The 60948-nt window shown below is 38.4% G+C and overlaps 1 protein-coding gene across 1 annotated transcript; it reads right to left on the bottom strand.

Annotated features, from left to right (window-relative positions):
- Positions 1 to 2087: 2087 nt before the first annotated feature.
- Positions 2088 to 25623, bottom strand: LOC141402055 (uncharacterized). Its single transcript, XM_073982683.1, has 3 exons — positions 25059 to 25623; positions 24339 to 25010; positions 2088 to 5008 (listed from the first exon to the last, which is right to left on the bottom strand). Exon 3 carries the CDS (start codon positions 4840 to 4842, stop codon positions 2917 to 2919), a length of 1926 nt encoding a protein of 641 aa, XP_073838784.1. The 5' UTR covers positions 4843 to 5008; positions 24339 to 25010; positions 25059 to 25623; the 3' UTR covers positions 2088 to 2916.
- Between the last annotated feature and the right edge of the window lie 35325 nt (positions 25624 to 60948).

The raw sequence follows: 60948 nt of genomic DNA, 5'->3' as shown, positions 1-60948 counted from the left end.
TAAGGCAAAACCTAAATTAGTGCGTGTGCGTTATTCAAAACAAAAACAAGTCCCAATTTACATTGGGCGAGTTTACTTGCGGCAATTGTCAGTTTGTAGGTGAGAGAGGGTGCTGAGAGGCAAAGGGTTACCATATGCCTCACCTCTCTCTCCTACAAAATGACAATTGCCGCAAGTAAACTCGCCCAATGTAAATTGGGACCAACATACGTGTACATGGTAGAATAAGAAAAGGTAGCAGCAATACACAAGCTGTGTTCCTTTACTTACCTGAGGTTACCATTTTAACCATTTGTTACCATTTTTAACCTGCAAAGCGTTCCTTAACCCCGAAAAATGGCAAAACTGGAAGCAATTTTTAAGAGAGTGAGAGGGGAGAGAGAGCGAAAATGGCTTTCTCTTCTACCACAGGCTACCAGCAAAATTTCTGCAGGTAGAAAATGGCAGAACTGATTTTTCGACTTTTGTTTGACGATTATTTCACAAAATGGACGAAAAACCGAAGAAAAAGTCGAACACTGACTACACTAAATTAAAAACTGTGAAATAAAAGACGAAAATTGATTTTTTGTTTTTTTTCTGACATTGCTGCCGGATCTACCATTTTTCCGTTCCTTTACTTTTCTGGTAAAAATGTTCATGAGAGAGCAATTTTGAAAAATTTTGACACTTTTCTCTTTTACCACTCTTACCATTAAAAAAGTAAAGGAACAAAGCTACAGCTGACTGAACTGGGTTGTAACGTTAGTGTCAAATTTCATATGACATTTTATACATTTATTTCTATTTCGATGTACATTGGGGACATATATTTTTTGAGAAAAAAAATATAACATTCGGAAAAAAACATTTCCCAGAAAGACTTCTTCATATCAATGATATGTAACCTCCTCCAAGTTCGAACGATAAGCCGCGCAGTAAATCCCCGCTTGTAGAGGCGATACAACGTTTGTAAATATGTGAGGTATTTTGTTAAAATTTAAAAAACTAAAGCCCTAATAAACTTGTGCTTCTTTGATTTCTAAAACAAAACATTGAAACAGCTTCTCCTTTTCTATGAATTTTCAGCGACCCCAAACTTTTCTGCAAGAATTCTACTTTCTGCGAGAATTTATGCATTTAGTGGAATGATGTGGAAACATGAAAATTGAAAATGTAACGAATTTTTATTCAAGTTTTCCAAAATATTCAACCAAATGTGAAAAATTGTTAGTTTTTTAAATTCTAATAATTTATAGACATTTCCTTGTTTTGTTTACAAATACAACTGGCAGTAACGTTACAAACAAAAACAAATTCCTTTGTGGTTGTTGTTCGAGTTGTATTTGTTGTAGTATTTACTTTACCTTATATTTGTTCTACCATGATACGTGTATTCATGGTACAAATACACAGGTAGCCGCATCGGCAATTGTTGGTAACATAAGGTGTCAACATTTGACATCAATTCAATGCAGTTGACACATTATGTTACCATCAGCTGGCATGATAATGCTACCTGTATTATTGTACCATGCGTGTATTTCAAATTTGAAATACATATACTATGTTTACATTTACGAAATCCACTCGATTTCAACTGTCAATTCCATTGCTCAAACGTCAAATGAAATAGAATCGATCTCAGATGAGTTTTCCTTTGACGTATACGCAAAGGAATTGACAGTTGAAATCGAGGGGATTTCGTAAATGTAAACCAAGCATTAGTTATAAAATTAAGAAATAACAACTTAATGCTTTGTTTACATTTACGAAATTTAGTTTATTTCAACTGTTAATTCCTTTGTGTATACATACGCCAAATGAAAACTCATCTGAAATCCATTGGATTTCATTTGACGTTTAAGCAATGGAATTGACAGTTGAAATCGAGTGGATTTCGTAAATGTAAACATAGTATAAGGCCATGTTAATATTATAGCCTTTTGCAGGGTTAACCTTCTTAATATGGATTTATTTATTTGACGTATACGCAAAGTAGCTGACATTTGAAACCTAGTGGGTTTGTTAAATCTGGTTATATATAAATGTACTATAACAGATTATTGTATAGCCCCATTCTCCAACCATAAAACACACAAGCTTCGTACATTTTACTTTTTTTCATATATTTTCTATAAATTACATTTATTTCATTTTGAGGAGTATACTGTGTTCTTCTATTTACAACAGAACAAAACTTAAAAAAAATTCTTATATATAACAGCTTATGTAAAAAAATGAGATTTTTTGTAATTTCACAAAATTAATATCAATAATATAGGTACATATACATACACAAGTAATCAGTCATACGTTACAAATGGTCTGTTCCAGTACTGCAAGAAAATACTAATTTTTACTATTTTGTTCGATAACGTAAAGGAAAAATTGTTATCGTAGTAAAAAATAGTAGCTTCTTGCAGGTTCTGGAACAGAGCAAATATAAAAAAAAATAATACAATTGAAAAATTCTTGGAGTTGAACTTAAAGTACTCCACCGTTTCATCTCAGAAGATCTTTAAAATCTTGACATTTTGTTCTTGTGGCAAAAGTTTAACTATAACACCATGTTCACAATAGACATGTTACATTTTTTATATTAAACCGGTCTGAAGTAAACATTGTCTAAGCATTTTTTTTCTATTTACAAATTGTCATTTTGTTGCCTTTAATTATGTTTCGACTAGCGTTTATCTTCGTGATAATGGCTCTGTGTTAAATTAAACGAAAAAATTCACTTTATCTTTACATAATGACTTAAATAAATCAAGACAATGCTATTATCACGATAATAAGTGCAAGTATAAATGTGTTCTTGTGGTAAGTTCACTTTAGCGCTCATTATAATGAAAATTTCTCTATCTGCATCCACTTTACGGACAATGGAGAAATATAGGTAACAATGAGTGCTAATGTAAACATAACCCTATCTTTTTAATTACATCCATTGCTTATAACTTTATTGACTGGCGGACGATTGTATTTCTTTAAAATAGTCTCTAATTGCGAAATAAGACCAATTGCTCGGAAGTTTTCTTTGAACAAAGCAAAATCTTCAAGCGGCTTAAGATATTCCAATGCCTGGGCATATGTTTCCAATTCTTTAGGTGTGGTATCTACTGCATCCACACTACTACTGGGGGCAGGAGAACCATTGCTGGTGGCATGACCATTTTCGTTTGTGCTATTTTTGTCAATTTGTGATTTTGGCGAAGATGAACGGGAACTGTGATTGGTATTTCCATTTGTTGGTGTTGAGGTTGCTTGGGGAGTAGGTGTGGGTGTGCCATTGTTCGATCTATTCACACTTGCCAGGGAGGGTAATTTAATTTTAAAGTTATCACTACTGTTCGTTTCCATAGCCTCATTTTGCTGCGGTGGTGTTTTGGCTGCGGGTGATTGTGATGGTGGTCGTGGTGAAGGAGATTGCGAATGTGCCGTGGACGACTCATTTTGGACCGGTGAAGCCCGTTTGCTAGGTGGTAAACTATTGCTATGATCTTGATCATCGTTGTAGGGTCTTTTAACAGCTGGCGATGATGTTCTTTCGAATTGCAAAGGATCTGCAGGTGATGATCTAATTTGAGCTGGCGAATGGGATGATGGCCTTTGAGGTTGAGCTTGAAATTGAGCCGCCGGTGAATGGGATGATGGCCTTTGAGGTTGAGCTTGAAATTGTGCCAATGGTGGTGGTGTGGGCCGATGTTGAACCGGAGAGTGTGATTGTGGTCCTTGAGGTAAGGGTTGGTGGGGCATTTGCTGATGATGTTGTGGATAACCTCCATTGTAATTATGATGTGGTGGCATGGGTGGCGGCACTGCGGCAGCTGGATGTGGCTGATAAGGATGTCTGTCATTGGTATAGTAATCGTGATAGGCATTATAACTGGAAGCTGGATGATGTAAACCAACTCCAGCAGGATGTCCATAAGGATTATAGGGATTTGCATGTGGAGGTGGTGGTGGCACCACAGGAGGCTGCTGATGATGCTGCTGCTGGTGCATTGCATGTTGTTGATAATAACCTTGTTGTCCTTCATAGGGTTGTGGTGGCGGCTGCTGATAATAATTATGGCTGGACACTTTTTGTTCAGGATATCCACCATTATTGCTGTTGTGCTCATTTCCATAACCATTTGGTGGCGGCTGTTGTTCCTGCTCCGCAACATCATCTTCCTCCTCATATTCACCATATTGCTTCATATAGTTAACATATTGCTCTGGTACATTTTCAAAATTATCCATATGTTCGGAATTTGTGGGCGGAAACATGTGCTGAAGTTCCTGTACAATATCTGGTATCCACAGTGATGGACCCATTGGTTTCAATTGATTCGATGCCAATTTTTGGGCAAAACCAGCCAAATGACTTTCACGAAAACGATTCAACCAACGGTTATCGGCCATAAAAGAGTCACAGCCAATAATTCGTTTGGCTGTATCGGCCTTTTCCTTGATCATGCCGTGAGTAATAGAACCACGTAATTGAGGATTCAAGTTGGCCCTTACCAACCATTCATAGACAACGGCATTTATGTATGCACATTTTCGACTACGTTCAATTTCCTCCACCATTGAACGTTGTTCGACCGATTTGATGTCAGATGGAACGTCCAGCTTCAGACTGGGTACTGCACTGCTTGTCAAGCGACGTCCACCAATACAATGGGGAGCAAAATGTTCGGCACATAAAACAGGTTTCTTAAAGGGTAAAATACGGCTCAATGAAGCATGACATGCCTGGGTCCATAGTTTATAGAAAGGATTTTCTGGTCGAGGAAATTGAAAAAATTGCAGATTTGGATTTAGTCGGGAGTTTGAATTGCATCCCACAATACAACAACGTCTTATGGTTGGCATTCTCTGGATTTTCTTCCAACTTCCACTGAACTTGTTTGACTTTTTAGTGTTTTGTTTTGATTCTTGATATTCTGTTTACTTTTAATGTTTTGGTGGTGTCGTACTCTTCTCACACGTGGCCGTTGTTGTTGTTGTTCATTGTTAATAGAGAGAAACCGCGAAACCACTGTAAAGAGACAGAAGCAAAAATGAAAGAGAATTACATTTTGAATACTCAGCAGGGTTGGTTGGTTACTCGTTCACAAAATACAAGAGTAACCATTTGGCACGAGTAACTTTGTATTTAAAAACAATGTGGCAACATTGTGTACAAAAGGAAAACAAAACAAAGGAAAGAAACTAGGCCCTTTTGTCAGTTAAATATTAAATTTTATTTGGAAAAAAGGAAGTATATTCGGGAAAATAATGAATTTTGCAACGTTGTGGTTAATTGTGGCAATGCTCTCTTATTTTACCGCATAAAAAGAAAATTATTAATGTTTATTATCGAGAAATTGTTTATGGACGAGAGTTGCCAAATTGCATTTAAAGGTTTTTCAACCCTGATACGCATTTCTAATGGGATTCTCTAGCGTTGACTTCTGACTCTTTTTTTGCACTAAAAATTACATTATTTTTTTATCAATTGGTACAAAATAATATGGTATTGTAAAATTGGTAATATTTTATGCAATATTTGTTTCTTTTTGATGTTCTAATGCACATTTAACAGATTCCAGGTTTTCTTCACACCGTGGCATGCAAGACGTAAGGTAAGAGTACGTTTGATAAAGCCACTGGGGGTTTCAATGTCAATTCCATAGCGCAAACGTCAAATAATTCCTCATAAAGGAGATAAACCCGACAAAAATCTCTAATGCATACCCCGTTTAAGTCAAATAAATTCTCCTAAAGAATGTTAAAATGGCGTTTGCATTAGAGCTTTTAGCCGTGATAACCTTCTTTTGAGGATTTATTTTGCGCAATGGAATTGACATTTGAAACCCAGTGGGTTTATTTAATCCGGTTAACCCTGCAAACATATAAACAGGCTATAAGGTTATGTAGTTATGTCGCATTTATCACACGACGTTTAAGTAAAAAATCTGTCAGATGCTCTGAAAATCTGAATAAAAATCACAAATATTGTTTGGAATGCAAACAAGTACCTAGTTCCATATTTACATATTTATACACTCACTTTAAGGGACACCTAAACACAAAGTTCACCTAAACATCTATGTATTTGGATTTGAAGTGAGCATAATGGTAACAATATTAACATGATTGGGTATAGCTCGAGGTAAGTTGATATGTACTACACATTAGCTAAACTCAAACGAAACATTATTTATTAGTATACATTTTAAATACCTATTAACAATAATTTTAAATACCACATTTAAAAATTCTTTATATATTATGAATTTATTTTCAAAAAAAATCCTAAAAGTACGTTGACTCTCATTCAATTAAATTGGAAGTGTTTTCTCGTTTGTAAAAGCAGTCCCGCCAGCCCCCGTAACAGCTCTCAGCAGATAAAAATATGTTTATACGTAAGCAAATGGCAAATCCAACCCTAAATCTTACTATACTCTTTCACATCGAAAATATTTTACGTCCAACTTTGATTTCCTTTGGATAACGAAATCTCAAATAGCATATGGGTGGGTCGTTCAAAAAATAATGACTGCAACAACAATGAATACTAAACCTTGGAATTGTATAGGTAGAAAGGCAAACAGACAGACAGGCAGTCAGCCAACTAACGAACCATACAAACAAGCAAGCAAGCGAACGAGCTGGCTGTACGAACTGCGGGTTATCCGGTGTTGTTCATGTTTGCCATCTTCCGTTCACACAGTTCCCATACACAATCAGCTTAATATTTCTCAATTCCCTTGTGTATACAAAAACAGGCAGGGGATTTTATTCTCAACGTTGCTGTGTACTTTTTTCTCCACTTCCAGAACACGCAAACCATGAATGTCAAGAAAATCGACATCGTAAGGCGATGAACCAAAGACTGTTGTAGAGTTTTTTTCCCTGTTCGGTATACTATAACGTTGTCGAAAGTGCTTAGGGTATATCAGGTTTTAGGTATAGCTAGCTGGCATAAGAAGAACTATCTATGCTTGTGTGCATGTAGTATAATGTATTCAGTTTACATACATATGTATGTATATACCGTACAAACTTCTTCCCTCTGATCCATACCTTCGAGCAAACGAGCATGAGTACACAATGCCACAGGGAGGGATAAAATAGAAATCTTTACGTCTATGTAAAGGAAACTTAAATTGATGCTATCGCATCTACAACCAATGCTGCAGATGTTTTTGAAAATGGGGTGACTTATATATTTAGTTATATAATTTTTATTTTCCCAGATAGTATACTACACAGCAATTCAAAATGATAGATGAGCGTTAAATCGTATCTTATATGTACACCCCCGCCTACAAGCGATATAGTTTTAATTTTCCGTTACTGATTGCGAAGATACATACGTGATTAAAGTTGGAAAACAACAAAACGTTGAGTATCGAAAATATATCTTTAAAAAATTTCAGATATATTTAAACCAATCCCCCCCCCCCCTCACCTTTCTCTCGCTGAAGAATATAAAATTCCATTCGGTCTTATGTCAGACGAAATGAGTATCTCCAAGCAATACGTTTTGCTTGTAATTGTTTGCTTTGCACATTTCGAGAAGAACTCTGAGTCATGCAATGCCATAAGTTTATATTTTTTCGAGTCAGTGTCAATTAGGCGGTCTCTAAATTGTGGTTGCGTTCGTACAGTGGGACATACGAAAACTTTGAAATTATTTTTATTTTTGCATAGGATGAAAGTTGGGTGCGGTTTTTTTTTAGATTGGGAAGGTATCAATAGGTCGGAAACTACACGATAATGTTAAACGAAACGCTTTTTTATGCAGCAGATGCGGATAATAAACGAGACTTATTTTTAAGGTTTTCATATGTGGGACATTTTGAATCTTGACGAACTGAATCTAGGACTAAGTAAGGGGCTTAAAGTGGGGTACACACGATCAGTTTTGACTGTCCGTTCATTTTTGACAGTCACCAGTCAATCACAAAATATTTTGTGGTTGTTGGACAGTTATCGATAATTGCGAAAAATCGACAGTCAAAACTGATCGTGTGTACCTCGCTTAAGAGTGATCTGATTAATGAGGATCCTAATATGATGTCGGAGAAGGATTTTAGGGAGATTATGTTGAAACTTGGGTTTATATCCAAGATAACTCTTCCAATAAGGCGTATCCCAGTCTCCTAACTGACAACCAATTCGTCCGAAAGCAACATTGGCAGTCCGGCGAGGAAAACAAATACAGTAAATCCGATATTCAGATGAGCCCGGCTCCCTTTCCGTTGAGGATATTGAATCTGGTCTGCAAATCCAATACAGCAACAAGAATCTGTTAGGATGGTGGCACTTGCAAAAACAAAGAGATGAATATGCTACTGAAGGTGAAACCACCCGTCGGAGTCCTCATACTCTAAAGGCCTGCGTACATAAGCTGCCACGCCTGGTTGCCTTGCTTTCCTACTTCATTTCTGACATAATAAAAATAAAAGAATAAAGAAGGTCGAGCAAATTTCGGACTAGGTTGCCCATTTCTTTTTTATTCTTTTATCAGAAGCAAGCAAGGTAAGCAGGCGAGGCAGCTTATGTACGTAGGCCTTAAAGCTGTCGGGGAAGAAAAGCCGTCGTCTTGTCCCGTGGTAACGATACCACCGAAGCTTGCAAAAAGGGAATCTCTGATATCGAGGCTAGGGACCAAGCGGACTTTATCGCGTCTAGTACCATCTTTACAAGCCAAAATTCTTAAACCAAAAAACGTACACCGTCCCATTTTTCACTTGCGAGGAAATCGGAACTTCGGAAAGCCCCAGGCCCAAGTCCTCTGAGGCAAAAAGACATCGCGAGAAATATCTGGTGGTGCTGGCCATTCGAGAACTAGAACTGCTATGATGACAGCCACAAGCAACCTCATTTTGTTGTTGTTGTAACCGAATGAAACCTAAGTAGGAGCATAGGTTTAATGCTGGGTTGGCAACCGCTGGCCGAAACACAATGGTTTCGGGTCAATCCGGTACGAAAGAACCCGCTGCCGTGGGATAGATCAATCTCATTTTAGGTGTCAAGGCCTCGTGTATTCGTACATGAATAAAAGGAAACTGTTAACCTAGTTCGAAAATGTCGGAACTATGTTTCCCCATGTTCCTACTATGTTACCCTTAAACCAGAGAGCATGGCTTCTTTTGTAACGAGGTCTTAGCTATTACTCCCAAAAGATCCAGTTTCAGGATGAGTGCTAGAAGTAGTCAATAATTCCTCAGATATGATCCCCGAAATGTCCGAATTTTTAGAGTCACTCCCTCATACACCTCTCGCACTAATGTTTTCGGTAGTCTTTGTGCATTTCTGCGTTACAAGGCTATAGTTTCATTCTCCACCCTTTACTTGATAATGACCCGAGTGTTCCAAAGACCCAGCCCAAGTCAATTTCTTGCAAAATATGAAGAGTAATGGTTTTGTTTTCTGTGTAGACTGCATTGCTTCTTACGCTAACCATATTAAGGCTATGTTAAGTATATAGAAAAATGATCAGTGGCCGGAGTATTGTCACACTGACTGTCCATTTACTTTTTTTATATTTTAAAATCTTCACAAAAAATTTGTCTCTATCTTACGCCGGCCAATGCCATTTGTCCTCTTTTTAATGTATCGTGATATTTAGTGTTCCACTGTAACCTCATTTTCCGTAACCTCAACTTAATCTGATAATGATTTAAAGTATCTATCTCAAAATTCATTCGCAACAACCAGTCATCCGCATTATTCCATTGATTGACATTTGTTTCTCATATATGTATTCTGTATCTATACAAAATATCTAGATTTATAATCTATGTGCTCAACTACCTAGTATAGCAGAGCTATACAGTTCTCTACGTGCTTCGTTTTTACTTATTTTTCTTCTTTTATACCTCCGGTGGCGGAAACATTTGGCATTTCCAAACGTCGTGGGGCAGCAGAGTTGCTTTGTATATCATCATCATCAGATATGGAGGCTTTCATATAAACTGCTTAGGTTTCTTGTGAATCGAGTGTGTCTACCTATAGCTATTTCTTTTGGGAAATAACAGATGGGTATTACTCAAATGAAACCGTCAGTGGGCCGTATTAAAACGAAAACCATAAAACTGGTTTCAAGTTTTTTTGCTTTGCTTCTTTTTTCTTCGAGAATTCCATATAAGAGTTTTAAAGAAGAAACCCAGTTCACTGCTTGGTTGTCGGTGGTTGGCTATAAGCCATTGTGTGGTAGTGGTTGCTGTTGTTGTTGCTGCTGCTATTATTTTTGGTGAAGGTAGTAGTGGTACCATTACCTCGTCGCCGTTTTGAAGAGGTAGTTCATTTGATTTAGTGGAATATGAGATTTGTTACGGCCATGCTTAGCATTGTCATACCATTTTCTCCACTACCACCACCACCACATGGTTTCTCAGGCAGGTAGTAGAGCAGTAAAAACCAACATGCCAACTTTTGCAGCTATACTCCCGTCCGTTTATCGTTCGTAATCCATGAATGTGACGACCGACTCTTAATACTAGGTGGGTATACAGAGAAAATTAATGGCCAAATGTAGGCAGTTGTTATAATTTTATATGACTAAGAATGGCTTTAGGCAAATCAATATTCGTCATTTGTTTCCTGAAATGTTATATTTCCATCCATCATAAACCACAAAGTTTTCATCGAAACGTGTCCCATTTATATTTAGTTGGCTTCTCTCTGATCCCTTATTTCGAAACAGACGCTTTCAACCCTCCTCTTCTTTAGAGGCTATTTTGTGTATAACAGTTTTTGTTTCTTTTTTGCTTGCTTTTGTAGCTCGAGGTTCTGCAACACCACTAACGTTGCCGCCTGCTGTCTGCCACGCCACAAACTTCTCATACAGATAGATATTTATTTTTTTTTTCTGGGGTATTGTTTATAGAGGCTGGCTGTTCCCTAAGTATACATACATAAATGTTTAATGGTTTTTTCATCGTTCGCCTTGATGAGGGTTCATTTGGGATTTCAGTTATCTGGGTATTTTGAAGAGGGGTATTGAATTTCATTTAATGGCTATATACGTTTATGCAGATGTTTATACGACGCATTTATGCATGAAAGGTACGATACATACTTCTTTGCGTGTGTTTTTGGGGCATTGAACAATGATAAGGTGTGTGTAAGGATGAAATGGATGAATATGAAAGGAAGAAGAGTGATAATTGAGTTTTTATAAGATTTTGTTGTTTAGCATTTCTTAGAGAGAAGGGCTTTTCACCCGATATTTTCTAAGGTTTTTGTTACATTGCAAAAGAAAATTTGATTGAAGGTGGCACCTGTAGTGAGTAGGGTAGTGAACTATTCTATTCCATCTTGAAACTAATGACATATTAACATTAGTGTTATTTGCCGGGATAACCTCCTTTATGAGAATTTATTTGACGTATACGCAATGAATTGGACAATTGAATCCCACTGGATTAACTAAATCCAGTTGCATGTAAACGTGCTCTAAGTTTAACTAAACCAATGGTGAACAATGTTACATTAAATACAGACTTTTTGTTGACTAAGAGATCTCATCTGTCTCACACCTATCAGACATGGACTCAACATTCATTGTGGACTCTCTTTGACCTCTTTGAAGCCCTATTTTCTATGCTTTTTGTCTAAATCTATTACTATTCTTACACTCTGTATCTTCTCTTCTACTTAAAGGAAGACTACAATTGACTGTTGGGTCTCCCAGTGAAGCGTCTACAATAATATAGTCTTAGCTCCTTAAATCCTTACGTAATCTAATACATTGTGCATTAGTACATCTGTAAAGCTGGGGGCCACGAAAATTGTCTTGGTGCGACCTTAAACCATCGAAAGAATTGAAAATTTCTTATTGATAGGCGGACAAAGAAGTACTCTATAACTCCGCACATCGATTTTTTTCCAGACATAGATTATTTTTGTATATATATCAGTCCGCTATTTCAGATACCTTCTACACAAAATGTCAAAATCTTCGGAAAAGATTTTGAGGTCGTTATCCCCAGTAGAGATGACTGGATCCCTAGTAACCCTCCTCTGGACGGTCTGGCTTTCCAATATGGAAGAAGGTACCGGAGCTGGGGTCTACTGCGAAAAGCTTTGCCTCGAATACTCATATAGGTTGAACAGCGACTGTAGTGTTTTCCAAGCAGAAATCTTCGCGATCAAAATGGCCGCAGAGTTGATAAAAAGTCTGGATGCTGAAATCTTTGAACCGGTGACTATCTTCGTTGATAGTCAGGCGGCTCTTAAAGCTATCAAATCAACCAATATCAAGTCTGAGGGCGTTCTTTAGTGTAGAACTGCTTTGGCGAACCTCACTAACGCTGTCCGACTCTGCTGGGTACCGGGACACTGTGACATTGTGGGAAACGAGAAGGCAGATGAACTGGCAAGACATGGATCTCAATCAACAAGTCAAGCTATCACTGATTCTATCAAACCACCCATATGTCACGTTTTTCGGAAGGTGGAGACGTTCTTTGAAGAACAAGCCAAGGAACTATGGCATAATGAACCAAGGTGCAACGTGTCAAGGGCCATTTGGCCGACTCCATCAGCAAAGAGAACAACTTCACTTTTAAGTTTGAATAAGTCAGAAATCAGGGTATTGACGGGAGTCATTACCGGTCATTGCAACATCCGAGCTTTTATCGGCAAATGGCAAGATGATGGCGTGGACTATTGCAGGCTCAGTGAAGATGAGGAGGAAACGGAGACGATTGAGCATATTTTATGTTATGTTGCCCGATGTTAACTCGAAAGCCATATCGATTAACAGGAATATGCTTTCCTCCAAGCTTAACCTTCTACTCAAACATGGAACCAACAATCATAAACAACATCATCAAAAATTTGAATTGGCTGGGACGGCGCGACCCATAAGCGTAACTACTTCTCTGACAGTTTTTCTACCATCACCAAATAAACCACCCTCTCTTTATTATATCTTCATCTTTTAATAACCCGTTTATTATTACTTTCCCCACCACATCCTCTTTTCTCTTCTCTTGTCTTTTCAGGTAATTCTGAACCTCTTTTTATGAATGATCACAATGGATCGGAAGGTCTCCGAGTGGCGTAGTCAATATATATTGACTACACATCCCCAAACCTAACCTACAGCGGGTTGCCTCGCCTACCCTTTATTCCCAAACAATTGCCACCAGACGAGTCCAAAAAATGGGCAGAACCACGGTTATATACAGCCAGTGTATGACTTGTGTTCTAAGTCCCTAACTTTTTACAATAGAGTTCTTGTAGGAGTAGACTACCATAAGACCTTTTTTCGTCTGCATCTCGGTATTCCTTTTGCATGTCGAGTAATGGATCAGGACTATACCAAGTTATTTAGCTTCCGGAGAAAGTACCAATTCAACTACGTCCAAAAATGGAGGCAAGAATTAGGAATTTTCCATTTTCTGGTGAACGAGTTCCGTCTTCTTCGGCTTGACTCCAAGACCATTGTCATAGGCTCAGCTTGCCAGTTGTAGCAGAGCACCTGGCATAAGGTCGGACAGGCTTGGTGAAAATTCGTCAAATATCAAGCACTACTACATAATCGGCATACGGCACCACCCACCGTCAGCAAGGCAGAGTAGTTTTGGCTCAACTACGAACTAGGACCGTTGTCCTGCCCATGACATTAAAATCATTCTAGGCGATTTTAATGCCAAAATTGGAAAGGAGAATATCTTTGGCCCAACAGTCGGGAAATTCAGTCTCCACAGTGAAACATCTGACAATGGTATGAGACTGATAGACTTTGCAGCTGCAAAAAACATGGTAGTTAGCAGTACCAGATTTAATCATCTCGATATTCATAAGGGCACCTGGCTGTCTCCAGATCAGAAAACAAGAAACCAAATTGATCATGTTGTGATAGATGGAAGACATTCATCGAGCGTGTTGGATGTACGATCGTTCCGAGGCGCAAACATTGATTCGGACCACTACCTTGTTGCAGCAAAGGTACGCACCCGCTTAAACGTAGCAAACAAAGTACGAACAGACACAACACGAAAGTTAGACATCGGTAAGCTGCAATCACAACAGATAGCCACAGCATATTCCACTCAACTAGCCCAATTGCTTAATCAAAGCCCTCCTCATCCCGATAACATATCAGCGCAATGGCAAAGCATTGCCCACTCCATGCAAACAGCCGCAAAATCCATACTTGGATACCAGAGACCTCCACCAAGGATTCCATGGTATGATGAGGAGTGTCGTGCTGCCACCGAAGAGAAAAATGCGGCATATAAGGCTACTTTACAATCTGTAGCAACGCGTAGCGCACGAGAGAGATACAGGGAGAAAAGGAGAGAGGAGAAACGTCTTTTCCGCAGGAAAAAGAGAGAGATGGAAAAGCGGGAGTGTGAAAAAATCGAGATGTACAGGAGCCAGAATGAAGTCCGAAAATTCTACCAAAGAGTCAAGCATCAAACTGATGGCTTTGGTACAGGCACATCCTCCTGTAGAGACCAGCAAGGTAATTTGGTAACTGATACAGATAGTGTACTCAGGATATGGAAAGAACATTTTTCAAATCTGTTGGTATCCAATAGCAGCGAAGACGACGAAGATACCACAGTCCCAATCCCAGAAGATGGTATTGAATGTATACCGCCCAGCCAAGATGAGGTAAAGACAGCAATAAATCGGCTGAAGAATAATAAGGCAGCAGGGGCCGATGGCTTACCAGCCGAGCTGTTCAAAACCGGAGGCGACACGCTGATAAGGTGTATTCATCAGCTAGCTAGCACCATCTGGCAGGAAGAACGAGTACCCGACGACTGGAACCTGAGTATCCTGTGCCCCGTCCACAAGAAGGGAGATAAGACTGTATGCTCTAACTATAGGGGCATAAGTCTACTCCCTATTGCCTACAAGATCGTGTCAGGGATATTGTGCGAACGACTAAAGCCAATGGTCAACGAGATTATTGGACCATACCAATGCGGCTTTAGACCTGGCAAGTCCACCATTGACCAGATATTTACCCTGCGGCAAATCCTGGAGAAGACCCAAGAGATGCAGATCGACACCTACCACCTTTTTGTCGATTATAAAGCAGCCTTCGACAGTCCGCTGCGCTCAAAGGTATTCCAAGCCATGTCTGAATTTGGTATTCCCGCAAAGCTCATCCGGCTTTGTAAAATGACTTTAACTGACACGAGGTCCTCAGTTAAAATAGGAAAGAACCTCTCCGAAGAGTTTGGTACCAAAAGAGGTTTCAGACAAGGAGACAGCCTTTCGTGTGACCTCTTCAACATCCTGCTAGAAAAGGTTATACGAGAGGCAAACGTCAAAAGAAGTGGCACAATCTACACCAACAGTCACATGTTACTTGCTTATGCTGATGATATAGACATCATGGGTCGATCAGTAAAAGAAGTAACTGATACCTTTATAAAGGTCGAAGGAGAATCTGCTAAAGTGGGTCTGGCGGTAAACGGTGAGAAGACCAAGTTGATGGTGTCGACGCGCAATGCGTCCATTGAGCTCGGACCGACTGTGGAAGTTGGTTCCTATAATATTGAGGTAGTAAAAGACTTCGTCTACCTCGGCACCTCCGTCAACACAACAAACGACATCAGTTGTGAAATAAAAAGAAGAATTGTATTGGCCAACAGATGCTACTTTGGATTAAGTAAGCAGTTTAAAAACAAAGCCACATCTCGTCAAACAAAAATAACGCTCTACAAAACACTGATACTACCCGTGCTGATGTATGGCTCCGAAGCCTGGGTACTTGCGCAAGCAGACATGGCAGTGCTTGGTGTGTTTGAGAGAAAAATTCTTCGAAAGATCTATGGACCAATCTGCGTTGACGGTGAATATCGACGTCGCATGAACCACGAGCTGTATCTGCTATACAACGACATGAATATTGTTAAACGTATCGAGATGCAGCGATTGCGTTGGCTAGGCCATATCATAAGAATGAGCGATGATGAACCCGCTAAAAAGGCGTATGAATACATGCCACATGGCGGTGCACGCAGAATTGGCAGGCCAAGGAATAGATGGCGCAAACAAGTGGATGATGAGATGACAAGGCGCGGTATTCCAGTGTGCAAAGCAACAAATAGAGAGGAATGGAGATCTCTTCTTAGTTCGGCCTATAGAACAAATGTTCTGTAATGGGCCAGCTAAGTAAGTAAGTAAGTACGAACTAGGTTAATGATTTATTACACCTTGCTGTGAGCCTCTGTTAGCAGTTTTCCTCAGGTGAATTGATAACCCTGCTTTTCAACATCTCTTCGATCGATTCCAATAGAATGGAGGAAATTTCAGTGTTGAAAAGCTTGGGTCTGGAAATTTGATCTCAGCACGCCTACCAATCAAGGGCAAATAAGTAGTAACCGACTTACATGAGTGGGTTGGTCACGATAATATGAGGTGGCCTTCAATAATGTAAAGCTTGGATGTATTCAAGCTGGGATCTAATTTCTAAGGATCTAATTTCCAGACCTAGCAACCTTTCCGTGGTCTTTAATACAAAGGAAGAAAGACAAATTGGTCTATATTGTAAATGTAGGTCAGCTTTAAGTACGAGAAGCGCATACATGTCTTAAAAGTCTCTGCGAGGAGATGTATGTAATGTACCATGCAGTCGTGTTGATTTGTAAGGCTAAATAATGTTAATCGCCCATTGAAGTCTTGGGAGATTAGTTAATCTGTCTATCTGCTATTAGTCCTCTTCAGTTCGGGTGTGACAATGGCTTCACCTTCATCAAAGTCCCCCTGGCCGGGGAAGTGAAAACCTGATAGCAGATAGTCTCTAGTCCAAAGTTAGTCCATGAAGCGTCTCTACTTAATACTAGCTATGGATTTGGGATCCTTAGATCTTCCTCTCCCTCAATAGACTCTCTAAAACAGAATCAAGACTTTCTTATTGAATCTTATTAAAATTAAGCATGTAGGCATCCAAATGCTAGCTTCAGATAGAATCAGTATTCTCATGATATTTTACTACATTTGTCAAACCGACAAAATAACTTGTAGTTATGAACAAAGCTACTTCGACATGCTCAAAGACGTAAAGTTTGTGACCCAAAAGTTCAAACTTTGTCCACTGGGAACTCCCACCCCAGAAATTATGTTGAAATGTATTTCTAGCTATGTCAGTTGTATGTACATATACATGTATCAGATATTATAAACCATTTAGAATATGGCCATGATCAAAGAATAAAATTCTCTGAAATGTTTAGTCACGAAATTAAATACGACTGATTCATTTTTAGCATTCAAAATTTCCATAGCTTACAAACTTTCAATTACTGTTGAGAGAATGACTAATTAATTGGCCTCAATATGAGTAGGAGAAGGAAAACCAGTCTTAGCTGTTGAGTTTAAAATCTGTTTATATGGGGATTTTTCTTTAAGTTGATTTAGAAAGTTTAATTTCAAGATTCTGGTGATTTGATTTGAGATTTAGTTGTGATATTTGACAAAGTAAATAATGTTCGTTTTGTCCAGCAGCTAAATGGCAATTAAAAACGTTTAGCTGGTTCATATTTGAAATCCTCCTCCTTGGATATTTCTAAATAGTTTAGATTGATCTGAGGGGTTTAAATATGTAATCAAATTCCAATTACATATTACCGTTTACTAAAAACGTTTTGACTGACCCCAAGGTGTTTTATTATTGCTCGGGTGACGTCAAAATCTGCATACTTATAAATACCCACCATGTTTTAATAATTCTTTTGCCATATACAAATTAGAAATTTATATCAAAGGCGGACTTGTTTACTCAATATAAATTTGGTCATATATCTTGACCTAATAATCACACATACAAACACGCAGATATATGTATGTACAGTTTATATAACTATACAGTTTTATCAGTAAATTGTGGTGGTATACTCCCCTCTAGCAAAAACAGATCGTGCAATGGGTCGTTTAGATTTCCCAAACACCCAATAAGACCACACCAAATAATAGGGGCCAGAGTTGCTGAACCATAAATTGTTATCATCCGTCAGTCACTGGCACGTCGAATATATAGAGAGAAAGACGTAAAGCGTGATAAGACCCCGTAAACTGTCAGCTTTTTCAAAATGTATTATAGAAATATTCTTTTGGCTCCCCATTCTTATGTATGTACATACATACACATATATGTATATGTATGTATGAAGTGGTATGACACCACAACCAGCTGCGTAATATAATAACGACCATTGGTGATAAGTTTATAAACGACAATTCCAGCATTTTTTAATATCCGCTGATATGCAGCTTTAAATTATCGGTAATGGGTTTTGAAATGGTGGTATACAGTACTTCGGTGACAGCGGCGCTCTATTTAAGATATTAAAAAAAAATTCTAATGAAAAGCAGATTTGGTTTAATTTCAGAAGAAAAACCAAAACCATACAAAACCAGAAGCAAAGAGTGCTTACGCTGAGAGGGTATTTTCTTTTCTTTCTTTCTTACAATCGGGAAGAGGAAAACTGAAGACCTCTTGTGGACTTCTATAGACAGACGACTTCTTGAGGTATTCTTTAGACAAAAAACCTTTAGGTTTTCTATGGACAGAATAAAACCTCAAGGTATTCTGTAGACCGAAGAAAATCTCTTAAGTTTTTTTATGGGCAGAAGACGTCTTAAGGTATTCTATAGAGGGGAGACCTCTTGAGGCATTCTATAGAATGAATATCTCTTGATGTCGTCTATAGACAGATGACCTCTTGAGGTCTTTTATAGACAGAATACTTCTTGAGGTATATAATAGACAGAAGACCTCTTGAGGTCTTTAATAGACAGAAGACCTTTAGGTTTTCTATGGACAGAAGAAGACCTTGAGGTTTTCTATGAACAGAAAAAAGACCTTTAGGTTTTCTATGGACAGAAGAAGTCTTGAGGTATTCTGTAGAGGAAAGACATCTTGATGTATTCTATAGACAAAAGAAGACCACTTGAGGTCATCTATAGACAGACGACCTCTTAAGGTCTTCTATAGAGAAAATGCCTCTTCTCTTCTGTAGACAAAAGACCCCCTGAGGTCTTTATAAAGAGAAGACCTCTTGAGGTCTTCTATAGACAGAAGACCTCTTGAGGTCTTCTATAGACAGAAGACCTCTTGAGGTCTTCTATAGACACAAGTCCTCTTGAGGTCTTCTATAGACAGAAGTCCTCTTCAGGTCTTCTATAGACAGAAGTCCTCTTGAGGTCTTCTATAGACAGAAGACCACTTGAGGTCTTCTATAGACAGAAGACCTTGAGGTATTTTATAGACAAAAGACCACTTGAGGTCTTTTATAGACAGAAGACCTCCTGAGGTCTTCTATAGACAGAAGACCACTTGAGGTCTTCTATAAGCAGAAGAACTCTTGAGGTTTTCTATAGATAGAAGTCCTCTATAGACAGAAGGCCTCTTGGGGTTTTCTATAGACAGAAGACCTCTCGAGGTATTCTATAGACAGAAGACCTCTTGAGGTATTCTATAGACAGAAGACCTCTTGATGTTTTCTATAGATAGAAGTCCTCTATAGACAGAAGGCCTCTTGGGGTTTTCTATAGACAGAAGACCTCTCGAGGTATTCTATAGACAGAAGACCTCTTGAGGTATTCTATAGACAGAAGACCTCTTGAGGTCTTCTATAGACAGATAACCTTTGAGGTCTTCTATACACCGAAGACCTCTTAAGGACTTCTATAGACAGAAGTCTTCTGTAGACAGAAGTCCTCTTGAGGTCTTCTATAGACTGAAGTACTCTTGAGGCCTTCTATAGACAGAAGTCCTCTTGAGGTCTTTTATAGACAGAAGACCACTTGAGGTCTTTTATAGACAGAAGACCTCCTGAGGTCTTCTATAGACAGAAGACCACTTGAGGTCTTCTATAAGCAGAAGAACTCTTGAGGTTTTCTATAGATAGAAGTCCTCTATAGACAGAAGGCCTCTTGGGGTTTTCTATAGACAGAAGACCTCTCGAGGCCTTCTATAGACAGAAGACCACTTGAGGTCTTCTATAAACAGAAGAACTCTTGAGGTCTTCTATAGACAGAAGACCTCTTGCGGTCTTCCATAGACAGAAACCCCTTGAGGTCTTCTATAGACAGAAGACCTCTTGAGGTCTTCTATAGACAGATAACCTCTTGAGGTCTTCTCTAGACAGAAGACCACTTGAGGTCTTCTATAAGCAAAAGAACTCTTGAGGTCTTCTATAGACAGAAGACCTCTTGCGGTCTTCCATAGACAGAAACCCCTTGAGGTCTTCTATAGACAGAAGACCTCTTAAGGTCTTCTATAGACAGAAGTCCTCTTGAGGTCTTCTATAGACAGAAGACCTCGTGAGGTCTTTTATAGACAAAAGACCTCTTTAGGTCTTCTATAGATAAAATACCTCCTGAGGTCTTCTATAGACAAAAAAACCTCTTAAGGTATTCTCTAGACAAAAGACCTCATGAGGTCTTCTATAGACCGAAGACCTCTTGAGGTTTTCTATAGACAGAAGACCTCTTGAGGTCTTCTATAGACGGAAGAACTCTTGAGGTTTTCTATAGACAGAAGACCTCTTGAGGTCTTCTATAGACAGAAGACCACTTGAGGTCTTCTATAGACAGAATACCTCTTGAGGTCTTCTATAGACAGAAGACCTCTTGTGGTCTTCTATAGACAGAGGTCTTGAGGTCTTCTATAGACAGAAGTCCTCTTGAGGTCTTCTATAGACAGAAGTCCTCTTGAGGTCTTCTGTAGACAGAAGGCCTATTGAGGTTTTCTATAGACAGAAGACCTCCTGAGGTCTTCTATAGACAGAAGACCTCTTGAGGTCTTCTATAGACAGAAGACCACTCGAGGTCTTCTATTGACAGAAGTCCTCTTGAGGTCTTCTATAGACAGAAGACCTCTTGAGGTCTTCTATAGACAGAGGACCTCTTGAGGTCTTCTATAGACATAAGACCTTTTGAGGTCTTCTATAGACAGAAGACCTCTTGAGGTCTTCTATAGACAGAAGACCTCTTGAGGTCTTCTATAGACAGAAGACCTCTTAAGGTCTTCTATAGACAGAGGTCCTCTATAGACAGAAGACCTCTTGAGGTTTTCTATAGACAGATGACCTCTTGAGGTCTTCTATAGACAGATGACCTCTTGAAGTCTTCTACAGACAGATGACCCCTTGAGGTCTTCTATAGACAGAAGACCTCTTGAGGTCTTCTATAAACAAAAGACCTTTTGAGGTGGTCTATAGACCCGACCACTTGAGGTCATCTATAGACAGCAATACCCCGGATTAACCCAGTGGGTGTGGATTTAAAATGTCAATTCTATAGCGCAAACGTCAAATAAATCCTCTCGAAGTGGGTTAACCCGGCAAAAAACTCTAGTGTAACCGTACTATAAGGTTCGGTAAGGTGCCAACAATGATAAGGTAAACTATCTATCCTCCCATAACCCAGCCCTAGTTGTACGGATCACAACTACGGAGATTTCACACTTTTGGGAATATACAGTGGTGTGAAAAATAATAAGGACAGTGACATTCACAACTTTTGGTCGCTCCTAAAATGTGTAAAATGGAAGACTTTGCGATGGAAATTCGTTTTTGAAAATGTACATGTATTGCAATAAGAAATCCCGTTACGATTTTGTTTTCTTTCTGTTTAGTTTTTATACAAAACAAATATTTTTCGTAAAATCCGTGATTTCTGCTGTGAAAAATAATAAGGACAGTTTTTCGTTTTAGTAAAAATAAATTGATATTATTTTTTTGTGATTTTTTCCTGTAAGCAAAAGTTTAAAATGAATTAATTTCTATTCATTAAATGTTAAATCTACCGGTATTTTTTAGTTTTTCTTTGCAAATATGGGTAAAAATACGCATTATTATCACGCTACTCGGGAAATCATTAAATGTTTACATAAAGAAGGAAATTCATACAGAAAAATTACAGAAAAAGCTTAGAATTATTAAAAACAATGGTGGAGGATGCAGCTAAGTGAACTTCAAAGATAAAAGTCGTAGCAGAAATTCAAAAATTGCACCTGTAATAATAAATGCGTTATTCGATGATTAAAAAAGATCCTTTTACCACATCTTTACAAATAAAAAAACTACTTAAATATTAATTTTGGCGCATCAACAACTCCTAAAACACTCTGTGGTGGCCACATTAGAGCTTACGGTGTCAGAAAAGTATAATTTTAATCGAAAAAATTATACACTTCTCACGTAGTGGTGTAGGGTATAAAAATATTCATCAAATAATACAGGTTGCTAGAAATCACGTCTCTTGGTCTAAGAAAAATTGCGTACCGTTCTTTGTTCTGATGAAACCAAATATATTTTTTTGCTCCGATAGAGGAGTTTATCAAGGTTGAAGACCTAAAAATCAATAATATAACCCAAAATATACTCTGAAGGCGGCTAAATATGGCAGAGGTAACAGCATGGTGTGGGGCTCATTTTCTTACTATGCTGTGGGGTCTCTATACAGTATTCAAAGTGTTTTTGAAATCACCAGATTACACTGAAATTTTGAAAAATATAATTCTTCCGTTTGCGGAAGGGGTGTGCCTCTCAAATGAGTCTTCAGCAAGGTTAATGACCCAAAAATGACGGCAAAATGAAAAAAGTTGTTCCAGGATAATTAAGTTAAGTTGTTAGAATGACCCATACAATCCCTTGATTTGAACCCGATTGAAAAATGTTGTGGAATGAAGTTAAAAAATCAAGCAGGGGAAAGTGTCCATCAAATTATGGCGACCTTTGGCAACTTATACAGGTTGCGTAGGACGCGATACCTGTAGAGAAGTGCCAAAATTTGGTCGACTCGATGCCCAGGCGATGCGCTTCCGTTCTAGAAAACAAAGGATCGTCTACAAAGTATTAATGACACTGAAACACTTTATCTACCATTATTTAGTAAAAACATGCATTAATTTCTTTAAAGTTTGGTCCTTATTAAAAGATGTCATGAAGTGTCCTTATTATTTTTCACACACAAAAACTACGACAATTCGCATAAAATATAAAAGATAAATAAAATATGGTTACAAGCAATCAAAATATTTTTATAATACTTTTCTTAACATTTTAAGAAAACAATAAATTTAATAAACTAATATAATTTTCACTTTTTTAGTCAGTTTTCAATCTAATCTTGGTTATGGATTGAAGTGTCCTTATTATTTTTCACACCACTGTATGTAGGTTGAAACCGAAATTAGATGGCCTAATAACTACCACCCCGTCCTAAACTTTGACTTTTGTTACTATTTACACTTTCTTCGGCATGGATTTAAAACTTTCACATTTGGGCAGGTGTAAAATCGGTTACACGAACAACCATTTGGCTTTCGAGCCATATTTTGTAAAGCACTGTAAAATTGCGTCTAGATATAACCGGATTAAGTAAATCCAGTGGATTTAAATTGGCAAGACCCGGCAAAAATCTGTCAAGTGAACATGTCGTAATATCATTTAATGGGTACATTACACGATATGTTTTTTACATATGAGTTGTCACTTTGCATATACATTTTGTATGGGAGAAGTGACAACTCATATGCAAAAAACATATCGTGTAAAGTACCCATAATTCAGCGAATATTCGAAATTGTATTGTTGTGAGTTCAGGAGCTATCAAAACTTAGCTCCAACACCAGATTTAACCACAAAGTTTGGGATTTTTTTTATCACACTACCACATGTTTATCTTTTGGAACAGTTAAATATCTGAAGAAATTCGAGAATGAATTAATTGCGACTTTAAGGAAAAATCGAAACTTAAACAATCCGTTTTTGTAAAATACGTAATAAGTTATATGACACGTTTTATCAAAACTGATCCATTACGACAACAATAATTTATGTGTCAAATAAATGTTTTCGATATTAAATTTCATACTTTTTAACAAAATCAAATAGATCGATTGACTTGTTGCGAAAACACCACATTATATAAAAATTCGATATCAAATTTTTAATATAGGTTACCCCTTTTTCTTTTTTGACATGTTCTCCTTCGAAAAGATTTACTTGACACACTGTAGATGAACAATTGCATTAAATATTAAAATTTATATTGATGTTGGGTAATGTTGACTTTAGAGGTCAATCGACCGACTAACCGAAGCACTTCAATGTAAACCGGTTTTATTAAATCATTTAAGACGGACAGACAGATGGGTACCAAGAAACATGGTCTTCGTTGTTGTACATTTATGAAAATTATACACTTTATCAAAATATAACATTTGCTTATTTTTAATTAATAACATTTATTTTTTGTTTAAATTAACTCTTTCAAACTAATCCCCATTTATTGCAAAAGAAACAAACACAAAACAATTGGCAAGACACATAAATTCTTTTTTTGCAAAGTAAAATAAAATCACTATTAGTTTATTATTATTATTTAATTACCTTTAATTTTTCATTCAATACTGGCTGTTCGTCAAACACACACGTGAAATCTCAAGACCCCGTTTGTTTATGTAGTGTTTTTGTTGTTGTTTTGTTCTTTTGCTTGCTGTTGTTGTTATTATTTATTTACATACAATCACACAATTCAGTCAGTGAGTGTCAAAATCAGTCAGAGTCACATGCAGTTTTGCATTTGTTGTTTTTTGCTTTTGTTTTTTTCTCTTTTATTTTTTTTCCTCAATGTTTTCTTCACACATTCAAATGATTCATTGATTGGCTTTCACATACAGTTGTTGTTATTGTTTATTTCTTTATTTGCTTTGCTTTTTAACACACGCGAACCAAATTTTTTGATTACATCCGAACTGCCAGACCCCGTTATTTGAAATGAGAAAGTCCCTAAATGGGTCTTTATGTGAACCGATATTATTTTCCGCTGTGCTGCTTTCTTTGTGTTGTTGCTGCTGTTGGACTGGCTATATTGTATTCCTCTCAGCCAGCACACAATCAGTGGTACTAAATGTTAAACACTTTTTATATTTTTCGAACAACCGATATCGTACCGACGCCAACGACTGCTCACAACAGAATGAGACGCGACAACAAGCCAAAGACCCAAACACACGATTTTCAACGACTCGTTCATACCCATCAAGCTGAAAACCAAACAAACTATAGCAAGCTATAACAGCAGTTGTCTGTTTCTATATGGGCACTCACTCAGGCAGCAACACACATATACACCGCACACAGTCAGTATTAAAACAACCAGCCAAGCCATCTGTTGTAGTTGTTGTATAAATTCCACCCGTAGTGCCAGTATTCTTACTGATGATGATGTTGTTGTTGCTTTTGCTTTTTGTCGGTATGGTGCTTCCATAACTTTTTACACCACTTAAACTGAACCCTCTTTGTGCACGTCTCTTGTACACAGAAGGGGGAATTTAATACTTAGCAAAAGAAGGTAGGATTCCATACAACTGGATGGACGGACAGACATGCCGAGATATATAAATCCCAAACGTATATGGAACCCTAGGTAGTAGAAGTAACAACAACAACAACAACGTAAGCGAAGACGACTTGAGTTGTAGAAGTAAAACAAACACACAACGATTGAGGCTTGAGCATCGGATTCGGGTTCTCATACCCTGCCTTAACGATAAAGGCACGACAAACATGGCATTTGAAACACGAACAGAGTACGTGTGTTGTTGGGTGTGTTTGTTCTCATGGTTTGCTTGTGTGCCACACTGGCTCACTGACTGACTGTCTGTTTGGTGGAAACGTCTAACATAACGACCGTCAAAAAGTAATGTTGCTCCGTCTCATCCCATATCGCCCATACATAAAAAGCCGGGTACTCATTGTTTTGGTTTGCAGTTAATCGGGTACGTACGAACTATGAGATAGATATTCTGTTGTATCTTTTGCATACAACACATCCACACAACACAACTACGATAGATTGTTTTAGCACAAACAAACGTTTGCAGCAGCCCCCGTAAGTAGAACAAGTGATGAGATGACGACAATGATGATGATGATGTTGTAATAGGTAATGCAGTTTTAGCGTTTTTCTCTACATTATCTCTCTTATTTGGGGGTCAAGGCCATTATTTGCCAGGATAGGGAATCACAAGATTACGGCATGCACTGAATGCTGTACGGAATATTTATTTTATTATTTATTCTTAATATTTATCTCTCGGATATTCTAGTACAGTATCAAATATCCAGATGTGCCTTGAGCCGTAAATTTGTGTTTGGATCTGATTACAATCGCCAATCCTGGACTTTGGCATAGCGGAGGTAATAATGCCTGATAGAAGTGAGTGGGAGCAGGGCAGTCCACTTCCCGATAACCTATCACTTATGAGTCGAAAATGAAAGAATGAAAGGGTTCTGGATCAGGTAGAAGTCTTTGCAGTGCCGAAAGCCTTAGAGCTACTGGTTTACCTGGATAACCAGGCTGCTCTAAAAGGGTTAGAATCCTTCACATTTAACTCTACGACTGTTCTAAGTTGTGTGCTTGTAATATAGACGTTAAGTTTTGATGGATACCAGGGAACTTCAATGCAGAGAACATAGCTATCACGACAGACACCCTATAAAAAATCTTGATTTAGCAAACTGTTCATTGAGTTCTGATTAAGCTAAGGGCAGGGATTTTTTGTTACGCGTTGTCTTCCTCCTGGGAAGTTTGTGAAACAATTACATATATTATTATTATAGACTAAGCCGCCAATTTTGTTTGTCTCTCAACCCCAGCAATACATTTAGAAGTCTGTTCCGACTTATCTCCAGTAGATTTTTTTTTAATTTTTAGCAGGTTTGTTCGTCGAAGAGAAGTCAAGTATTTAATAGGAGTTAATTTTTCTCTTGTCCAAAAATATAAGCAATTCTTACGTTCTGTCGAACAACATCTCGCATCGAAATACATATAATTTACATGGGTTCACATCGTACTTCATTCCGCCACTGCTCTACACATGGGTGGTCCATAGTAGGCTGCTATAAACAGCATGAAATCCTATCTTAAGAAAGTGGCCAAGAACTATAGATACACTTACGCTCACCGACGCACAGTGTTGTGTTTTTTGTGTCAAAATTCTATATTTTCTAATAGGATGATGTTTATCACATGAGAACTTTTATTTTGCATACATAGAAAAAAAATCGTATATTTATAACCTCAAAGGGGCGGCACCGTTAACTGGGGGCTGTACCAAAACGTTGACCTATATAGAACCTATTTTGCAGGGATGCTTCTTATTCACTAAGATCCCAAAATGTCAATTTTCAGCCAATTTGGTTCAAAAACGTGGCCAGAAACCTTAAAAAACTTTAAAATGGGAGGTACCGTTATATGGGGCCTATATCAAAACGTGGACCTATATAGACAATTTATGGTAAGGAGATATTTTACTCATAGAAATCGTTATATTTCAATTTTCAGCTAAATCGATTCACTATTGTACGTAAAATCCTGAAAATACATAACATCGGTCGGTACCGTTATAGAGGGTTTATTCCCGGGCGTCGCAGGTGGTCGCAATTAATATATTTAGAAATTAATACTTCGAGAGCTTTTCTAAATGTGTGTACCATTAGAACAGTGGAACCCCTTGGATCTTTTTAGTTATCTCCTATTGAACAAGTAAAAAAGTTTCCGTCGGCTTTGCCGACAGAGATATACCCTCAGCCTATCCTAATTTAAACTATCATCTACGGATAGATCGAATGTATTTAGGGTCTTTTACGTATTTTGTGGCCCTTTTTGGATATTTGAACTTGCCGACAAAAATGTGGATTAGGATTAAAATTCAAAAGTGTTGCGGAGGAGGTACTTAAAGGAATGGACCGACATAGTCCATTACGAAAGTTGATTTATTATACCCTCAGCCTTTAGGCTAAGGAGGGTATATACACTTTGATACGATGAAAATGTGCCTCATCGAAATATTGGTTTTAGACCCCAAGTATGTTTGGACGAAATGCGTTTCAGACAATTTGGAGTCGATCTAGCCATGTCCGTCCGTCTGTCTGTCTGTCTGTCCTGCTGGCTGGAGCGCACGATAACTATCGAACGGATGAACCGATTCGGTTCAAATTTTGGCTTTCGTAATATTTTGCCCAAACTTAGTTTAAGTTCAAGATGGGTTTTATCGGTCCACTCCTTCCGGTACCTCCCCCACAAAAGTTCGAAAATGTTCGGAAAGTTTGTGCTCACGATAACTCTTGAAGGGAGTGACAGATTTGGTCCATACTTTGTATAGCGTAAACTTTCTACCAGACTAATATGAGGTTCCAATATGGTCTCAATAGGTCCACTCCATCGGGTACCTCCCACACAAAATTTCGGAAAAGTTCAGTTTAGGGCCATCTCTCGAATCGCTTTGATTTTTGTTTTAGCAACTTGTATTCACTGCCCTCCATACGACGGTACAAGTTTCATCAGGGGCAAGTCCATACTTCCTGGGAAAATAGCATGAAAGTTGCAAAAAATCCCTATGACACCGTGTGAGGTGATTGGAGCGCAAGATAACTCTCGAACGGATCGCCAATTCGGTCCAAAATTTGGCCTTAGTAATATTTTGTACAAACATAGTTTAAGTTTGAAGATAAGCCACATCGGTCCACTCCTTCAGGTACCTCCCCCACAAAAGTTCAAAAATGTTCGGAAAAATTGTTCGTACGGTAACTCTTGAAGGGAGTGGCAGAATAGGTCTTTACACATCAATATATATATGCCAGATATAGATCAGGTTCAAATATGGACTATATTTGTCCACTCCATCCGGTACCTCCCACACAAAATTTCGGATAAGTTCACTTTAAGACCTAATATCGAATCACTTTGATTTTTGCTGAAGCAACTTGCATTCGCTGCCTCAATTACGATGGTAAAAGTTTTTTTAGGGACAAGTCCATACTTCTTGAGCAAACAGCCCGAAAAATCTAAAAACCCCCTATGGCACCATATGTTGTTGCTGGAGATCCACTTCTATAAAGGTCAATGTCGATCCATTCCTTCTAGTATCTCCTCCGCAAAACTCTTGATCAAAATTTGAACAAAATTTTTAAAACCCCCTAAATACATACATACCTAATTTGAAAAAAAAAATTGTTTCAGTATACACAGGCTGAGGGTATATCTCTGTCGGCAAAGCCTACTGATACTTTTTTACTTGTTTTTGATAGATATCGCTCCCAATAGTCATTTCAGTGGTTCATCGCATAAAATTTGGAGCAGAAAATCGATATCGGTCATTTTGGAAGTTAAACTAAAGTTGGACAATATTAGGAGATCCAAAGTTTTGAACAAATTGGTTGCCCCTTTTAAGAGACATCGTGCATTCCATTTTGCATTTTTAGTGAAATGTTTTAAATATTGAGGGGGAAGTACCGGAAGTTGTTGCCCATCTTCGAACTGAGACAAAGTCTGGACAAAATATGACGAAAGCCAATATGACCAAATCGTTTGATCAGTTTGAGAGTTATAGTGCTCTCCAGCGACTACATATGGTGGTTTTTTCACCTTTCGGGCAGTTTTATCAAGAAGAATGGACTTGCCCCTGAAAAAGCTTCTACCGTCGTAATTGAAGCAGTGAATGCATGTTGCTTCAACAAAAATAAAAGTGTTTCGAGAGCAGGTCTTAAAGTGAACTTATCCGAAATTTTGTGTGGGAGGTACGCAAAGGAGTGGACAAATATAATCCATATTCAAAACATATTCCGGTGAATACAAGATGTTACAACAAAAACCGAAGCGATTCGAGAGCTAGTCCTAAACTGAACTTTTCCGAAATTTTGTGTGGGAGGTACCTTATTGGAACCTCATCTAAGTCTGGTAGAAATTTCAGGATGTGCAAAGTATGGACCATATCGGTTACTTCCTATCGTGCGCACAAATTTTCCGAACATTTTGAACTTTTTTGGACAAAATATTACCAAAGCCAAATTTTGGACCCAATCGGCTCATCCGTCAGCCAGACAGACGGACGGACATTACTAAATCGACTCCAAATTGTCTGAAACGCATTTCGTCCAAACATACTTGGGGTCTAAAACCATTATTTTGATGAGGCACATTTTGCCCGAATGAAAGTGTATGTACCCTCGTTAGCATAAATGCTGAGGGAATAAAAATGACTAATTAAAATAAAAATACACTTAAAAAGGTTCCAAAACAGTTACAGTTCTATAGAGCCACCATATGCTCTATAGAACAGTAACACAAATTCACTACTTCTAAGCACATTTTAAAACGTGAGGCTTCATACTATCGGATGGCAAAAAGAACCATTAACAATTTTCAAAATAAGAACCGTTACTTTAATGTAACGATACAACCAACGAAATGTTTGTTTTTCTCTCTTAGCTAGCATGTTTTCTATCCCTTAATGCAAAAATGTTGGAGATTTTCGATTTTTTTTTGCATTTTTGACACAAAAAATTGAATTTGGCCACACTGTGCGACGGTACCAATAAACTTGTACCACTCATTCAAGGCCTCTTTTGTGAGGAGCTTCTCTGATAGTAATACATGAGCAGTATTCCAAGAACTTGGCTATGATGAATCGCTGACAATGATTAATTTTTTAATTCAGTTTCGCTTATAGACAAGATTATTAAGTTCGTTTTATTTGTTTTCGATATACAGTGGACACCGTGAACTGCTGTGGTAAAAACAGTGTTTCGTAGGCGGCCATTTGTCAGAACACTATTCAATATTTTTTTACAAAAAAAAAAAAATCCGAAAGTAGTTCAAGGTGTGACCTATCAGATGAAAATAAAAGTTTGGTAGGTTTCTTGTAAATATCATGAAAATGCCTTTTTTCGTGATAAGTAAGTGGCCATAACCCCTTAACATATGCATCTGGTATAGCCTTATCCAGCAGGATGTTGAATAGAGATCAAACGAAATGCCGTCTCCTTGTCTGAAACCACTTTTGGTACTACTGAACTGTTTGGTGAGATTCATTCCTATTTTAACTGAGGACCGGGTATAACTTAATGTCATCTTACACAGCCGGATGGCCATTACGGCAATACAAAATTCAGACAACGCTCGGAATACCATTGAACGTATAGAGCTGCCAAAGGCTGCTTTAAAATGGTAAGTGTCGTTCTGTATCTCTTAAGTCTTTTCCTGGATTTGCGACAAGGTAAATTGTGCCCAATTAATTCTTTGACATTAGGTTTATATGTTATAGGGAGCTGACTAATGCCCTTGTAGTTTGAGGAGAAGACAGTGCTTATCTCCTTCCTTGTGGATGGGACATGGGATGGTCACCTTCCGATGGTGCTAACTGGCAGTCTTGAAAAGCTTGGCTGGTAACTCATCGACCCCTGCTGACTTTTTATTCTTTAGCTGTCTTCACATCATTTTGACCGGGCGGTATACACTCAATATCATCTACTTGGATCGGGGATTTGTGGTATCTTCGTCGTCTTCGCTTTTTATACCCTCAGCATTTATGCTAACGAGGGTATATACACTTTCATACGGGCAAAATGTGCCTCATCGAAATAATGGTTTTAGCCCCTAAGTATGTTTGGACGAAATGTGTTTCAGATAATTTGAAGTCGATTGAGCAATGTCCGTCCGTCTGTCTGCCTGGCTGGTGCGCACGATAACTCTCGAAGGGATCAGCCGATTCGATCCAAAATTTGGCTTTCGTAATATTTTGTCCAAACATAGTTTATATTCGAAGATAAGCCAGATCGGTCCACTCCTTCAGGTACTCCCCCCCAAAAGTTCAAAAATGTTCGGAAAAATTGTGCGCACGATAACTCTTGAAGGGAGTGACCGATGTAATCCATACTTAGCACATCTTAATATATCTACCAGATATAGATCAGGTTCAAATATGGACTACATTTGATTTTTTGTTGAAGCGATTTGCATTCGCTACCTACATTACGACGGTAAAAGTTTTTAGGGGCAAGTCCATATTTCTTGGGAAAACAGCCCGAAAGGTGTTAAAAACCCCTATGTCACCATATGTGGCAGTCGGAGAGCACGATAACTCTCGAACTGTTCAACCGATTTGGTCCAACATTTGGTCTTAGTCATATTATATTCAAACTTATATTCATATGGCAATACCGGTCCACAACTTTCGGTACTTCTCCCCAATATTTAAAAAATGTCACTAAAATGCTAGGACGATATCACTTGAATAGGGCAACCAATGTGGTCCAAACTTTGGATCTCCTACTATTTTGTCAAAATTTAGTTTAACTTCTAAAATGGGCCATATCGGTAATCCCTATTGGTACCTCCCCCACAAAAGTTCAACATTTGTGCCTTTTAGTGCAAGTAATTTCTTATCCAAATTTTTGTCGGCAAGTTCAAATGTCCAAAAAGGGCCACAAAATTCTGAAGAGACCTTAAATACATTCAATATGTCCGTAGGTGAATGTTTCACTTCACATTGGCTGAGGGTATATATCTGTCTGCAAAGCCGACTGACACTTTTTTAATTGTTTTCTTAGCATTCCATTTTTTTCAATTTCTCTCTTTTTTTCTGTGGAAAAGGCGCTTCTTCTGTATCCCTTTCTCGCGATACCTCTCTCATGCTCTACACGTTCCTTCTGCTTATAGAGTAGGCCTACATATATGTCGCATTCTTCTCTTCCTTCTTTGGAGATCTCTGGAATCCAAGTATGAATTTTACGGCTGTTTGAGTGGGCAATACTTTGGGCAAATTAAGGACCGGCCGAACTTAAGGCTTTTTTACTTGTTTTTTTTTTTTTTTTTTGTATTTGCCAAACAATTTGTTATCAAAAATATTTTCCATCACGACTTGGCGATTTTACTATGTCATAAAAATTGGCATCACTGATGTTGAAAGTTAGTCCTGTGTGTGTGGTTGGTGGATGACGTTGTTGAATGATGATAATGATGACGCTAACGACGTTACGATTATGAGGATTCTCAATGATAATTATCATGTTTGGCATTATCAACAGCTAACAACACAAGTCGGTTGGCTGGTTCGTGAGATGACGGGCCTCGCTTTAGGCATTTCGCATGAATATGTATTGGTAGTTGAAGCAATAGTATTGGTTAAGTGTATTTTACAAACACGTTTTGGTTTTAGGGCTTTTATTCAAAATTTGTGTATATCCCGTATTATATTACCCAAAATGGCTCGACCTACAAGCGATGCCGACGACTCACTCATTGCTATTTGTTGTGTAGCATATGGGGTCTGCTATAGCAGCAGTTTCGTCTCAGTTGAGTTAGCTTTGGTGCCTGACTGACATTTTTATTCCCTTTCATTTCCCCCCTCTTTGTTCATTTATTCGTCGTTGTCGGTTGGCCGGTCGGTCTCAATATACCTATAGAAAAGACCTTGCTTGTTTTTAGATTGGGTATGGCTTGAAATGACTACAATACAGTACAGCAAGCACGCAGCAACGACGATGGTGAAAACAAACGACAATGAGACTACTACAAAGCAACCAAACGGACACGATAATCTAGATAGTGGGTTCGAATGTCGTGAGTAGGTATACAGACAAAAATATAGAGGTTGTTTGGGTTTACTACGTTTACTACCTTTTATGGCATTTCAGAGTATACACGTAGAGAGCGACGAAACAAAATTCTATTATGTGCCCCGAACAACGACCGTTTATAATTTCTGGGTAATTTTTCTTTATGCCTTTTTTCGCTGTGCTTAATGCTGTCCTCCCTAATGAATCCTCACATAAGCCGTAGCATAGCTTAGGTGTGTGTGCTATAAAAGGAATTGCCTGCCTTTCGTGTAGCTGGCTTCTGCATTTTTCTGTCTTTCCTTTTTTTTTTGTATTTAATGTGTCGTCCTTCGGTGTGTAGCATCGAAAATACACTTCTTAGAAGTCCTTCAATTAGGGGTTAGTTTTTCGTACTGCCGTTTGCTGCTGTGTATTTGTTGTTGCGATGTTTGCCCTCACTTGGTAGCTAGAGCATATTTTTGAAATATTTGCTACGACATGAAGGTAAGATGAAGTTACATTTTGTAGGTACATAAAATGTGTCCTGAATCCTTGGATTATGGGGATTTTTATATGTTTTAGGAAATTCATATTTCTTCGTACCTGCCGATGTTCTATGACTAATCACGGTGCTCTTGAAACAATTTTAAATGGAAGGTGCTTACACCTCGGAAATTTTTGCTGATTCTGAAACTACAATGTTTATAGATGAGAACAATCAACAAACAAAAAAAATCGCCGGAGCGCTTTTTAAATAAATCGCGATTTAAGTTGACATTTTTAGGGGTTGTTTAGGTTTTCGCGATTTTGCTTAGAAACCAAATTTCCTATGAAAATGGGACTGAAACAAATGTTGTAGATATCAAATTTCTCTACAAGATTGACCTTTATGATATTCTCGTAGGTTTTACCGTTTTTGAGATATAGAAGTTCAAATTGGGACAATTCAAATTCAATTCAATTCTGTATCGCCCCCTTATAAAACAATGTCATGACTGCAAATTCCCAACTAATACGGCGTTTATATTATAGTTTTTTGCAGGGTTAACCTTCTTTATGAGGATTTATTTGAAGTATACACAATGGAAATGACATTTGAAACCCAGACCCACTGGGTTAACCCGGTTATATGTAAACGGCCTATTAAACTTATGTATATATCTAAAAAAATGTTACAACTAAGTATAAGTTACTTAAGCCAGTCTTGTAGAGAATTTTCACAGCTTTAAGATTTTCTCAGGTCACAAGTCGATACGACTTACCGTATTCAAGCAAATTCGCGAAACCCTAACAAAAAAAAACTAAAAATGTAAACTGAGCTTCCTTATCTCAAAAATGGTACAAGCTGGGAACAAATGATAAAGTCAATCCTCTAGAGAATTTTGACAGCTACAACATTTTCTTTAGCTCCATTTCGATTGGACTTGCGGTTTTCAAGCAAAATCGTAAAAACCTAAAAAACACCTAAAAATGTGAATTTTGACCGCGATTTATTTAAAAATCCCTACAGCGATTTTTTTCTTGTTTTTGGATTTTTCTCATCTATAAACACTGCTGATTCAGAATTCACAAAAACTTTCCCTGTGTAAGCGGTTTTCATCAAAAGTTAGTTAAGGCGCACACTACATGACATTGTTTTATAAGGTGGCGGTACAGTCAGTTCATTGTCCCAAGTTGAACTTCTATATCTCAAAAATGGTAAAAACAACGAAAATACCATAAAGGTCGATCTTGTAGAGAATTTTCATAGCTGCAATATTTGTTCTAGTCCTATTTTGATAGGAAATGCGGTTTCTAAGCAAAATCGTGAAAACCTAAACAACCCCTAAAAATTTCAACTTAAATCGCGATTTATTTAAAAAGCGCTCCGGCGATTTTTTTTGTTTTTTGATTGTTCTCATTTATGAACATTGTAGTTTCAGAATCCGCAAAAACTTCTGAGGTGTAAGCACCTTCCATTTAAAATTGTTTCAAGAGCACCGTGTAATTCGTTTTTAATATACCTATACCCATACCAATTAATAATGAGAGAAGTTAAGATCCGCCGATGTGAGAGGTAATTGTATGAAATGACATACATACGTATTAGGGTTATGACTTTTTTACAACCTCATATCCCTGTATGATAGCTTGATGAGTTTCTACATTAGATTACATATAATCTTAATTATAAAGTGATTCGATAAAAAAAGCTTCCGCGCAAAAAGCTTTTATAAGACCTGTTCGATAACTTCGCAAGTAAAAAGTATTTGCAAGTTCTTGCAACTACTTGCAGGTACTTCTCACTTCACTTTTATTGAACAAGTTTGTTATCGAACAGCATTTTGTAAAAGTTTGTACAAATTTGTACAAATTTTTGAGTTATCGTACAGACCTATAGTTTTAATTTTTTAGAACTTTTGACCATTTTTGAAGCCACTATATGCAGATATTTAACTGAAAACAAGGTGTAGGGACACACGACATAACCGAAATGACATAACCGTTGGTTTCTCACTATTTTATTATTACATATATATAATTTTATATTATGTGTAACATTATTTCATATATCATAAAAATTAAAAGTGGTTTGTGTTGGACCTTTTCAATATTTATGTGAAATAAAAGTTATTTTAGTCTTTAAAGCAAAAGGTTATTCATTCGTGCAACAGGAAATAATTTTTTGAGATTTTTTTTCATTTCATAGTATTTAAAAAAATCAAAGTGGTTTGTGCGGAACTTTTTATACCCTCAGCCTTTAAGGCATGTGTACACAAGCTACCTCGCCTGCTTGCCTTGCTTTGCTGCTTCATTTCGGACATAATAAAAATAAAATAATAAATAAGGCCGAGTAAATTTCGAACTGGGTTGCCCTTTTTTTAAATGGTTTTATTTAGCTCACCCCGTTTGTTTTATTTATTCTTGGATCAAATTTAGTAATTCAAATTTCACATTCTTCCTGTCAACCGATTAATCTGAAATTTTGTATACACTTTGGATTTTGGTGACAATACAATTATATTTATTCATTATCATTATAAATTCAAGATGGCCGCCGCTACAAAATGACGGATAATCAAATAAAAGGGCTTGACAAGAAGAATATAGTGCACTATACAACCTCAATATTTAAGATGGGCGCAGCCACTAAATGGCGTATAATTAAGATTTAAATTTAGAAATTGAATCTGTAATTTAGGTATCTGATTAATCCAGTCTGAATCCACCACCCAAGTCAAGATTTTTTATCGTGTTGAGGACTGTGTGGCGTTAGGGTGGCTAAACATGATACGTCGTTAGCGGTACACCACCCAAGTTAAGGTGAAAGGTTAAAACGCGACGAGAACTGTATGGCATTAGGGTGGATAAAAATGATATGTCGTTAGCGTTTTCCCCTCAAGACTCAGGCGCATCTTGTTGTACATAGCCTTGCCCCTTTATTGGACCTCTGGGGGGGTCGACCGTTTAAATGTCCATTACTCGTGGGAACAAAATGGTAAAAAATATATAAAAAATACAAACACAAATAAAACAGAAACTGCAACACAGCGTAAACGAAGGCTTCAAAAAGCGAAAGAAAAGTATAAAGCAAACGAGTCGATTACAGAAACGACGGGAACAATTAGCGTCAAAAACACCTGAGCAATATGAGGCCAGGTTAAAAAAGCAACGTCAGCGATATACACAAATGACGGCGTCAGAAACGCCTGAAGAATATGAAGCCAGGTTAACAAAGCAAGGTGAGCGATACACACAGACGATAGCGTCAGAAACGCCTGAAGAATATGAAGCCAGGTTAACAAAACAACGGGAGCGATACACACAGATGTGTGTTGCCTTTAATACTATCATGGGCTTCTACAATACATAAAATGCAGGCCAGCACTGTGGATCACGCAGTCGTATACTTAGGTGCGAAACTGTTTGAAGAAGGTCAAGCCTACGTGGCTCTTGGTAGAGTAAGATCTTTGCAGGGACTACGTATAGAGGAGTTGGACTGCAATAAACCAACGGGCATGAAACCTTGCAATAATGAAGCACTAAATGAATTAAACAGAATGCTAAATAAAAACTAAAAACTAGAAAATAAAAATAGGTAAAAAAACTTTTTAAGTTAAACGGTTTTATGTTAAACATACATTGCAATGTTTATGATAAATGTACTAAAAACCAAAAAATAATAAAATAGATACAGTCGTGCGAATTATAAACATATGCATAGACTAGATAGACTAAAATAAAACCGTGGGGCACGTCAATTGTCTACAAATTATCGACTTAATGTGCGATAGAAGAATCGTTTAATTCGTCGTTAGGCAGTTGGGCCGCAGACGGTGAGGAAATTACTTACTTTTTTTTTGTTCATGGAAATTCCAATCGTTATACACTCCATGCAAATAAAAGAGATGTTTCAACTAGTTCATCGTTGGACATTCACACTGCTGGCTGGCGAGGAATCGTTTCACTGCTCGTAGTTTGTCTTTAATCGACAAAGTACTACTCGCTCACCACTATGAAACCCTAAAACTCGCTTATAATCGAGCATGCTAGCTTGTTTCCACATTCTAGCCCTACTTATCACACGTCCATCGTTGTCGGTTGAACAACTGCCTAATTATAGTGTAACATTACAAAACAAACATTTTAATCAACGGTTGTAGACAATTGACGTGCCCATCGGTTTTATTTTAGTCTATCTAGTCTATGCATATGTTTATAATTCCCACGACTGAATCTATTTTATTATTTTTTGGTTTTTAGTACATTTATCTTAAACATTGCAATGTATGTTTAACATAAAACCGTTTAACTTAAAAAGTTTTTTTACCTATTTTTATTTTCTAGTTTTTAGTTTTTATTTAGCATTCTGTTTAATTCATTTAGTGCTTCATTATTGCAAGGTTTCATGCCCGTTGGTTTATTGCAGTCCAACTCCTCTATACGTAGTCCCTGCAAAGATCTTACTCTACCAAGAGCCACGTAGGCTTGACCTTCTTCAAACAGTTTCGCACCTAAGTATACGACTGCGTGATCCACAGTGCTGGCCTCCATTTTATGTATTGTAGAAACATTTATCTTAAACATTGCAATGTATGTTTAACATAAAACCGTTTAACTTAAAAAGTTTTTTACCTATTTTTTTATTCTTTTATCAGAAGCAAGCAAGGCAAGGCAGCTAATGTACCTAGTCCTTTAGGCTAGAAAAGGTATATACACTTTTATCCGGGCAAAATGTGTCTCATAGAAATAATGGTTTTAGACCCCAAGTGGACAATTTTATAGAATTGTTTTTAATGGTGTCAGGTAGATTTTAGTCAACGCACCAATGTGCTATCTTTACACATAACAGATGTCGGCCATAAATAGAAAGGGTCGGTAATAAAATAGTGTATGTTTCTTATCACCCGCAACGCAGTGTGTGCGTGGTGTGCATGATGTATTTATGTACACAGCGTACATTACTAAATGTATTGTCTGTGTGTGTTAGTTTTAAGAGTTGTAAATATTTTGTAGAATAGTAAATAAAATTTGAGTTTCTTTCGAACCATCGAAGAATATACATCACCCGCGTGTTTTCGTTCTTGGGTTTTTCCTTAGGTTTTCTTGGGCTGCATTGTAGTGATGAGGCTAGGAGTCGCCTCATCATTTGGTGACCCCGACGTGATTATTTCGTGTGTAGTATAGACACGAAATAGATCGCGTAGTAGTAGTGACGTGAAAGGCTAGCATTTTAGTGAAGTGTTGTAGTGCAAAAAGTATTAGGCGCGTAGTTAAAAAGTGACTATGTTAGGCTTAGTCGGTATAAGGTGATAGTTCGCGTAGTGTAAAAGAATACTGCGGCGGATTTATTCACTATTTTAGAGACGAGGTAGGCACGTAGGTTAAAAAGAAACCTCGTTAGGTTATCCGTCTGTATAAAAGGCGCACACTCAAAGCAAAGAGTGTGTAAGGCCAATTTTATATCTAAAAATAAATAAAGCGACAAGAAGTGTATCTCGAAAAAATGAATTTTGAAGAATTCATCCAACATCAAAGGATGTTGGGCGAGTATATAGTGTCCATTGATTTGCAAATATGCAAAATTGCTCAAACAAGTGTAGCCAAGGAAATTAAGGAAAAGTGTTCCAAAATAGTTAGTTCTTTCGCGGAAGCAAGAACGGACTTTTTAGGTAACGAAAGGGAGCTCCGACGTATGGAAAAAGTACCATACGATCATTGCATATTCGCTGTGGGAGTGCAATATGCCGTTAAAAGCATAGAGGAAAACATGGAAGCTATGGGTTTGTTTGTGCCTATAGAAGTGCCACGTCTACATAATGTAGACTTTATAGCTGAGGTGAACAGCATAAGTTCATCGGAACAGTGTGGAAAGAAATCCGGACTGCTCCAAACAGGACCGCCAAATATTAGGGAAACAATTAATTTAGTAGATGCTTCTTTTGATTTTTGGGGGGAGATTAGAAAAGCTCTTTTCTCAAGAACAAAAGACTTCGAAAAGAGTTATCAGTCATTATTGTCACATTACGTGCGATATTTGGAGGTAGTAGGGATAGAGGGTGACTACACAAGTCATTACCATTATCTGCAAATTTGTTACCAAATAGTAAGAAGTGGGAACATTTCAAGAGTAGCACCAAAAAAGGTGAACATAAATTATGAGGCACAGTTCTCAGGTAGTTTAGGGCCTACACAGGAAGTTGTTAGGAGCTCGAAAACTGAGAATGAAAACGCGTGCGTGGATGTTTCGCGAAAATTAAAAAGTGAAACAAATCGATTACGAGAAGAAAATGAGCAATTTAAGTCCAAATTGGATCAACAAATCAAGGACTGCCGACTCGCTGAAGAAAAGGCTCGCATGTATGAGTCACAGGTCACTGACGTTACCGTCAAATACAATGCTGCTTATGCTGAAAAGGAAAAGGCTGTGGAAAATCTTTGTGAAGTGCAGAAAGAATCGGAGTGTTTACGACAACAATTGGACGAAGCTCGTAAATATTTAAACGCTGAATCTATGATCCGTACGGATTTGCAAAACCGCATTCAGAGACTACGCGAAGAACTCACGTTTAAGGAGCAAAGTCATTTGCGAGAAATTGATGAAATACATTCTCGCCACCAAGCTGAAATCAGTGCAGTGTTACAACAGTTGCGTGAACAACACGAAGAACAAATGCGCAAACTTGAAATGATGTACCAACAAGAGATTAATAGTCTTCAAGCAGAAGCCAATCATAGCTTGAATAGTCGCATTAATGAGTTGGAAGCTACAAATGCTGCATTGAATACCCGTAATCGTGATTTGGAGGAATTGATCCAACAGGAACGGACATGCCATGCTGCTGAGGTAGTAAATCTGGAAGATGAATTGCGACGTCTACGAAATGGAATGGCACAACAACAACTACAAGAAGAAAGTGCTATGTACGACAAATTACTGTGGAACGAAGAAGATATGAGTCAACCCAGCAGGGAGAAAGATCACATCGAAATTTCCCAAAGTGATCTTGAAGAAATGGTACTGAAGAAAGGTACTAAAGAAGTACATATCGGTGGTTTCCAATTTAAACCTAATGCCAATGACAAAGAGAATGACGTCAATTTCCATCGCTCAGGCACCATTGAGGGTGATATCAACAAATTGAGAGTTAGTGCAACATATGAACCTCCGATCCACATGGTTATGAAGTCACAAGAAATACAAGGTGGCGCTAGCAAAAAGGCATCGATGTTTAATGCCAATGAAGAAGTTACCGGTTATCGCACAACCAGAGCTGACGCTAGCAATGTTTCAGGTTATCCTCTACGAAGAAAATTGATTTACCACGTAATTAAGCAATGGAAAAGAAGTCCCCGTCCGAGCTGGTTGCTGAAGGTGTTGGGTGCCATCACCTAGAATTAAGTTATAATAATTGTTGCATTCATATAATTAGTTTTAGAATATAAGTAATGCCTTCAGCAGTTACAAAATTAAATGTAATTGCAATATTACTAAAAAATTTAGTTTGTAAAAGATAAGATACTAATACATACAATTGTTAAAAGATTAGGATCTTTTCACGGCGGGGAGTATGGACAATTTTATAGAATTGTTTTTAATGGTGTCAGGTAGATTTTAGTCAACGCACCAATGTGCTATCTTTACACATAACAGATGTCGGCCATAAATAGAAAGGGTCGGTAATAAAATAGTGTATGTTTCTTATCACCCGCAACGCAGTGTGTGCGTGGTGTGCATGATGTATTTATGTACACAGCGTACATTACTAAATGTATTGTCTGTGTGTGTTAGTTTTAAGAGTTGTAAATATTTTGTAGAATAGTAAATAAAATTTGAGTTTCTTTCGAACCATCGAAGAATATACATCACCCGCGTGTTTTCGTTCTTGGGTTTTTCCTTAGGTTTTCTTGGGCTGCATTGTAGTGATGAGGCTAGGAGTCGCCTCATCACCAAGTATGTTTGGACGAAATGTGTTTCAGACAATTTGAAGTCGATTTAGCAATGTCCGTCCGCCTGTCTGGCTGGCTGGTGCGCACGATAACTCTCAAACGGATAAGCCGATTTGGTCCAAAATCTATCGCTATTGTAATATTTTGTCCAAACTTAGTTTAAGTTTGAAGATGGGCCATATCGGTCTACTCCTTCAGGTACCTCCCCCACAAAACTTCGAAAATGTTCGGAAAATTTTGCGCACGATAACTCTTGAAAGGAGTAAAAGATTTGGTTCATACTTTGCACATCGTCATAGGTTTCAATATGGACTCAATCGGTCTACTCCTTCGGGTACCTCCCACACAAAATTTCGGAAAAGTTCAGTTTAGGGCATGCTCTCGAATCGCTTTAATTTTTGTTGTAGCAACTTATATTCATTGCCCCTATACGACGGTACAAGTTTTATCAGGGGCAAGTCCATACTTCCTGAGAAAAAAGAATGAAAGGTGCAAAAAATCCCTATGACATCGTGTGTAGTGGTTGGAGCGCAAGATAACTATCGAACGGATCTGCCGTTTTGGTCCAACATGTGGCCTTCCTAATATTTTGTGCAAACTTAGTTTAAATTCGAAGATAAGCCATATCGGTCCACTCCTTCAGGTGCTTCCCCCCCAAAAATTCAAAAATGTTCGTAAAAATTGTGCGTACGATAACTCTTGATGGGAGTGACAGATTTGGTCCATACTTTACACATCCTAATATATCTACCCGGTATAGGTCAGGTTCGAATATGGACTATATTTGTCCACTCCGTCGGATACCTCCCACACACATTTGTGGATAAATTCACTTTAAGGCCTGCTCTCGGATCACTTTGATTTTTGTCGAAGCAATTTGCATTCGCTGCCTCAATTGCGACAGTAAAAGTTTTTTTCAAGGCAAGTCCATACTTCTTCTGGCACTGAGTTCGTCCGCACTTTGGATATTGTAATATTTCTTCGAATATTGGATGAAATTCGAAGGTGGAAGGAGTGGACCTTCCGATACCTTCCCCACAAAAGTTCGAAAATATTCGCTAAAATGGTACTCTAAATATTGTCGAAACTCAGTTAAAAAAGCCCTATCTATCGATATTCCCGCAAATTTTTGCGCTTTAATCCTATCCATTCAAAATTACGATAAAGGGTGGAGCTGAAGAAGACATCAACGCTCGATTAAATAAAGCAAAGGCTGCTTTCGGCATGCTTCAGCCTATTTGGAGATCTCGACAAATCTCAACACACAAAAAGCTTCGCGTATATAATTCGAATGTGAAATCTGTCCTTTTTTACGGATGCGAAACATGGTAGAATAAGAAAAGGTAGCAGCAATACACAGCTGACTGAACTTTGTTGTAACGTTAGTGTCAAATTTCATATGACACTTTATACATTTATTTCTATTTCAATGTACATTAGGGACATATATTTTTTGAGAAAAAAAATATATCATTCGGAAAAAAACGATTTCCCAGAAAGACTTCTTCATATCAATGATATGTAACATCATCCAAGTTCGAACGATAAGCCGCGCAGTAAATCACCGCTTGTAGAGGCGATACAACGTTTGTTAATATGTGAGGTATGTTGTTAAATTTTAAAAAAATAAAGCCTTAATAAACATGTGCTTCTTTGATTTCTAAAACAAAACATGGAAACAGTTTCTCCTTTTTCTATGAATTTCCAGCGACCACAAACTTTTCTGCAAGAATTCTACTTTCTGCGAGAATTTATGCATTTAGTGGAATGATGTGGAAGCATAAAAATTGAAAATGTAACGAATTTTCATTCATGTTTTCCAAAATATTGAACCAAATGTGAAAAATTATTAGTTTTTTAAATTCCAATAATTTATAGACATTTCCTTGTTTTGTTTACAAACACAACTGGCAGTAACGTTACAAACAAAAACAAATTCCTTTGTGGTTGTTGTTCGAGTTGTATTTGTTGTAGTATTAACTTTACCTTATCTTTGTTCTACCATGGATGCGAAACCTGGAAACGTAGGAGTTTAATAGACGGTCGTCTACAAAGTTTTACAAACAAATGACTGCTGCAAATTTTAAACATTTGATGGCCGAACCGAATACGAAATGCTGAACTATTGAGCATCGTCAATCAATACAGCTCCCGTTGAGGTTTGTCAACGGAAATGGCGCTGGATAGGCCACACGCTACGAAGACCTGCCGAAAACATTGCTCGTCAAGCGCTTCGCTGGAATCCGCAGGGTAGAGGCCGGCGTGTTGGTGCACCAGCTAAAACTTGGAGAAGGTCGATCGACGCAGAACTACAAGCTGCAAACTATTCATGGAACGATGTCAATCAAGCATCGCACAACAGAGTTCGATACAAAAGAATGGTTGAGGCCCTATGCTCCACAGGAAGTGAAGGATAACAGAAGAAGAAGAATCCTATCCATATTGTTTTGAAAACCCCCCCACAGGCTGAGGGTATCTCTGTCGGCAATGTCGACTGATACTTTATTACTTGTTTTATAATAAAATGGAATGAATGTCATTGTAGGCATTAGTAGCAGGGTTTCGGAGCCGGAGTCGAGCATTTTTGCTGGAGTCTGAGTCGAAAAAAATGAAAAATATGCGAACAATTCTTTTTTGGCCTGTTTATTCATATTTTAAGAAAACTATGAAAACATTATACCTTTGACCCAACAGTCGGAAAATTCAGTCTCCACAGTGAAACAAACAATTGACAGATTTATGCATCTCCACATTCATAAGGGCACCTGGCTTTCTCTAGACAAAAATCAAGAAATCAAATCGATCACGTTGTGATAGCTGGAAGACATTCATCGAGCGTGTTGGATATACGATCGTTCTGAGGAGCAAACATATACTCCGTCCACCACCTTATTGTGGCAATTAAACGTGGTAAATAGAGTACTAACAGATACAACACCGAACTTAGACATCGGTAAGCTGCAATCACAACAGATAACCACAGCATATTTCACACAACTGGCCCAATTGATTAATCAAAGCACTTCTCGCCCCGATAACATATCAGCACAATGGCAAAATATTGCCCACTCTACACAAACAGTCGCAAAATCTATACTTGGATTTCAGAGACCTCCACCACGGAAGCTATGGTAGGAGCAGGAGTGCCGCTTTGCTACCGAAGAGAAAAATGAGGAGAGGTATCGGGTGAAAAGGAGGGAGGAGAAACGTGTTTCAGCAACAAAAAGTGAGAAATGGAAATGAACAGATCGACATGTACAGAAGCCAGAATGAAGTCCGAAAATTCTACCAAAGAGTGGAACATCAAACTGATAACTTTGACGCAGGCACATTTTCCAGTAGAGACCAACAATGTAAATTGGTAACAGACACAGTGTGCTTAGGATATGGAAAGAACATTTTCCAAACTGTTGGTATCCAATAATAGCGAAGACGACGAATATACCACAGATCTAATCCCAGAGGATGGTATTGAATGTATACCGCCCGGCCAATATGAGGTAAAGACAGCTGTAAACCGTCTGAGGAATAATAAGACAGCAGAAGCCGATGGATTACCAGTCGAGCATTTCAAAATCGGAGCCAACATCTGATAAGGTGTATTCATCAGCTAGTTAGCAGCATCTGGCAGGAAGAGAGAGTACCCAACGATTGGAACCTGTCCACAAGAAAGGAGATAAGACTGTATGTTCTAACTATAGGGGCATAAATCTTCCCCATATTGCCTACAAGATAGTGTCAGGGTCAGATCGACACCTACCACCTTTTGTCGATTATAAAGCAGCCTTCGACAGCCCCCTACGTTCAAAATTATTCTAAGCCATGTCTGAATTTGGTATCCCTACAATTCTCATTCGTCTTTGTAGAATGACATTAACGGATGCTCGGCCCTCAGTTAAAATAGGAAAGAACCTATCCGAAGAGTTTAGTACTAAAAGAGGTTTCAGACAAGGAGACGGCCTCTCGTGTGACTTATTCAACATTATGCTGGAAAAAGTTATACGAGATGCGAAGGTCAAAAGAAGTGGCACAATATATACAAACAGGCATATGATACTTGCTTATGCCAATGACATTGACATTATGGATCGATCTGTAAAGGAAGTAACTGATATCTTTGCAAAAGTCGAAAGGGAATCTGCTAAAGTGGCTCCGGCGGTAAACGGCGAGAAGACCAAGTTGATGGTGTCGACGCGCAATGCTTCCATAGAGATCGGACCAATTTTTGACGTTGGCTCCTATAATTTTGAGGTAGTAAAAGACTTCGTCTACCTCGGCACCGCCGCACATTGGGAAAAAAACAGATCTAGCGCGCAGAAAATAAAAGTCGATGTTTTATTGTATGTTTATCCATAATTATGATAAGAATAGCTTTAGATTGACAATTTTACGTCACTTATTGATATATTTGCCCGATTTTTATTATTTATATATTTTTTATATAATTCCCATAGGGCGGTACCTCCCGATTTATGTAATTTTGATGATTTTAGCCACATTATCCAACTGAAATGGCTGAAATCTGGTATTTAGTCTAAGTTGAGGTTATAAAATATTCCGACAAAGAATTGTCGGTACAGGTCCCCTTTTTGATATAGCCCCCATATGAAGGTACCACCTGATTTTGGTAATTTTGAAGACTTTAAAATTGGTATTTAATCTTCGTTGGGGTTATAAAATATTCCGACAAAGAATTGTCGGTACAGGTCCACTTTTTGATATAGCCCCCATAGAACCGTACCGCCCGATTTTCGGTATTTTTGAAATTTCACCCACATCATCTAAACGAAATGGCTGAAATCTGATTTGAATATACATAATTTATCGTAAAGGGTGTAATAAGAGTTCAAAATCACCCCATTCTGGGAGACGAATCACTGCATTAATTTTCTTACTTCCACCCGTATCCTTGGAAATGTAGGACGGACTTTTTCATTTTGTAATTTTTTGTCTGCTATGCCGTGATCAATTCTAAGTGTTATTTGATCTTATTTGTCAAAATGTTTCCCATAATCGAGGTTTTATTTGAACCAAACTTTAAAAAAGCTAGTTCCCAAATTAGCATATTTCCTAAAAATTGCTATAAACCAAAAGTCGCAGGAAAAAATTTAAGACATTAATCTAGACAGGGAATACTATAGTTTCGGATCTCATCAGTTCCCTTGTTTCTTGTTTGTGGATATTCTCCACCGAAGTTATTTTTCAATAACTTATTCAACAAGAAACTTTTTATACCCAAACATCAATCGTCAGCTCGAAGTATAAAGGCAAGCAAAGAAAAAAGTTCAATGAGAAGTTTTTCCTTGGCAAGTGCTAATCTAATTCCGAATTTCAAAATTCTAGTTCTAACCTTTACAAAATCACAAATTGTACAAAATTCTATACCATATAGCAAATACCAAAAGGTACCAAATTTTGTACCATTTAGCACTTTTCGTACACGATTTTCCGAAATGTACTTTCACATCTCAGCTCTATCCGTTCACCTAAACCCAATTTATAGCCAATGTAGTTCCATTTAGCACTTTTCCATAAGTACGAATTTCTAAAACTACCTCAGTCCTACACTCCAACAGTGTAGCGAATTCCGTACCATTTAGTACTGCTTCGTGCACATTAGTACGATTTTCTAAAGCTACCTCCATATCTCAATTCTATATTCCAACTGTAATCTTAATTCCAAATTTCAGGATTCCAGCTCTTCAAATCTAAATCCAAATCATACTAAACTCACTACCATTTAGGATTCCGGTCCTATTCGTTAACCCGTATCCAAATTGTACTATATTTAGTACTATTTAGTACTTTTCGTATACTTTTAATTCGAATTTCCAAAAACCTTTCTTTTTTACTCTCCATCAGTGACCTTCATTCCAAATTTCAGGATTCCAGCTCTATTCGTTTACCTAAAACCAAATTGTACTAAATTTAGTACCATTTATTACTTATCGTACACTTATAGTTCGAATTCAAAAAACCTTTCATTTTTACTCTTCATCAGTGATTCTCATTCCAAATTTCAGGATTCCAGCTCTATCCGTTCACCCAAATCCTAACTGTACTAAATTTAGTACCATTTAGTACTTTTTCTATACTTTTAATTCGAATTTCCAAAAACCTTTCTTTTTTACTCTCCATCAGTGACCTTAATTCCACATTTCAGGATTCCAGCTCTATTCGTTCATCCAAACCCAAATTATACTAAATTTAGTACCATTTATTACTTTTCGTACACTTATAGTTCGAATTCCAAAAACCTTTCATTTTTACTCTTCATCAGTGATCCTCATTCCAAATTTCAGGATTCCAGCCCTATCCGTTCACCCAAATCCAAATTGTACTAAATTTAGTACAATTTAGTACTTTTCGTGTACTTGTGGTTCGAATTACCAGAAACCTTTTTTGTTACTCTCCACAATTGACCCTAATTTCAAATTTCAGGATTCCAGCTCTATCCGTTCACACAAATCCAAATTGTAATAAATTTAGTACCATTTAGTACTTTTTGTACCCTTGTAGTTCGAATTTCCAAAAACCCTTTGGTACATCTTTCTAACTTTCCATCAGTGACCCTCATTTCAAATTTCAGAATTCTAGCTGTTACCGTTTGCCTAATACAAAGGGTACCATATTTAGTACCTTTTAGTACTTTTCGTACCCTTCCAGTTCGAATTTCGAAACATCCAGCCTTATCTCACCCCTACACACCAACAGCAACCCACACTAAAAATTTATAGCATCAGCCGTTTCGTCTGGGCGTTAATGAATCAGTCAGTCAATCACTCAGCCAATCAGTCACTCACCTCACTACTCTTTTATATATATAGATATTTTCCACATTTTCCCTATGGATGTCATTTAGTTCCGAATTAATAAGACTTTTTACATGTACTTTAGTGGCTGGATCGTCAATTTTACCAAGGTCAAGTTTTCGATGTTGTTTTTTCTTCAGCGGAGCCCTAATTTTGATGTATGTAGTATATATTGGCCATAAGGAGATTGTGGTCAGATGGTACGTTTGCTCCTGGATATGTAGATACTTTCGATACTGAAGTGGAGTAACGTTTGTTAACCAGAATGAAATCGATTTGGTTTCTTATTATGTTTTCAACGCTATCCTGGGGGGATTTCCATGTGTAGAGTCTTCTAGCTGGTAGACAGAACATCGTGTTTGTTATCTTCTTCTGGTATTCTTGGCAGAACTGTATGAGTCTGTCACCTTTCTCATTTCTTTCTCCCAATACATATTGTCCAGTAACTCCTGTTACTGCCTCTTTTCCTACTTTAGCGTTAAAGTCACCTTGGATGATGGTTATTTCATGTTGTTTTGTCAGATGTAGTAGTAATTCTTCGATTTCACTGTAGAACGCCTCTATTTCTCCATTGCTTTTGTCCGTCGTTGGAGCATAAACTTGAATAACATTGATGCTGAGAGGTTTCGCTTCAATTTTTATCATCATTGTTCTATCGGATTTTAGTATAAATCCTAAAACATTTTTAGCTATGCGGTCTGTTACAATTATTCCAACCCCATTCCTATGCGTTTTGTTGAGATTGCCTGAGTAAAACATTTTCGAGTTTTGCAATATAAATTCTCCACAATCTGGCCACCACGTTTCGCTTATACCAAGTATATCAATGTGAAGTCTATTCATTTCGTTTAGAGTATTAGCTAGTTTTCCAGCTTCGTAAAGACGGCGTACATTCCATGTACCGATGTTAAGTTTTGATTTTGTTTTACCTCCGGGGATTCTTTGCACCCTTGTGATGCCGGAGTCTAAGGGCCTTGTGTTTTTGTTTGTATTCATGATTGTATGGTTTTCTAGGGATAGTACTTCAGTTTCCCGTTGCCTTCTGAAGGGTTAAGAATTTTCCTTTTCTATGTTCAGCCGCTCCTCCTGGAGCATCCGTGATCGACTGAGCGACAGGATTATAACTTTAGTGAGATACTCGAATCCCGGCTGTTTCAGCATTACGATAGGGGTTCCATCAGGGCCCAATGCTTTGGATTATTTAGCGTTCCTGATGACATTCGCAGCATCATCCATTCTAAATTGTGTTGGTTTATCCTCGACAGGAAGATATCTGATGCGACGTAGTACTTTTCCCTTCGCCCTGTCGCTGAGGGATTCTCTCCAAACTGTCGGTTAAAATAACTTGCGCACATTTTCGGAAAAGTCAGCGTAACGTTGCCAAACGTGACTGAGGCCCTATCTTCCTTCTTTCCTGCTCCAATGTTGCAACTCTTCAGATGATTTACCAATGGTTCCGCTTATGTTCACCGACCAACGTATATAACTGGTAATACATACTTGCAGTTTTTGGTCTACAGTGATAGACGTGTACTATTTAATGCCCCTAATTAGGGTCATATCTCTGAATTTGTATGAGGTAAGGCAGATGTCATGGGTGACGTAGGGGATGGAAGATACCAAGGAACGGTCCTGACCGGTTTTAACATGGCAAAGCCCAGGATCTATCTTGGTCCCTCTTTCATCTCAAGTGGACACTGACCTCCCCGTGGTGTCACCTGGGGAACTGCCTTTAACACCCGTTAAAGGTAGTGAGCTAACATGTGCCGCGCGTTCACCCATAAGAACGTTAAAAACTTGGGTTTGGGCGTCGGGTTAGTAACCCTCCCCTAGAAAAAAACAGCCTACTATGAAGAAACGAAAGAAAAGAAAAACAAACCCCTCTAAAGTTGACGAACCCCGCAAACGTTTTAAGGACCATGATCTGCGAATCTGCACCTGGAATGTTCGCACTCTTTATGGAGAAGGTGCAGTCTTCGCATTGGCAGACGTACTTGGAAAGTACAAAGCCGATATTACTGCCATACAGGAAATACGATGGACTGGGAAAGATGTCACAACAACACCTAAAGGTGACGCACTGTATTATAGCTGCCAGGACAGAAAGCATGAGTTTGGTTGCGGTTTTGTAGTTGGTCGGAGGTTAAAACATCTGGTCTCCAGCTTCACCCCAGTGAATGAAAGACTTGCTACAATTCGATTTAAAGCAAAATTCTTCAACATCAGCTTTATCTGCGCTCATGCCCCAACCGAAGACAAGGACGAACAGACCAAAGATATATTTTACGAGAGCTTAGAAAAAACATATGACCGTTGTCCTGCCCATGACATTAAAATTGTTCTAGGCGATTTTAATGCCAAAATTGGAAAGGAGAATATCTTTGGACAAACAGTTGGGAAATTCAGTCTACATAGTGAAACATCAGACAATGGAATGAGGCTGATAGACTTCGCAGCGGCAAAAAACATGGTAGTTAGCAGTACCAGATTTAAGCATCTCGATATTCATAAGGGCACTTGGCTGTCTCCAGACCAAAGAACAATAAATCAAATTGATCACGTTGTGATAGATGGAAGACATTCATCGAGCGTGTTGGATGTACGATCGTTCCGAGGAGCAAACATAGATTCGGACCATTACCTCGTTGCAGCAAAGGTACGTACCCGTCTAAACGTTGCAAATAAAGCACGGACAGACACAACACGAAAGTTGGACATCGCCAAGCTGCAAACACAACAGATAGCCACAGCATATTCCACTCAACTAGCCCAATTGCTTAACGCGAGCACTCCTTGTCCCGATAACATAACAACACAATGGCAACATATTGCCCACTCCAAAATCCATACTTGGATTCCAGAGACCTCCACAAAGGAATTCATGGTATGACCAGGAGTGTCGTGCTGCTACAGAAGAGAAAAATGCGGCATATAAAGCTACTTTACAATCAGTAGCAACTCAGGTTATGGAAGGAACATTTCCCCAATCTGCTGGTATCCAATAGTAGCGAAGACGATGATACCACAGATCCGATCCCAGAAGATGGTATAGAATGTATACCACCCGGCCAGGATGATGTAAAAACAGCAATCAACCGGCTGAAGAATAATAAAGCAGCAGGAGCCGATGGCTTACCAGCCGAGCTGTTTAAAACCGGAGGCGACGCGCTGATAAGGTGTATGCATCAGCTAGTTAGCACCATCTGGCAGGAAGAACGCGTACCCGACGATTGGAACCTGAGCATCCTATGTCCCGTCCACAAGAAAGGAGATAAGACTGTATGCTCAAACTATAGGGGCATAAGTCTTCTCCCTATTGCCTATAAGATAGTGTCAGGGATATTGTGCGAAAGACTAAAGCCAATGCGAAAGACTAAAGCCAATGGAAATAATTGGACCATACCAATGTGGCTTTAGACCTGGCAAGTCCACCATTGACCACATATTTACCCTGCGGCAAATCCTAGAGAAGACCTAAGAGATGCAGATCGACACATTTCATCTTTTTGTCGATTATAAAGCAGCATTCGACATTCCCCTCCGATCAAAGGTATTCCACGCAATGTCTGAATTTGGTATCCCAGCAAAGCTCATCCGGCTTTGTAAGATGACTTTAACTGATACTAGGTCCTCAGTTAAAATTGGAAAGAACCTCTCCGAAGAATTTTGTACCAAAAGAGGTTTCAGACAAGGAGACAGCCTGTCGTGTGATCTATTCAACATCCTGCTGGAAAAGGTCATACGAGACGCGAAGGTCAAAAGAAATGGAACGATATACACGAACAGCCACATGTTACTGGCTTATGCCGACGACATTGACATCATGGGTCGATCGGTAAAGGAAGTAACTGACACCTTTGCAAAAGTCGAAAGAGAATCTGCTAAAGTTGGTCTGGCAGTAAACGGCGTAAAAACCAAGTTGATGGTATCGACGCGTAATATGTCCATAAACACCGCACCATCTGTGAATGTTGGTACCTATAATTTTGAGGTAGTAAAGGACTTCGTCTACATCGGCACCGCCATAAACACAACAAATAACATCAGTTGTGAAATACGAAGAAGAATAGTGTTGGCTAACAGATGCTACTTTGGGCTGAGTAAGCAGTTTAGGATAAAGCCACCTCTCGTCAAACAAAAATAACACTGTACAAAACACTGATACTACCCGTGCTAATGTATGGTTCCGAAGCATGGGTACTTGCTCAAGCAGATAAGGCAGTGCTTTGTGTATTTGAGAGAAAAATTCTTCGAAAGATCTACGGGCCAATCTGTGTTGACGGCGAATATCGGGGTCGTATGAACATCGAGCTGTATCAACTATACAATGACATCAATATAGTTGAACGAATCGAGATACAACGATTGCGATGGCTAGGCCATGTTATAAGAATGAGTGATGATGAACCCGCTAAAAAGGCGTATAAATACGGGCCGCATGGAGGTTCTCGCAGATCTGGAAGGCCAAAGCTTCGTTGGAGCGAACAAGTGAAACGAGATATCACAAAGCTACATATCCCAGATTGGGAAAATACGGCAGCAAACAGAGAGGATTGGAGATTTTTTCTTAGTTCGGCTTATGGAACAAATGTTCTGTAAAAGGCCAGCTAAGTAAGTAAGTAAAGTAAGGCAGATGTCATTAGCAATGTCAAGATTCCCAGAATATTTTTGAAGTTCTTCACACACCTTTCCTTGTTTGGTCATTATTTCACAAAACACACTGTGTTAAATGTTTAACTGCCTTCATGTTGCCATAGCCCTCCACAACCTTAAACAAGAAACCTAATATTCCAAAATGTTATATACCAATAACCCCATAAACCATAAAGAACAAATATCCCAAGTTGTCGTCTCGCATACTACCACCAAACAGTCAGAGAATACACTCACACAACTAGACTAGATGTTTTTAGACATCCATTATAATGGAATATTTATAACATAAATTCCATGGAAATTCGATCAGATTATCTTTATTTTATCTCATACATAGAGAGAGAGAACTTTTGACCTTTTTCCCTTTGCTGATAGGGGGAGGGTACTCACCCCAGAAAAACAAACCAAACCCTGCTTCCGTCGACGGCAACCAATTAACCCAAATCTCCATCACTCACTCACAATTCGTAGAGGCAAACTTTTCTATCGTTGCTAAGCGTTGTGTGCTTTAATAACGGTCAAATCCCTTCTCAAAACCTTTATTTTGGGCGTACAAGTTTCGAAATACAACATTGCATATCTCTGTATAGGGGGGATTTATGTGTATGTTCGTATGTATGTTCAGCAAGTCTTTGCTAATGGAAATAATACATACAGACATACACACAAACTCGATGTGCGCACGAGTGGAAAAGTTTAAATATGCTGTTCATGTTCGTATCAGTTCGTTCATTTCGAATATCTACTCGCAATGCCATCGTTTCTCTGGGCCCCTAATGTAAATAAATCTGCTGCTGGTTGAGTGTTGTTCAGTCTGTTGGTTGGTTGGTCCGTCGGTCGTTTGGTCTTTATGTATGTTCTGTTGTTTGCCCTCAGAGCCCCAACAAAAATTATAGAGTATTTTTTCTGTATACCCAAGCCTTCAGCTGCTGCTGTAAATTTTTGTACTGTTGATATTTTCAGTTTCTGTGGGGTACAAAACCGAACAGAGACTATACGGACAGACCAGATAAGTGGACTGAATGACTGATTGACGGCAGATTTTTGTAGCAATACAGCATCGAGAAACTGGAAAGTTGATTTCAATAAGGTCATCACAACATGCATATCGGAAATTCCACATGAATCTGTTTTACGTTTTTACCCCCATTCGATTTTTCGATTTGGCAACGAATTCAGATTAACAAGCAGTTTTATTTTTTTCTTTTGTACTTTTCTTTCGGTATGTCATCGTTCCAAAAAATCATCCTACGTTTGCCAAAAAGCCGAAATATCTAAATATGGTACCAAACAGCAGATAAAATAAGTCAAGCAATAATGTATGGATGGGTCTCTTAGCATTTCGTGGTATCAGTCAGTCAGTATACGCATTTGCTTCTTCCATCCTCCGCTTCATGTCTTTTATATGTGCAGACGACAACTTGCTTTTGTATTCCACAGCGGTAGTCAGCTGCTCACTTTGGTAGGTAGGTAGATTGTCGGGTCTTTGATTTGTTTTGCGAATGGAAATTTAGTTTTGTGTGCTCGCTCTGATGACGTGCCAAATTTCCAAAAAGTAAACGTAACTCTAGAACTAATGCTAAGTGGATGAATAGATGGATGGTTCGTTCGTTGGCAAGTATGACTTGCTAGGCGGGCTCTTCATAAAAAATCCAAACAAGAGTGAAGATTTCCTTTAGCATTATAAAACATTGAGCAGAAATATTTCTCAAATTTACATCTGGTTTTGAGTGAAATATCACAACTCAACGTTGTTGTGGTTGTTTTCAGACCAGGTCAGGTCATGAGTCAGTCAGGTGATTAAAACATAACATACATAATTTGCATGATTTTACTTTTAAAAAAGTTAGCCGATATTGCTAACCCCGAATAAGTACAGCTCATGAACACTATACAATCCTCTTCAAAAACCGCTTCAAAACATAATTTTAAAGTTTAGAATTTAATGGTATGTTGCACAAAGACGATTCGAATACAAATTTGGTCGAACTACTACAAATCTCCTGGTTTTTTGAAAAATATTTAATTGATTTTAGTTTTCAATAGAAAAATATTTTCTACAACAAGAAGAGTTTGGTAGTAATTTGTACGAATTTGAATTAGAATCAGTGTTCGAAAATAAACACTATGGTATCGTACCATACCGTTCTGTACCGTACCAAGGTGGATAGGTCACTACGATAATGTACCGCTCCGGAACACAAACAATAAAAAATATTTTAGTGATGTTGTACCGGAACACAAAATCTTACTGTACCGACTGCGGTACACTACGATTTTTAGTGTACAGGCTGCGGTACGCTACGAGTTTTTTAGAATTCCAGAATATTTAAATTAGAGGCTACGGGGGTGTTCCCCTAAAACAAAAAACAAATATGAAGAAAGTCGGACAAGTTAATAAAGTTACGGTGCAGGGCTTAATAAACCCAGTACAGGCGGGTGTTGTTGATCTGCCTACGAGTCACACCCCGTAGTCATCATGCGATCGTAAGCAAATCTCTCCCACAGATGTGGGAGCCGAAGGGCAATTACAGGGAGGAGGAAGCTAAGGAACTCAGAGGAAGCTCAAGCTCGACCCAGCCTTCAGATACAGGTAGTGACTCAGACTCCGAATCCCAAACAAATAAAACCATCGTGGAAAACCGCAAAAAGGTGGAGATCCACAAGATGGTAGATGATGTGGGTAAGGGCTTTGAAAACCTCACAACACACAAAAAACAGCTGTCTGGGGCTCAACGGCACAAGCTCAAGAAGCAGCAGGCAAGCAAAGAGGCATTTCTGCAGGATGCTCACAAAGAGGTCACGAACACTCCCTCAACTTCCTCGGAAGCTGGGAAGAGGATCAGATCTCCTGAAGAGCAGAACACTGCAAAGCCAACAAAAAAGAAAAAGAGCTCCACACCTTCAAATGATTCGAGCAAGCCGCGTCAAGAACCTCGCAAGGGAGGCTGTTCCGAGAATCTCTTGGCAGAGGGCGACAAAGTGAGCGCGAACATGAAAAAGGTGTGCCCGGCCGCGGAATCGACTGCAAAACCTGGGGCTTCCGTAAAGAAATCCCGGACCAAGTGGAAGAGGAAGAGGGCTGCGGAAACTGGTAAAGAGCCGCCACTTTACGTCAAGGTAGCAAAGAAACGCTACAGGGACGAGCTCTGCTATGCATTGATCGACACCAGTAGAAGTTCCGGCAAGCTACCCAAGGACCAAACTCAAGCCATTGAAGATGAGGTCAATAACTTAATTTTGGATCACCTAATGCAGGGAGGAGATCCAATTCAAATTGTCAGAAGCGGAGTCAAAGGGGACATGATTGTTTACCAATTTGCCCAGCATGCAAACGTTGCCGCCCTCAAGGATATTGTCACTAGTATAAGACCTCCATGGGAAAGCGGCAAACTCAAGCTGGTGAGGAAAGACCAAATTCCTCAACTTACTAAGGCATCCGTTTTTGTCCGAGGTTGGGGCAGCATGTTCGAGACGGAACGCATGCTCGAGGTCTTTGGTCGTCAGAACAGGACATCGGATGTGAAGAGATGGGAGGTCTTCCACAGGGAGGAGCATGAAGATGGTACTCTCCTTGTGGTCGGAATTGACCAACTCTCCATGTCCAGTCTGACAAAGACAAAGGTCATGGCCTACTACGTTTCAAACGCTGTCCGCTTCAAAACGGGAAAGGCGAACATCGGCGTAAACGAGGAAGCCAAAAATAACAGCGAGGTGGCTTCACCTCCAAGCAACAACTTACAGGGAGCCGACATTGAAATCAGCGCTTCCCAAGAATCCCGTTTACTGGAGGACCAATGATCGGAGTCATCCAGATAAACCTCCATCGGAGCGAGACGGCAACCATGGCACTGATGGAGCAAATTAACACAGGTAAAGTACACATCGGTTTGATCCGTGAACCATGGACTATTCAGAACCAGGTCTCTGGACTAAACCATATAAATTACCAACTTTTTTATGCAAATACAGGGTCTCGACCGAGAACCTGTATAATATGCCACAAAAACTTAAGTTTTCTTTTCTCCCCAGAGTTGTCAACATCGGACGTAACTGTACTGAAGCAGGGGAATGGCAACATATACCTGGCGTCAGTATATCAGCCGTATGATTCACCGACACTACCACCTACGTCGGAGCTGCAGCGGCAGGTGAGGGACGCTAACTCAAACTACGTCACGTGGGGAAGTACTAATACTAACAAAAGGGGCCAAGCCCTTTTAGATTACTTGAATACTAACGACCTAATAACACTTAACACAGGGAATACACCCACCTTTGTTAACTAGATTAGGGAAGATGTATTAGATATAACAATATGTTCCGAAAATCTTACGATGTGCAGAATTGGAGGGTCTCGAAAGAGCACTCCTTCTCAGATCATCGTTATATAAGATTTGAACTAACTCGGCCACCGCCGAAACCTATAAGTTTCCGAAATAAATCCAAAACCAACTGTATAAAATTTGGAAAACTAATAAAAGAAAGGCTAGGGCACGATAGCTATGAATGCTCAAGCACGGAAGATATAGACAGAAATGTCAACATTATAACGGAGGTCTTGGTAAAGCCATTCGAAGAAAGTTCTCCCCTTCGAGAGAGGAAATCTGCCTACGAAAAACCCAGGATGACAGGAGAAATTCGTAACAATGGCAAAGAGGTCCGAAGGCTTTACAACAGAGCTCGACGTAAAAAATTAGCTGTATTCTGGGATAACTATCACACAAAACTTAAAGAATACAACAAAATGACTAGAACAGCAAAGCGCAATTCCTGGAAACTCTTTTGTGAACAGGTAGACAGCGTAAATGATGTATCTAAAATAAAAAAGTTTCTATCGAAAACCCATACACAAACCGAGATTATGGTGAATGATATGGGAAATAAGATGGAAACAATCGAGGACACGCTGGGGCTTTTGGTGAATACGCATTTCCCACCGAGCACTACGGCAAATGTAGGGATATCGGCAGCTGGGGAAAATGCTACGGACGAAGCACCAAACATTGATGAAACAATGGTTAAAGATGCCATCAACAGTTTCAAACCTTTTAAAGCAGCAGGACCAGACCAGTTCTTTCCGGCCTTACTCCAAAAGGAGGTGGACTATATTTCGTCGAAATTAGCTGGTATCTTCAACGCATGCTTAAAATTTGCGTATACCCCTAAAGCCTGGCAGAAGGCGAGGGTAGTGTTTATCCCCAAATCCTAACATACGCGTTAGTAGTCTGGTTGACAGCGACGGATAAAAAATGTAATTTAAAAATTTTACAAAAAGTCCAAAGAATGTGCTGCATAGGAGTAAGTGGTGCTATGAGTACAACACCAACGGGGGCAATAGAAACTATTCTATACGTACACCCAATAGAAATTCAGATAAGGTATGAAGCTGCCGTCGCAGCCACAAGGCTGAAGGCGACAGACGAGAGGATCGAAAAGGACCACGTAACATACCATCAAAAAATTCTACAGGTAACAACGGTGGAGTCAATGGATAACGTTAATTCGGACCGTATACCTGAAACAATTGTAGTTGCCTCGTGTGAAACATTAATACCTGACAGAGACTCGTGGATCGGCGGGACCCTAGCTGGAAAACCTCCTGGAAACTGCTGTTATACAGACGGCTCGATGTTAGGGGGGAGGACGGGACTGGGACTGGGACTTTTTATTGAAGAACCAGAGACCGAAATCTCTTTTCGGTTGCCGGATCACAATACGGTCCTTCAAGCGGAGGTCAGGGCGATCACAGAGTGTCTGAACTGGTTTAATGCTAACTCGAGACCAACTACCGTTAACGTCCTTACGGACAGTAAAATGGCAATCAATGCAATAACATCCAAGACAGTAAAATCGAAAACTGTAATGGACTGCATAAATACGATAAACAATTATTCCCAGCAAGGAACAGTGCGCATTATATGGGTACCAGGCCATGCGGGAATTAAAGGTAATGAAAGAGCAAATTCTCTGGCAAAAAATGGCAGGGAATTAGCAGCAATAAACTTAGACAGCGCAAAGCCTCTAAATGCGTCACGTCTACAGTTAAAAATTGGGCAAAACAGGCCCATACATCCCACGATGGGGCCAATGACAGGTTTTCGAGGCAACAAATCACTGGGGCAAGCTAGACCTTCCAAATTTTGTACATATGTTTATAATGGGCTTAGAAACTAATATGCCAAATTTGGTTCATATCGGTTCATATATACATACATTAGCTCCCGTATATATGTTCGCCCGAATTCAAGCAATTGATGGACCAAACACGCAAATTCTGCCCAATTTTTATGCGACTTGGAAAATACCACGAAATTAGGACTACAAATAAGTTTGCCTAGTTATATTGAAATCGGTTCAGATTTTGATATTGCTCCCATATATATTTTCGCCCGATTTTAGGTATTTGGTGCACAAATCCCGCTATGTATGTCCAATCTTGATGAAATTTGAAATGTGTGACGGATTTTGGTCTAGAAACATTTTTGGCAGATCATATTGAAATCGGTTCAGAATTGGATATAGCTCCCATATATATGTTCGCCCGATTTCAGGCAAATGATTGACCAAGCATGCAAATTCCACCAAATTACAATAAAATTTGGAATTCGGAATTCGGACTACAAATAATTTGTCAAGCTATATTGAAATCGATCGATTATTTTATTTATTTATTTATTTAATTTGATAATACCTACACAACAAGATATAATTCTTATAATTACAGTGCAGGTTTATAATATTAAGTTAAAGTTCCTTATTAAGGTATTGAAAAAATTATAAAATGGAAAAATATTGAAAAGTTAAAATATAAGTATAGCGAAAAAAAAATTAAACATAATGGTAATAACTAATGTTTTCATTTGAAAAGAGAAAAAATTATTGAAATTATTAATAGTACTGACAGTGATATCATTAAAAATTATTGAAAAAGATTAAAAATTTAATTACTAAGGAAAGTGAAAAGCCTTTTCTTAAAAACTAACGCGTTGCTGATGACTTGAATGTTGTTAGGTAAGGTATTCCAAAGACGTATGGTACTGATATAAAACTGCCATTCAGAAACTAGACTTCTTCGTCTGAATGGAACCATTTTCTTGCCTCTTCTTGATCGAGTAAATCTCAGTCTATCGTAAAGATAATTCGGTTTTTGCGTCACAACGATTTTATGTAAAAATAGTAAAGATCTAAAATTGAGTAGAGTATCGAAACTGCAACCATAAAGGGAACGGGAAAATTGAGAAATATGCTCAGTTCTTTTTACCCCATACACATACCGTATAATATTGTTAAATTCTACGTTCAATTTGCGTTTGGATGAAGTGTCACAATTGGCAAAAAGTTCACATCCATACATTAAAGCAGGAATCAAGAATGTTTTCGCCAACAAAATTCGTATTTTGATGGGTGTGAAAGAGTGCGTTATCCATAACGCACGCAGTTTTGCAAATGTTTTTCACGCCCAAATTTTTGGCGTGGGAAACAACATCAATTTTTTGATGGTTTATAACGATTCTCAAGTCACCAATATTGAACTTCTTATTTTTGTGGATAACCAAACATTTAGATTTTTGTGGATTCAGTACCAAACCATTTGCTGCTGCCCACTTATAAATTTTCGCAAGATCTTGGTTCATTTTGTTAACACATTCACTCATATTATCAACTGTTCCGCTGATAGTTAACTGAACGTCATCTGCATACATCATAATCTGGCTGCT

Source organism: Musca autumnalis, unplaced genomic scaffold (genome assembly GCF_047663935.1).
Source record: "Musca autumnalis isolate F117 unplaced genomic scaffold, ASM4766393v1 scaffold_4, whole genome shotgun sequence".
Lineage (NCBI taxonomy): Eukaryota > Metazoa > Arthropoda > Insecta > Diptera > Muscidae > Musca > Musca autumnalis.
This window is presented reverse-complemented; position numbering and strand designations above follow the sequence as displayed.

Excerpts from the sequence above, each read along its gene's own strand:
- LOC141402055 (XM_073982683.1), bottom strand. The coding sequence starts at position 4,842 with ATGCCAACCATAAGACGTTGTTGTATTGTGGGATGCAATTCAAACTCC.